Source organism: Drosophila obscura, unplaced genomic scaffold (assembly GCF_018151105.1).
Source record: "Drosophila obscura isolate BZ-5 IFL unplaced genomic scaffold, ASM1815110v1 contig_150, whole genome shotgun sequence".
NCBI lineage: Eukaryota > Metazoa > Arthropoda > Insecta > Diptera > Drosophilidae > Drosophila > Drosophila obscura.
The window spans coordinates 7,334,742-7,406,830 of record NW_024542736.1 but is presented as its reverse complement, the minus strand read 5'-3'; the positions used below and the strand labels follow the sequence as shown (position 1 = coordinate 7,406,830).

At 43.1% G+C, this 72,089-nt stretch overlaps 1 protein-coding gene across 1 annotated transcript; it reads left to right on the top strand.

The window, feature by feature from the left end:
• The first annotated feature begins 15,788 nt into the window (after positions 1 to 15,788).
• Positions 15,789 to 47,880, top strand: LOC111066899. The gene is made up of 6 exons (XM_022355847.2): positions 15,789 to 16,206; positions 38,732 to 38,885; positions 41,140 to 41,348; positions 46,346 to 46,479; positions 46,835 to 47,111; positions 47,189 to 47,880. Exons 1-6 carry the CDS (start codon positions 16,137 to 16,139, stop codon positions 47,251 to 47,253), a joined length of 909 nt encoding a protein of 302 aa, XP_022211539.1. The 5' UTR covers positions 15,789 to 16,136; the 3' UTR covers positions 47,254 to 47,880.
• The last annotated feature ends 24,209 nt before the right edge of the window (positions 47,881 to 72,089 follow it).

Genomic DNA, 72,089 nt, shown 5'->3' with positions numbered 1-72,089 from the left:
GCGACAACGTGCTGGATGGAAGAGGGTAGGGGATTGGCAGATGTACTGGGAGCGGAGCGGAGAATCCCCAGAAGGAAACGAGAGCTAACGTATGTTCCAGCTTGTCGTTTGTTTTGTGGCCGGGTCGAGGCGTCGAGTGTTTGCACCAAAGTGCAAATAGAACAACAACAATAACAATTGGAAAGAATTTAAATTTGCATTTTGCGCAAAATTGTAAGAGGTCCGCCCTGCTTCCTGTTCCCTGCTCCCAGCTCCTGGGTTCTGGCTCCTAGCTTCTGAACTGTCGCGTCATTAAAGCGAAGCGGTCCGGCTTGGGCCGCCGAAACCCTCTGGTCTAGTATTCTACATTTGTATCACTTTTTTTATCGCCATTTAAATGTAAATTGTTGCCGTACCGGGGGCCTGGCGTGGAGCGTGCACCAGGCGGGAGGGTCGCAGTTTATGGCAGTGCGACGACTTCCGACCGCAATTGAATTTTTTAAAAGCGCTGAGCATTGATAACCAAAACAATAAAAGTGGGACCGCCACACACTCGGCCGAACAGGGAGAGTAACAAATGTTTTAAAAGCGCTTAAATATGCAACAAGCCGGAGAATGTGAGCCGGGTACCGCAATCACACAGCTAACAGATACACAAACCCACACACGGACTCCGAAAAAAAAAGCAGACCGAAAGATACGTTGCAAAAGGCACAAAGCGCAAATCGGCCTATAACAAAATATGTGACTGCCTACAATATGTCCGGGCTCGTGCCCTCCTACTCGTACTCGTTTATAGTCAGTGCGGGTGTAGATGTGGATGTGGGTCTTTATGCCTTCCCCCGATTTATCCTCTTTGTTTATCAATGCGACAATGCCTCCCCTCTGCCATTTAGCCATACCCCGCCCACAGAGGTTTTCGTTCCGTTTGCGCCGTTGTGAGGAGTCGTTAAATTGTATATGCATTTTGCAAAAATTTGTTGAAATTAACAATAAAACGTGACCGGGCAAATATTTTTAGCAAAAAGTCAATTGAATATTTGATACTCACTCGCATAACAACACATACATATGTATGTAAACAGCTATTGGAAACTTCCTGCTTTCATTTTGTTTATTTATTTTTTTTTAATCTTATTTTATTTTAAGCGGTACTCGTAAAGAGAAGCGTATTGGATTTCTAAATTCAAACCGAACACACTTTCAGTGTTTCTGTTTGTTTGGCCATATTTGGATTAATATTTAAATCATTCGTATTTTTACTTAGTTCTCTACAGAACTTAGTTATGTCCTCTTACATCGAGGCTGTGAGTATTTTTTTGTCACTATCTAGAGGCATTATTATTGACATAATGAAACAAAATTTTTCCATCAAAACTGAGCACTTAGAGGTTCCGATTGGTTCGCTACAACAAAATATATATTCTTCTTAATAAATTAGATATTAACTTTCAATGCGACAAAGACGAAAATAAGCTCGTAATAAAAATAATAAATTATCTTTTGGAAAATATGTGTGATATATATTCTAGTAATGCATTATTGAATTATTGAGATATTGTTATTTTCCCTCTCTACCTAAGAGGAGTATCCGAATCCCGTTTCAAGGGTTCAAAATGTGATTTAAAAATAATTTAATTTCCCGCATGTAAGGCACCAAAAATACACGCTTTTAATCGCATAACAAATCTGAGGCCATAAATAAGCTGCCAAAAAGAATTATTATTAATTATCATGTGTAATAATTATGCTTTAAAGCCACCGAAACAATGTAAAAGGCTACAAATTCGCATTAAGCCCCCCCCCATCCAACTCGCTCTGTCCCAACTTTTATTTGGTTTTAACAAAAATTTCCATTGCAGTTTTCCCACATCGATTCTATTGAAGCTGAAATTATCAAATTACCGACTGCTCTGAGCCCAGGTCCCGGCCTGGCTTTGTTGAGCTTTGCATTTAATGCGCCATAAATAATAAAACTGCACCCATCGCCTGCCGGACCGGCAGCATGGCGTTGTGTAATTGTCAGCGAGCATTACGTTTTAAATATGCTAATTTGCATTCATTTAGCTGCTGTTTCATTTGTTTATATTATTGCCAGATATTTTTTACGTTAGAAATACATATACATAGATATATAAAATATATATTTATCTATGGTGTTAATAATGCTCTTAAGAAAGGACTTAAAGTTTAAATTGAATTATTTATTGGGGTTCAAATGAAGTTCTTTTGCGAGAATTTGGTAAACCTCAAACAAGCTTCTTTGAAGGAACAATCTGAATTTTTGTTATGTATTAGTAAATATAAATTATTAATAATTTGTTCGAGAAAAAGAGTACTTGTCTTAGCTCTGAGCAAATATATAAATTTGTAATCATTACATATTTAAATGTAACAATTTTTGCCTCTTGCTTAAAACAATGCTAAAAGTGAATTATTGGCATATGTGTTGTAGCAATTATTCTTCAACTTTTGAAGTTCAAAGCGAGAACAACTGATGCAACTCAGTATCAGAAATGCTGTTGCACAGCATCATAATTCGCACCAGAAATAAAAAGCATATACCAAAAGACCATCATCAACTTGGTCAGTAGCTGGAGTGCCATTTACAGCATCATCTAAAGAGACTTACTGCCAAACGCGTCTGTATCTGCATCTGCAACTGTATCCCTGAGTATCTGTAGCCACACTGCGTGAGTTGCTTTGCATTTGAAAGCTGTCTGCGTATTTTATGCTCTTTAACAATGGACGGACGATACGTACGTGGCCTGTAAATGAAATGACAGCGAGCAGGACAGCGAGCAGTACAGCGAGCAGGACAGCAAGCAGTCTGCTGGACTACAGGAGGGGACTGGCAGACTTCAGTGGCCATGTTAATTGCTTATCTACGTGATTTCTTACCAAATTAATTTGAGCAAATTGCAAATGGCAAATGGCAGGGCCGATGCCCAGCCCAGGGCGAATAAATCAGTTAAGTTGCTGTATTAACATTGAATACATTTCCCTAATTAAATCAAGCGCAATGCAGTAAAATATTCGATGGAAACCTTTTGCTTTAATTGAAAAACTCTTCAGCCGATGGCCGTTGGCTTTTCGAGTGCCACCGGCTAACATTTGGCGTAATTTTATGGCACCCACTGTGTGTTCCTTTCATGATTTTATTTAACTCAACTGGAACAGCGACACATGCGCGCATAAAATGCAAAGACAACAAAACTAACGTTAAAATCAACATCGGCCCCGTCATCAATCTGCGGCCTGAAGCACTGGTGGGGATGGGGTGTGGGAAGTGGGTGGCATAAAAAAGCCCGCTCTCTCTATCTCTCTCTGTGTTTAGATGGGGTTAGCGGGTGGAGTATAACTGTGAGAGTAACTGTGTAATTCGCTTGAAATAAATTTCACATATGAACGGGCAGCTCTCGCTCTCCGCCGTTATCCACTGTGGCCCACACGCCATATGAATGCTACATGATGTTGACAGAGCATCCAATAAAAACATTTAGTCTGTTCTACCGAACCTCTACATGAACTGCACCTAGGACCCATACCCGAAAGGGGATGGCACAATCAACACAAACAGAGCCGTACTACGAACGCGCAGAGCCAACAGGATAAATCAACAAAAACATACGAGTACTAGCGAAATTATTTTGTTATCATATGCGACATCAAAACAAGGCAACGTCATATCACATCACATCCTATATATACTCGTACTCGTAGTTCGAGATGGGATATAACTTTTCTGATTACTCGGCTCGCTGGCACCCAACTGATTTATGCGTGTGTTAAAGCTGCAGTCAATGCGAATTAATGGTGAGTGGAAGTGGATATCCTGAATCGAAAGCCTCTCAATAATTGGTATTTACTCTAGCCACTCGGCTGGGGCAGAGGCAGCGGCAGGGGCCAACAGTTTTCCCACTCATACTCAGGTAAGCAGATCAAGTGCTTGTTCCATTTCACTTTCCCTCGGCACAATTGCAATAATAGAGCAGTCCTGCCCTCTTGCTCTCCACGCGCACTCTTTGGCCTCTTTGCACTCCTCCGAGCATGGCCCATCAAATGCTTAGCCCATTCACGCACACACACACACACACACACACACACACCCCACACACACATAGCACAATGCAACTTCTGTAACATACTTTGCAGCGCATCTCTTGACACTGATAACACATGTCGTCTCAGTCCGAGTCGGAGTCCAAGTCCGATGCTGGGACGCCCTCACCGTGGCGCATTAAATGGACAAAAGCTTGGCTGGGGCTTGACATTCTACAGTCAGCTACCGAAATGCAGCATAGACTAGCATCCACCTACACTGCAGTCTACTGTTGCCGCACAGTGGGGCGGTCTTAGGTACATAGTTTTAAAAACACATTTAAATTCAACTTGAAGCTGAAATAGTCTGAAGAATTTACTAAAGAAATTAAGCTTGAACCAATGTACAAGGCTGCTGGGCTGCCCTGCTGCATTGTGGCCAGCCAGAAGCGCCTTCCTGTCACATTTTGCTCTGCTTACTTGCCACGTCCATCTGTCTATGTGTCTGCCTCGGTCCAAGTGCCTCTCTGCCACTGTTACCCTGTCCGCTGGTTGTCTTTCTTTTGCAGCTTCCTTTGTCCTGATGTTGCATTCAACTCGTATTTACTTTACTCACAGCATTTGCATGGCATTGTGCAGCGCGACTGCGGCTGTAACCTAATTTTGTGCACTTAATTGTTTCATTATGGCGCCGCACAAACAAAGGGCTCGTCGACTCTGCTGGGTCAGAGGGACAGAGAAAGAGAGAGAGGGGGGGAGAGAGAGGGAGCCAATGCGAAGGAAATGTCGAAAGAAAAGTGCCCGACACAGGCACAGAGAAGCGTAGAGAGTGGAGAGAAGAAGGAGAAGATTTGAAAATAACGTAACGTGTAATGTGGCTTTGACTTGATTGGCTGGCCTTTGTTGCCATTGCAGAGCGGCCCGTCCCGACCCAGCCCGGCCGCATGCAACCTACTTTGGGCGGCCATTGTTTGCTTTTAATTAGCCGCAATAAACGCACTCGCACACAGGCACACGTGCACGTGCGGTGGGCCCACTTAAAATAAACAATTGCAAATGGTATTGCACTAAGCAATTGAATTCGAGCCGAGGCCTTGAAACAATTTGTACACAAAATGTGCACACCGTCCCATACCCCACCCAAGCAGGACACCCATTCAGCCCACCGCCCCTCCCCCTACCATCTGTTTGTGCTAATTAACTTGCACAACATGTCCCTAACTTTGAATCCATTTCCATTTAAATGCGACTCTCCAACTCTCCCTTCCACACGCATGCGTGTGTCTTTGGCTCAAAATCAAATTAGTCAGGCAGCGGGGGCAGTCGGGTGAAATATAAATCTGCTGATTTACACAGAAATAGGGCCAAAGCCAGAGACCGCTGCCAGCCATAAAAACAAATTAAGCCAAAATGTTAAATAAACAACTTTCGCTGAACCCGCTGACAGTCGTAAGCCAGCGACAGTCCCTGTACTCTGGTCCCTGGCCACCAAAGACAAAAGTTATCTTATTAATTCTTTGCCACATATCACACACTCTCCGTTTGGTCTCTCCTTCCTTCCGCACTGCCAGCTAGCTAGTCATCACGCCCCACTAAACTCCCCGCTCCACGCTCCTAGCCACTGCTGACTCGGTTAATACGCACAATCAAATGTGATAAATATAACGAAATATTGTAGCATAATTTTGGCAAACTAAGCCGACAGAAATAACACTTGAACAAATATTAGAGCAGACCCCTTCCCCTCCCCGTCGCGCATTCACACACTCCGTCAGTTTCTTCTACCCCACCCACCCCACCCTCTTCTACTGGACATACATTTTGCTTCGTTTTTCCATTTGCCTGCCTATTAGGCGATGTTTGTTGTAGCCATTTCTGAATGAGTACGAGTACAAGGAGGAAGTGCGGGATGCCGAGGAAGAGCAAGAAGAGAGAGAGAGAGAGAGAGAGGATGAACCGTCTATGTATGAGTAATCGCTTTCATGCTTGATGACCGAAATGATTAATGGATTTGCGGGAATTGAGCCAAGTCCAAGATTAAACGCAACAGTTTCCAGCATTGATCATTTGTTACCCACACTCCTCCTCCCTCCCCTCCCTTCCGCATACTTGTACATCTATCCATTGTGGAGGGGCTCTTTTTCTTTTGGCAGAGAAATACACCCTTAAGCCTTTAAGTGGACGCAGCAGGGGTGGCACGGGGATCCTTGACAAATTTCCACTGCTGTATTGGAAATAATTTTTAAATTTTCAATACTTGGGGGAATACTTCCGGAAGTAGTGACCTTCAGAATACTTCTTCGCACTTGGCGTAAATATGTACAGATGTACAGACCAGAGAAACATCAGTCGATCAACGTTTGCTTCAACTTCATTGATTTATCCAACATTAAAATAAATCAATTTGCTAAATTCATAATTATCGGAGAGCAGCAGCAGCAGCAGCTGCCTCTCCAGTTTCGTGTCGAGCAGAACTCGCATTTGAATAATTTGCATTTGCAGATGGTAGACAAATATAAATGCCTTATCCCATGGACGAATCAACAAGCCATAAACCAGCCAAACGAGCAACGCCAAAGACTTGGCACAATGCAAAAAGGATTCTTCTGCCTTCTGCTGCTGGTGTTGCTGCTGCTGCTGCGAGTCCTGGTCGTGATGCTTTGCTCCTGTTTGTTCTGCTGTTGTCTGCTCCTGTCCTGGTTGCGTCTCGACAAGTTTTTTCCATTCCACTGCTATGGCTATGGCGGCTTGTGACTCTGTCTCTGGCGCTGGCTCTGGCTCTGCTCCTACTGGTGCTCTTGTTTGGGCCAGTGGTTTTGTCATTGTTTTTGGCTTGGCATTTGCTTTTGCTACTGCTATCTGGCCGCAAGGATTAATGGGGTCAATTTGGCTGTGACACGCACCCGCAGTCGCACTCGCATTCGCATTCGCAACGGGAATGGGAATGGAAGCTGCAACTGGCCCATGAAACATGGCCACGGGATGCGGCTCATTTCACGCAGGCTGAGTGCACTTGCCATGGGGATGGAGCCGTGCCGTACCAAACCAGAAGCGGAACTCAAGCCCAAAGACAAATATTCCATTTCAATTTACTCTTTTAAATTGTAAACTTTGCCGAGACAGCTTAAAGTCTCCACCCACATATAGGCAAGCAGGCACACATACACAGATGAGCAGAAAGAAGAACGCATACGTGAGGAAACACTAACATTCCCGGCCTCACACGCACATCCCCAATAACACGCAACAAGAGAAATGCGAGAAGAAAGTTGAAAAACGAACCCAACTGAGGACGACAAATTCAACATGTCAGGCATTAGAGCGAGCCAGAGGGAGTATCCAAGCGAAGAAGAGCGAGGGCGAGAGAGAGCGAGAGAGAAGGGAAGGAGAGCTGTCACGAAGATGAAACTATTATCCACGGAAATTAGCGAGTTCCAATGACAAAAACACATGAAATGCAAAAACTTTTCGCCCTGCTTCAAGCTCAATTTCTAAATTGTTGTCGACATTGTTGCTGCTGCTGCTGCTGCTGCTGCTGCCGCTGTTGCTTTTGTAGTTTTCCTTGTTGTTTTCCCATAAGAGGTTTTGTCTCCTCATGAAACTCACTAATGCGCATTTAAGCACAACCCAACAAAACCAAACCAAACCGAACCAACCCAACCAACCAGGCATGTGGAAAACTTTCAGTATTTCTCCCATTGACTCCCATACATGTGTTCAAAATCTATTGAATGCGAATCTATTGAGTACAAATATGTGTTGTATTTTACCCAATATTTAATCCGTTGGATGCTTAGTTTATAACCAGTCATAGTACCATGGCTGCTGACATATTTATCAAATTGTATTGGATGATAAAACTTCAATTTAAAATATAAAACAAATGATTAAAATAAACATTAACAATAATATTCATAGTGTGTGCAATTTATGCTCTGGAATTATCATGTTCAGATTACACGTGCACCTTTACTCTTCTGTCTCTCAAAAGAAATTAAATATTAAAATACAAAAAAAAACATTAAGCTACAGTTTACATCAGAAACTTCTACTGCTTTCCCAAATTTCATATTGTTCTTGTTCCTTTGACAAGAACACCTTTCCTTCCCTTAAATATTTTAAACGAAATCCTCTTAACAGTAGAAAATAAAAAGCCTATATCCCTTCTATAAATGGCCAAATCGAACGGAAAAACTGTCACTAAAGCCTTGCCAGTTTATACCTCTCGCTAGGCCATAAATAATTTGTGTTGCACACTCACCAAATTTGTTTCCCATTTGCCAAGACAATCTCTTTAAGACCCGTTTATAGTTATGTGGATGTGTATGTATGTTGAATTATTTTGTATCTTTATTCGTGTGTACATCTCGAATGACATGAGAATAGCCCAGAACGCTGTTTCCGCTTGACTTTCAGGCCATAAAACGACCAAAAGGGCAGGATCCGAAAAAAAGGAAACAAAAAAATTGAGGCACATAAAATATGCGTAAAATATATGCGCAAAAATAGTTGGGTCATCTAATGGCAGAGCCAAGTCCAAGACCAAGATAATTGCGCGCGCCCGTCTTTGTCCTTTGTGCTTTGCATTTTCTATTTGGGAATCCCCAGCCCACTCGGCCCCATCTGCCACATCAGCCCCATCGCAGGGTCGAAAGATACACTCAAAATTTTTACGACCCCAAATGGCATTAAATATCCAAACGTACTTGACGCGACTTTCTTGGCTACGTGAAGTTCTCAGCTCGGCTCAGGGATCTGCCTTTACCCGGCTCGAATCTGGCTGTGGCTCGGATATGTCTGGGTTAGTTTTTCCTAGTTGCAAGTGAGGCAATGCGGGGGATGCGATGGGTAGTGGTGGGATTGCTTTTATTGCCGGCCATCAAAAAATGTTAAAAGCCCGATTTCCATGCCCATTGTCTGCGACTGTAATTGCTTTGGCTTTGCTCCACTGAATGTGAGTGTGAGTGCTGAGTGGTGAGTGGCGAGTGCTGAGTGAGGGCGAATGAGTGCTCCTTGGAGTCACAGAATCGCATTTCTGTTCTACATAAATCCAAATTGATGTGTACTCGTATACTGCTCCATAATTGACTTCTTATGCATTAAAACTTTAATTGTGGCACCAAATGGCACAAAATAAAATCTTTGAAATTGAAAAAAAATTTACGAATGGGGGGAAAAATAAAAACATTCAATGTTTTAAAATAAAACTTCATATGAAGCTAGTGTTCTTTAGTGTGATGTTAAGTCAACAGTCTGACCGGAGTGTCTGTTATAGTTAACATTCTAGAGTTTTTGTAACAGAATCATAGCCAGGAATACATTAAAAGAACATACATTAATTTAAAGTAACTTTTGAAGTACAATTAATTGTTTATTCGATTATTCAGAATTAAGTTAAAATATTTTTTAAAAGTAATATTTTCATTTTGCATCAGTTCTTGTTTGCTGTTGGTAAGCTGCAGCTCACAAGTCTCGTCAAGAACATATACTGTTAAAATATGTTCTGTTAAAACAACAGAGTCTGCTGGAACAGTCTGTTACAGTCAGCTAACATTTTGTAGACTTTTCGCTGTAACATACGTATAACAGACGATTACATTAACAGTGAACTAACAGAACCGGCAACAGAAGCCGCAGAATTGGAAGAGCCAAAAGGTAAACAGTCAGGATAAATGATTAATTTAAAATTTACTTTAAAAATGAGCACGATAGTTTCCAAATATATTTAACCATTAACCCTTACATTTTTTTGGGCCCCAAACGAATTACATTTTGAATGCAGATAACTTACAGCTTGATAATTTCAAATGTTGCCGCCTTGCCTGTAACTTCTCCACCCAACTGACCCAGAAACGAGAGTCTTGTGTGAGAGAGCCACAGCCGAAGCCACCGAGCGACAAAGCTACGAAAGAGAAACCTAACCTGCCACACGAGCGAACTCCCGACATCTTTGGATGCTGATACGAAGAGCTTAACTTCGTCCTTGATTCCGTCAGCATCAGAGGACTGCAGCGACAATATGTTACGTTTACTATGGTCGCTTGACTGACTTGCCTCAGCTGCGGCACAGGCAACCAGGCATCGGGACCAGGCATCGGCACCACCATCGTCCACGCTAACCATCGAAGACAAGGCAGCTGCTTCAACGGCTCCAGCTGCTTGGGAGCCAGCCGTGTTTCCCTTCGTCACCCATGACATCAGCGAAGTATCTCTGCTGCGGCGCTGCCACGGCCACTGTCACCGTCGGTGGCGCTACCACTTCGGCTTGGCCACACGCTGAGCGTTGAGCCGCGGCGTTGGCGTTGGCGTCGGCGTCGGCCACGGCAACTGGCCCCAGCATCAGTCTCAAAAATCCTTCTGTGCGTGCAGAGGTTGTTAACGCGCGCCCGTGCCACCGACTACGCGGCGTATACGCAACGCCACGTACCGAAAAAAGACGAAATTACGCGCGCTAAGCGAGTCTGCCCGAGAGCGTGAGTGAGTGCCCCCTTGCGAGTGTCGAGTGTTTGCCCCATGGCCGGCAGCCGGTGGCTGGTTGCTGGTTGTTGGCTTTCCGTTTGCCGGGCTGGGCCGTGCCGTGCCGGGCCGGGCTGGACCCAATGAACCATGCCAGAGGCATTGAACTGTGGCGCTGCCTGACTGGACCCCCGCTCCACTGCTGTTGTGCTGTTGTGCTGTTTTTGGTGCAGGATGGGATCGATGGCCATCGAAAAGTCTTAACAAGTGTGAAAGGGAGGGCCTGGGGCAGCCCTTCCGCCTGATTATGGCTGCCCTGCCCTGAATGCTTCTGACAGTTTTGGTGCCCCCATTTCTCTTTTTTTATTGTGGTTCCTCTGACCAGGGTTCAGATTTGAGCCCGCCGTGTTCACTTGTCTTCTCGAGTGCTGGCGAATTAATTAACATGACAATGACGAAGGTGAATTGCGTGTTTGGAAAATGCTCCAATCAGCCCCCGCCAGCATATCGAATGGGCCGTCCTTTTCTCTCCACTGATCCCTTTCGCTAACAAGTCTTTCGCATTTTTCGAGGCATTCACAAGTTTTTAATTAGACCCATTGACAAATTACCGTTCGAAACAAGCCACAATGGCCTGTAATTAAATGTTTATTGTTTGTGACTTTCGGGCTTGACTAGCGGTTCCTGCCCCAAGACATGTTCCACGGCAGCTGACACTCTCGGCGTGCCTGATTGAAGCCACTCGATGGGGAGGCAGCTCTAATTGTTGGCTGTCGTCCTGATAGAAAGATGCGGTGGGAAAAGCAAAGCCAAGTGCCCCACTCGAGGACTTAATAGGTGCTGGGATGGGGATGGGTGCGTCTGAATGATGATATGATATCATGTCGATGACTTCCACGAAACTTGAAGTTGGGTGCAAATGAAAATCATGCGGTGAATGGGAGGTACTCACCAAAAGGTTGGTAGTGTGTAGTATTATTATGCAAAGCTGGATTAATTGTCTATAATTTCCGATAATTAGCCTCTAATTGACTCGAATTCATTGCACTTCTTGGCTGCCATGGAAACCATCAGCCGAACCAATTGTTTAGCTACTTCGGTTTGGTGTAAAAACGTTGAAGAGCCTCACTCCATCAGTACAATCAAAAAGCGATAATTTTACAATTCACATATTTACTATTATTCACACAGAATTAATTTTGTTTCCCAATTGTGATCCTTTTCTTGTATATATAAGTATAATTATTATTCATGTGCTTCTTTAGCTGTCAATATCCTTTGTATCCTAGATCTGAAATTATTATTCACTGTTTTTTTAAATATTAGCAAAGCTAAAAGTTCATTAAATCCTTTTTAAGCTCAAGCTTATTTTATTTTTATGTTACTTTAAGTTTCGATTTGCGTGTACATATGATATTTTTTAATATGAAGAACTAAGTCCCAACTTAAACATAATAATTTCTGAGATGTTTTCAGAAAATTTAAGCGTTACGCTTTCCGCACCAAAGAGTACAATTTTGCTATACATATTATTTATAGAATATATAAATCAATATCATATTAAATTTTCATTTTATGGTTCGTGCCGCTCCCCATAGCCTCGGGTGTGCTTTAAAGTTGCACCATGGAAACGTGTATACAAGTCATGCTCCTCCCCATCCGATTCGACTCCCACTTTCAACTTTTCACTGCCCCAGCCACATCCCCACTCCCAGTCCCTCCCACTCGTGCTTTCATATTTGTCTAGCATTAGAGGGTGAGGACTTTCAACTGCTGCTTCTGCTGCTGCTGCTGCTGATTCTCCTGGTTCAAGTGTGGCCACTTAAACCCTTTTGACAATGTCAGCCATCAGGCTCAGATGAAGGCGATGGCGATGACGACGACCAAGATGATGATGATGACGATTATGACGCTGACAAAGTGGATGATGATGATGTGGCTCAATTCAAAACAGCCGTCGCACAAGCAGCAGCAGCAGAAAAAAAAACAACTCCTATGCATGTATGTATATGAATGGGCTTAAGTGTCTTTATGTACAGCCAGAACATTAAAATAAAAAAAATATACTGGCCCAAATATATCATCAAACAGAAAAAGTGGCAGGGAAATGATTTGCGGATGGTTTCCACTCACTTTGGCTTGGGGTTGGTGCCACCAAACGTGTAGAGAATTTCAAGCATTTAGCTAATTTGCTTTCCAGGAAATATGAGCAGCTAAAAACTCATCAACTCATGCATTTTTAAGACAAAAACAATGCCCTCGAAGAGGACAGGAATTGAAAATGAATCATTTCAAGTGAATTAATCCCTCACCATCACTCAGATTCAAGTGGGAAATGCTTAGAGGGTGGCAAGGGCCAGCATCAGGAAGCAGGAAGCAAAAAAGCAAAGAGCCAAAAAGCAGGCAGCAGTTGAGTATTTTGCAATAATAATTTATAAATGAATGAATAAAGGGCGCACAGCAGCCAAAGTCAAATAAAAATAAATAAATAAAAATGGCAATGCGGCATAAAATGTTCCGTGGAGCTGGTCCCATCCCTATACCCCATCCCGAGTGGGGCAACGGGCGGAAATGTAACTGCGACGCGTTTATTTTATTGCGTATACGCAGCGCAGCAAAGTAGGCAACAATTTGTATATGAGTGCGTGTGCGTGTGTGTGAGTGTGCGAGTGTGTTGGTTGCTTTGTATTTGCTCATGTGTGCGTGCGTACATATGCCCCGCTTGTATGCTTGTATGTGATGTGTGTTATATGGCCGCCGCAGCAGCGGCTTAACTTATTTTCCACAAAATTAAACCATCAAAAATTTGCCAACAACAATGTGGGGAATAATTTATTTGACTCATGTTGGTTCTCTGCCCGCACCATCTCCATCTCCATCCCAGCCTTCAGCCCTCGGCTCAGCCGGCATAGAAAGCCGCACCGAAAAAAGAACACACACAAACACATACATATAGAGTAAACACACTTACACTGAGGAACTTGCATATTTGTACGAGTATGAACGAGCGGCAGCAACAAGAAGAGCACCAACAAAGACTTTGGCGTTGGTTGCGGCTATGGTTATGTTGGTGACGCTGCCGCAGCCGCAGCCGCAAAGGACAGCAGCCAGACACACACTATAGTGTGCCTCGGACCCACTCATTCACTTGACGCCCCACGCATACATCGACAGAAGGAAACAACAGCCACAACAGAGCTTCCGTCGTGTTCTTTTTTGGTCCAGGGGCTGCACACTTTTTTTGTGGCCAAATTTAATTCACAGAACAGCCGGCTAAACTGCCCCGCCTCCTGTGCAGACTCTGCCTAGCCTCTTGCCGCCCTCCCATGCCGTGATGATGAATTGATGATGAATGCCGCCAGGGACTTAGGCAAAATAATGCACAAAACTCATCGCTCCGCTCCCGTTCTCAGGCTGGCATTTTGTTTTATATTGCCCGGTACTTAAAGAGTGCAGGCCTAGGAGTTTCCCTTTTTAATTCAAAAATATAACAAAAAATTGTAGCATCGAATTCATTATGCATTCCTACAAAGGCTGATATTACCGGATAATTGTTTAAAACGGGAGGTCAAATATTTGTTAAATATTAAATACATAAAAATATATCCATACGGATATAATATCCGCCACATCAACCACTGAATCCCAGTGGGTACCTCACTGTCGAGGCAGCCGTGGAGTATTTTTTCAGCCTGCTCCACGAACTTGGCTTTGAAAAAGAGTTAAGCGTTTATTTATTTACATACATTTTCGTGCTTGTGTTCATTTTGCCCTTTTTCTGCGTTTCCTCCGCTGCTCGTGCTGGCCCGCGGGCTCAGTTTATTAAGTCTCGAGTGGCAAGTCCTACTCCTACTCCCACTCCTAGTGCGAGTGCCAGTCCGAGTCCTAGTCACACTCCTTCCACTGCTAGTCCATGTCCAAGTCCAACTTGGTGTTGTTGCTGCTGTTGCCTTTGGCTTAAACACAGCCAATTTCATGCAAAGTTGGATGCGCCCCACGTCGCTGTCCTCCACGTCCGTGATGGATGACTTTTGACGCCAGGCAACGTTTGGCGGCCAATTTGATTTGCGCCCCACAGGCCAGACCAGCTGAGGCTAAGGCTGAGGCACAGGCACAAGCACAGGCACAAGCACAGGCTGAGGGCTTGCCAAGGCCTGCAGCATACAACTGTCGATTTGTCAGACAGTTGGCGTCACAGTAGAATTTTTTGTGTGGTAGCTGGGGAGGGGCGGGGCGCCCAAAGTAGCCGGCAGTGTATTACAGATTGAGTTTTGAATTGTTAGCATTTTTGTGTGCCGGAGCAGCAGCGATGGATAACAAAGTGGGGCGGCGATGCCACAAGATGAATGTGTTGGGAAACTGGTAGACAATAGACCGATAATACAGCATTTAAGCTTGAAAACCGTTTAAAGTCAGTTTTGCAATGCATAAAAGAGACTTCTTATTAAATCTATTTGGATATATGTATCACTTATGATTCAATGGTACTGCTGGGAACTAGCAGATAGGCCTACGGTGAACCATGGACTTGGACATATGAGAAGTTCACATCAGCAATCGTACCCTTTGGGACAGATAGCTTTTGAAAGATTGTTTAATCCATTAACCTGGTTAGCATCATCTTTAATCCCAAGTGTTGGCATATTTTGGTTGCCATTTAGCACCTCTTATGGCAAAGGAAATCAGTGCCCGAAGCTGACTTCTGCAGTCCCTTGCTCTGCTTTAGCTCCGTTCAACTGTTCCGCTTCCATGGGGTTTGCTGTGTGGCAGCTCGCTTAGCACAAAGACAATCCGCATGACGTATACGCCACATGGGTCGCCCGTGACACGGCAGCAGCCAGTCAGCTGCGTGCTCTTGGGACTGGGACTGGGAGGCCCAAACCATCCTGCAAACCTGCTGCCTGGCCTGTCCCGACTTTAAGCCAATGCTAAGGCGGGGGCCTGTGCCAATGTCTGAAAGTCGACGAGACAGGCATAAATTCCGAGAACATAACATTATCGGGGGCAGTAGCAGCAGCAGCAGCAACAGCAGCCATAACAACAGCAACAGCTCCGAGCAGAGAACGATAAATCTTTAACGTGGATTTTGCATGTAAGCTAGCAAAAGTCTCCGCCACGGGATGATGCATGAGCCGAGCCGGGAATTTAATATGCGCGCTCCCCAGTGCCATAAGCAACTCCTTGTTTAAATACTGCACAACTGGCAGCAGTGAAAGTGCAGCGTTAATTTGGCCAATAAAATGCAGCCTGGAACACCCGTCGCCACAGCCATGAGGAACTAGCGTCGCGGCCATAAATATCAGCAGCAGCACCAGCAGCAGAAGCAGCAGCATCCGCGACGGGGAAAACAGCCTTTCGTGACAAGACAAAGAAAAGAAGGAAAGTCATCGGGACCGCAGCAGGGAGCGTGCCGCATTTAGAGGCAGTCAAACTGCCAGCCGTCGGGCACATCGCTTCCTGCCTTCTGCTCCTGCTTTCCGCCGACACTGACGGTGCTCCAGCTCTGAACCGAGCATTTCCGTTTCTTATCGCGGCAATGTAAACGCGTTTCCGTTTAATGCTTGGCATCAGCATCAGGCTCACCCTTAGTTCCAGTCTGGGAGCGACATTAAACTATAGGCTCTGCTCTGGATTACAAGTAAATTGGAGAGGATTTGAAGATGAGCACGCAGTCAGCGATGGTGCTGATGCTGCGCCTGTTCGGCGCCCTGCTTCTGGCCACGTTTAACGGTAAGTAGGCTGAAACGTAGCTTGATATTTATGAACACGATTAACAGTAGGTCGGTCCTCCACCCCACCCCATCAAACACCCTCTGCCACACCCATAAATGTCATAAACGCCCGACTATCGACCGGGCTGCGATTTATTTGCACAACTATTTACGAGCCCTCGCATCGAGATCGGATTGGTGGCAGTAACGGCAGCAGTGGCAGCAGTGGCACAGCCAACAATTCAATAAATGCTGCAATTTGCACCGACAACAACCATAAATTTATCTTAAATGAACAAACATTTTTCTTGCAGCTTTGCCGCCTGCCTGGCAAATAATATTCGATATGCAAAAGGCTTATCGTTGCCACAAAAGGCAGCAGCATCAGCAGCAGCAACAGCAACAAAAACTATAATAAGTAATAACCAAAGCCACGCACACACTGTGACACCATTGGCAATGCACATTTCAATTTGTTGCACACACACACACACACACTTGCAACACATAAAGGCCAAGTGCATAAAGCTGCCATAAAAATGGTAGCAAACAGAAAAACATTATAGCCATCTCAGCATGTAAATTACGGCATTTGTTGAAGCATATTTGTCAAAATAATGCACATTTGTTTGCATTGAGGACTTGCATATTTCATAGAAACAAAGAAAAGGGAATAGCTCAGAGCGAAGGGTGATGTGAGGGATGATTGATGAAGAAATTGTAAAGTTTCAATCAAAAGGTTTTCATGAAAAATTGGAATTATATTGCTGGATAATCTAAAAAGCCCAGAAAACAAAAATATACTCCCCATTGTTGTTTTGTGATAAATGTTATCTAACTTCATACATGTAATACATTTGTTTAGAAAACATTTATAATAAGCTTAACAACTAGAAAGGGTGCACAAAGACAACTTTAAGCAATGCAAGTTTAAATTTAGTCAATCGGCTTTATGATTCCATGCCGAGTGTCAGTTAGCAGCGGCTTTCTTTCCATGCTAAAAATTAGATGGAAAAAAAGCAAACTTTTAACAGTTGGCATAAAGGTATAAGCATCTTCGTCCTCTAGTTTATTTTATAGTTTATTTCTTTGTTTAAAATTCAAATCCTTTTCTTCATCAACCCCGCATTACATGACGCAATAAAACAAAGATGAATGTTTTCAAAGTGCTCGATAAGCAGAGATTTTCGGGTACTTACACATGTACATTGTACATTTGTATGCAGGGTAAAGTAGAAATCCATAAGAGATACACCAACCCCAGCACGAAACCCAGCGGGAAATGTGAAAATATTTGCATGTGGAATACAATATTTTGATTTCGCTTTGGTCGCGCGCACTGCACGAGCCCCATAAAAATATGTCAAATGCAAATTATGCATATAAATAAGAATAAATATATGAATCAACAAATAAATATGTCACATAAAAAGATATATCCCACTGCCATCCACTCCACATCCACACCCGCAGCCGCAGCACCGCCAGCATCTTTGTGTAAAAGTCAATTTGCTGTCGCCGCCCAAAAGTCGCGAGTGTCATAAACATGGCGGAATGTGCGTGAAGCCACAGCGCCCACCCAGCGGCATGAGGCATGCAAATAAATAAAAATCGAGCGTGAGAGCGGAAAATGCAAAATAATTGCATATTTATGTGAGCCAGACCACTGATGCCGGAGAATCAGAGGAGCCCGTGGAGCAGAGCAGCAAAGGAGCTGCTGCTGCTGCTGCTACGACGGTGGGACGAGTGCAGCCATAAATCCCAGCCGAGTTGCTTCTTTTAATATGGCCCGAAATACGCAAAAATGTCTGACTGACTGCTCGTAACATTCGCCGGGCAGAAGTCATCGCCGGCCTGACGAGCAAGAATTTATTTCAATTAAATATCTGCGCATTCAGGCAATTCCACAAAGAGACAACGCCGAGCAAGAAGGCAGCAGAGGAGCTACAGGAGACTCAGCACTTCCATAGAATTTATTTTCCATCTCTGCAGCATTTGGACTGTTGTTAAGTCAGTGGAAGTACAAGGTCGATCGAATAGATAAAATTTTAATATTTATCAGTCACTTAACCACGAGGTTCCTCATTGTTCCAATTTAATGTAAATTCTGACAGGTATTCTGAATTTACCCTAGAATGGCAGCGATAATTCAGGCTCAGTCTGTGGGTCGCCTTTCGACCCATTTCAATTATTATTCAAATTTCCAACTTAATGATTTATATGAAATGACCGACAATTGATTGCGGAACAAACAGCTTCCATACCTCGATTTTCTTTTTGTGACTTCTTCCTTTGATACAGAGCGCAACACCCACAGCACCACCCACAGCACACAAAGCCAACGAAATTAACTAAAAATCAGTCAAGAGCATGAATGGGAGCGTTTTATCTGGGCGCCTGGTCTTTGTCCTTTATCTTTGTCCGCTGCGGCGGAAGAGGAAGCGCGTTTGATAATGATAATAATAATAATGCCAACACTTGTCCATTGTTTTAGTCGCCCGGCAAAAGCGGCCAAAGCAGCAGCAAATAACAACAACAACAACAAGATGACACTTTAATAGCGCCACTGCGGAACTAAACAAAAACCAAAATCAGCGAAAAGTGGAAGGAGATTGAAGAAAGGAGGGTTCGTCGACTGCCGCCAGCTGTCATAATGAAACTGTCAAGGACAATGGGGGCGAACGGAAATACAAAGTATACGTGTGGGGGGGGGGCACACAGCCACCCACACCACCATTACCAGCCATCCGCCGCATTCCGGTGTCGGGGGGTGGGGGGTCGGGTCCCAGTTTTGCGATAAAAGCGACAAACGAAATGCTGTCTGACGGGCAGAGGCCATTTATAAGAGCATCAGTTACAATAACACTGCTGCTGGACCAGGACCAGGACCAGCAGCAACAGCAGCAGCAGCAGTGGCAGTGGCTGTAGGGGTAGGGGTAGAGGAAGGGCGTGGCAGGAACGGTCCGTCCTCGGCTTTAACAAAAGCCGGGGCCATTGTCATAAATTAAAAATGAGGAAGTGTATGAAAATAAACAAAAAGCAAACAGCCGCATGGAACCAAAGCTCCAGCCGCAGCGGAAATACAAAAAGCGTTGATAAATAAATTTCTAACAAAGCGCACAAACACACACAGAGCAGAGACCAGAGAGCAGGGAGCAGCGGGCAGCGGGGCGAGAGTCAAATTCCTGAGCAGACGAGGCAGAGGCAGAAGCTGAACCCAGTCCAAGATAAGCAAGCGGCAAGTCAACGCCTTCGCCTTATGCCTAGGTCAAGATCTGAGACTACTCAAACACTTTAAGCACTTTCCTTGGCACTTAAAGCTGCCCCAATGCTGCTGCTGGCTGCCAGTCTCGTGCCCGATGCAGCACCATGCGAAATTCAACGCGTGCCACAAATTCGGAGAACGCGCGTATTCCGTAAATGTGCTTTATGTGTCGCCGCAGCCACAGCGACGCACTCACATGTCCCGGACTCATCCATCCTGCCACACTTTGTGTCTGGCAAGGGCCCACATGCCAGTGCGGCAGCAACAGCAGCTAGAGCCAGCCAGACTCTCCAGCGAGTTCCTGCCAAGCACCACTGGCCAGCACCAATGTCCAAAGCCGCTGCGGCTCTGATGGAATTTATGAAAATACACTGTCTGGAAGAGCAGCCAAAACAAATAACTAACATACCCAAATGGAAGAGTCGACCAGCGATTGCTCTTCCCAAATTAATAAAATCTTAAATATAAAAGAAAAATATTGGGTCAGATTTATTTCTTCCACACAAATCAGAGAGTACAAATAGATATCTAAGTGCCCTCCAATGAGCAGCGAACTTGACATTTATTTAGAATATATAACTCAGAATTTCCCAACTACTTTTAAAATTTTATAATTTATGTTACAATTTATTCATTTATGCAATAATCTTACATCATGCCAAAACATTTAAAAAATATCTTAGAGGGGTAAAGCTAACCCAAGTAATAAGCTCATTCAGTTCAACCGAAAATGGGTCTGCGTACTTTGAAGCCAAATACCAACAGCCATAGAGTAGAGTCCCCACCAACCCCTCAATTTCGGTTTTAGGTCCCAGCTTCAACCGCATCCATTCGACGACAGTTTCCGTTCTGCTACGGTCTGACGGGGACGGGGTCCGTTGACCAGATCCCGGCATTTTATTTTATATTATGTACAAGATTTGGTTTTTATATATTTTTTGTGGCTTTTTCAGCTTGCCCGGCACGTGCAGTTTTATTCGTAGTTTAGCCGGGCGGCAGTGGCCGGCTGTAGATTTTCACTCTAGATGCCGTGACCGGCAGCGGCTTTATTTTTGGCTTTCGGCATCTGTTTAAATTAAAGATTATGCACAAGTGAAAAAGTGGCCGAGCGGGCTGAGGACTGGGCGCCGTTGGCATTTAAAATTTAAATATGTGAACAAAGGACGACCTTGGCACCACGTGGCGTCTGATGGATTTGGGACTGTGACGTCAATGCGAGTGGAATCAGGCGCTCTTCTGCTCAGCTCTGCCTTTGTTCGCCACCGTGTAAACAGGCAAATTGCTGCACATTGCCGGGCGACAACACAAAGAGCACAATAATTGTAATCATAATAAGCCATTTAGCACTTCAGCCCCGCTTTCCCCCTCGCCAGTGCCTTTGCATATTTATAATTCATATTCATATTGTTAATTCTTTGAGCACTCACCCACTTAGCCCCTCGCAAAGGGGGCTCTTCCGAGCTTCAGGCTCCGAGCACTGAGCTCTGAGCTCGGAGCTCCGAGCCGAGGGCAGCTGCCATAAAAGCATCATAAACATTTTACAGCAGTTGCAGCTGCAGCAGGAAACAGCGCCAGCAACGGAAACAGTCCCAGCAACAGCCACAGCACCAGCACTAGGAGCCAGCCAGCACCCCAGTCCCCCGCCACCCATCATAATTGCAGTGAGCCATTTCATATTTTGGCCTAGTCCCCGAGCGGATGGCTGAGGGAATTAGGACGGCTTTGGCCCTATTGTCAGAGTGTCTGTGCGTGTGTGTGTGTGTGTGTGTGTGTGTGTGTGTAAGGGTTTTTCAAGCATTTAAGCCGGGTACACTTTCCACGCAGAGTGTTTGTTCTTTTTTTTTGCGAGTAGGAATCGATGGCACTCTGATCCCATTGCAAATATTTAAACAGGCTGTTCCACACTCTCTCTCAGATTCCAGGGAAATACCAGCACACCCATAGAATCTTCCTTGGATCCAGTTTGAGCCAATGCCAATGATGACGGACTTGCTCCATCCATACACACTTTTACGTACAAATCGGTGGTGAGAAAAACTTGTGATTGGCCTTGTTTGTTGTCTGGCAAATATTATGCACAGCCCTCGCTCCCCTCCCCACCTCCCCTATTGTTTCACCGCTTGTTGGCCTCAGGTGTAAATTACAAATCTGAGCTGAGCATAATGAATGAGCCAGTCGGGCCGTACTGGCAAAAGAGGCGGCTAAATGAAATGAAATCGCAGTGAAAACGCTTTCATTAAACATGCCAGAATGTAGGAGGTGCAAAAGTTTTCCGTTTCACCATTTTTCGGAGGGGCAGACGTAGGCGAAGACGCAGGCAACGCGACAAACTGCGGCCAAGTTGATTAGAAAACGGAGGAGGGAGTCCCGCCTGGGACTGTCAGGCGAGGCGGGCGAGGCATGCAGGCAGGCAGTCGGCAGCCTAATGAAAAACTTGGAAATTTACGGTCAACGAGTTGTCAAAGCGGCGTACAAAGCGCCACCACTCCAGTACTGGCTGGGAGTGCTGTGAGCAGCAGGGCTATGCCCATAGTTTCAGACGCCAAGTCAAACAATTAAGCCAGGCCATGTTCCAATGGGCAGGCGTGGAGCGGGGGAGCATGGAGGCAGGAGGCGGTTTAAATAAATAATTGCCATCGAAATTAAGCAATGGGCAGCCTGGCACAAGGGGACCTGCTGATGGGAACTGAAAACTGGGCGTTGTAATCTCGCCGGGCCAGGACGAGCAGTGAGCGCAAAAAGCGACGACATCGAGGACATGGCGACAAGGTAATGCGCGGACACGGACTCGGACTCGGACACGGAAGCGACTCTGGGGCACAGCGATAGCAGGAGTAATGACAGGAAGTCCTGATAAAGGAGACAAAGAAAACGCATGCATCAACACAGATAGCGGCCAGGGCGAAAAAGCTGACACTGAAGGGCCAAAAAAGAGAGCGAGAAGAGAGCGGAGAGGGGGGAGGTGGAGGTGGAGGGCCATAGGTCGGGAGAGACCAGTTGGCAAAAGGTTCATTAGCGCTGATCGAGAGGCTCCGCTCCCCAAAAAGCTGGCGGAAGCTGTCCGGCCAAATGAGCCCTCTGATATGGCTCTATCCGCGGGTGGAGGTGGGGGTGGAGGTGGTTGATGGGGGTAGCCTTTTCTGGACAATGGCCAAGCGGATACCACACACGCGCCTGCAGCGCAGATTCACTAACTCATTAATAATTATAGCCTCATCGGAAATGGCCTGGGGTTGCTCTGCCCGCCACATAGCAAATATTAAATTGCAATCAAATGTTGCTTCAATTTTAATGTGAGCCGCAAAAACCTTTTAGGCCGATATCCGATGTCCTCTGCAAAACCCGCAGAGCAAATGGCAAAAGTTAATGCCAGTGGGCCACATATGAAAAGCGGCGGAGATTACAATCAAATTTAGTGTTAGAGAAGGTCCGATATAACCAAAGGATGGGAGAAAGGAGCCACACTTTTGAGGGCAGGGCAGCTGCAGCACTCAGCAACCAATCAAGTCACACAGATTTTGCTATGATCCTTGTATGAACCTAACCTACCCCTGACCATTTACCATTTCTACTTTCAAGTTTGCCGGATACCAAAAGGTCAGAGGCTAATTGCCAGTTCGTCAGCACAGATTTCGTGACAATCGCATCTGTCACGTGCTCATCTCTAGCTTACAGACACACACACACAGCAGGGGATATCTATGTGGCTGTGTGCGTGGACATTTTGGCGACCCAATCTTGATGCTATCATCAATTTTCAAATAACCAACTGTGTGAGATTTGCGCACCAGCTGTGGCCAGAAGCGTTGAAGCATTCATGGCACTGCAAATCAACAGACACACACACACACACACACAGCTCATATGGCCATTCACCACCGTCTTACACAGGCACACACGAGGTAGGGACACACACACACACACTGGGACACAGAGAGATACCCAGCTACCCATATGGGACCCTGTCCACTACCCCAGAACAGCTCACTTTGCGGGTTATTTGTTTTGGTCATACGCTCATTTGGCCCTTGCTAGGGAAATCGAATGCAGGAGGAGTGACCCAAAAGCTCAGGGAAACCCAACACACAAAAACAAAAAAAAAAGAACGAGGAGGGTAGAACAAAAATAAGAAGCACAGGGGAGTGTGTAAAGGCAAAAAGGTTCGACTAAACGAATCCTTGAACAAATCGAGAAGAGCACAAAAATCAAGAGCAGCAGCAGAGTAAACAAACGAAAGGGGGGGGGCAACCGGGAACCGCAAATGTACAACGGACAACAAGCTACCAAAAACCGAATCATGGCCAAAGGTTGTATCTGTGCTGCTCCTCTGACTCTGACTCCGACTCCGACTGTGCCCCAACCTTATCCTTATCCTTCTCCAGCTCCTGTTTGCGATGCTGCTGCTGCTGCCAAAAACCCAAACGACGAGCAACGAGCTGAGCAATCGTAAATCTTCTTATGTGCAGCAGCATTTTAACGATAATTTGCTTTATTGGAGCAGTTTAGATTTGGCCAGCGGAGCGGGCCGGGCCGGACTGGACCTGGACCTGGACTGAGTTGGTTTGGACCACAAGTCAACCGACAACTGGAGCGTACCCGTGTGTCCATACTCGGCTTCACCCCTGCCTAAGTCCTTCCAGTAGGGAGCTGGCTGTATAGTTTTTGGCATCCCCTTTTGAATGTTTGAACCGTTTCCGTTTAAATGGTTTTTATAGCAAATTTATGTAGAGGAAAACACTTTTAAGGTTGACCGAAAGGACATACGCAGAAATCCATAAAAATAGCTCCCAACACACATGCGACAAGGCCCAAGCAGAAGCTCGAGCCAGACCCGGACCCGGTACGGTCAGTCATGTTTCCCGTTCGGCGACTGCCGTCTAAGGTGTGAACAAAGATTTGCCACTTTTGCTGGTCATTTGGTGCTGGTTTTGGTCTCGGTCTCTCGGTCTGTCTGTGTGCCTGCTTGCTCCCAGACTGGTGCCTCAATATGTGCCATGAATAATGGCCGGGCAAATTGCTCAGCAGCTTTCCAGCTAACTGGGATTGCAGCAAATTGCCCAGTCGCCACATTGCAGTCAGACATCCTGCGAATGTTTCGTCGCTTCTGCTCCTTCAATTGTGTTGTAAAAATGTAACCACATCATTTGAAGTAATTACTTAGCCATTTAGCAATTGACTTTGAAAAGGTAAATACATCTATTGCCGGCGATGATTTGTCACCTTAGTTGTAGCTCAAGTTAATGTCTGTTGATGGCATTCAGCTTAAGTGATTGTGTGTTAATTATAATGGGTCGAGCGTCAGGCTTAACTTATCACAGAAGAAGACACAAAGTTCTTATTTGAAGTGATTGATTCCAGAGGATTGCTTATCATTCATTCTTTATGCTACTCCAAGTGCTGCCTAGTTCTCACTAAGGGCAATAACTCAATGCACATCCGCTCGACCACATTTAATTAAAATATTTTATTAATTTATATCACCAAGCAGCAGGCCATATACCATGCAGAACTTCATGCATACGAAGGCGAAATGTGAAAAATGACAGAGCTTCAAAAGCCACATAAATTCACAGCAAAAACAAGGAGACAAATATGTTGTAGTATGAATATACTCGTACTCGTAGGTTTAATTACATTTCTTTATAAAAGCCGAGCTATTTGCCGTTGTCACTGTCCTGGCAGTCAGTGCACAGAGCACTTGGCCAGGCCATTATTTAAATAAATAAATAAATTACAGTTTTACATTAAGCCAAAAAGGGAATTCGATGTAAATTTAAGCCGCATAACGCATACGCCCCATGACACATTCTCTCTGGCAAAAAACGACAAAAGGAATATGGAAATTATGATTGAGTAGTTGGTCTTTCTTCTCTGACTTCTATTAAGTATTAATCCATTGCATTCTTTCACTGTGAAAAAGTTTCACTCCATCAGCAAGACTTTCCCTGCAGAATGTGTTCTCTGAGCATCTCCTTCTTCTGGCCGTTCTGCACGGGGATCAATATCTATATATACATATCCTAGAACGTTATACGGATACATTGTTCTGTGTAGGCTTTTTTCGCTCAGTGTTTCTCCAACTTCTGCCTGCTGCGTTCTCGGAGGCGTCCACTGTTGACATTCCATTCATAATAAAGAAATCTCGGTGCTTGCCAAGGAGCTACACACGAATAAGGGAGGGACTCGAGAGTAAGTAGTCCAAGTAAATACAGCCTGCAATATATTCCCTTTGTTGCATTCCCATTCTGCTGTTGCTGTTCGTCTTACTGATGCACTGCATCGCTGCGGCAGGCAACTGCTTTACCGGCCCTTAGATTGGATTATGTTAAGCATTCCGCCAGTCGTACTCATTTTTCACCCACCCATATGGGACGAGGGTTACTCCACTGGTACTCGGATCTTGCCCAGCCTTTGCTAAATTTCCTCAATTCCTCTTACGCGCGTAGAACTGCTGAGGCTTCCCTTGAGGCCTTGAGGCAGTTCTGGTCGAGTCTGGCGTGGCCTGTGAACTGGGCGTGCCTGACATTTGCCGGCATAAATGTCAACCACTGAGTTTGCTATTGTTGTTGCTGTTGTGGCAGCCACTGTGGTGGTGGCACGGCTTTCGTTGTTGCTGCTGCAGCTGCTGCAAGTGTGACTGCGGCGGCTCTTGCTGTCAACAATGGCTGATGCCAACAATGTGACCGTCGTGCCATGGGCACTTCCTAGCACCAAGACTTTACCGCTGAGGGCCACTCAAAATTCCACACTCACACACACACACACACACACAAACACGGAGGCACTCACTCACAAACACTCGCTTGTTGCGTATACGCCATGTGTGCCTGCCGCGCTGCAGCAGTTGTAATTGTAATTATTTTCGCTATTCGCACAGATTTGTTAAGCCATTAGGCAACAGGTCGGCAGCGGCAGCAGGAGCAGCAACACTGTTATCCGTAATTCCCACTCAGTGGGGCACATCATAGTGGGGTGTGGTGGAGGCGCTCGTATTCTGCTCGACTACTCTTCGCCGTCGCCTTGCGATGGCATAATTAAATTCATTTATGCGCGACCCCTCGAAGCGCCAACTTTGCCCATAAAAACCCAAAATAACCATAATAATGATAATAATATCAATAACAACGAGAATTACTTGGCAATAGTTGAGCGCGCTTCATAAAAACCAGCTGTTAATATTTTTTCCATTTTCCGTATCAATGTTTGTGTAGATGTATATGTGAGAGTCAAAGGAGGATAAAAATATACAATTTTGCTGTCTGCGGTGCCATAAACAAATGTTAATGGGCGTATAAAAAATTTAGCCCGCCGCTTAACGGGGCATCATTTGCCAATTGATTCATAAACAATTAGTCGATCAGACAACTTAAAGTGGGGGGCCAAAGCCAACGAACTTTAGCTAAGAAAAATAAATGGTTCTCCGTTTACAAAAATTTTAGACGGGAAGGGACTGTAAATGCTGTCAGCTCATTTGCAGGACAGAGGAAGAACACTTCGAATTTCTGTTTGGATACATTTGACAGCTTACTCATTCAACTTCACTATTATCTCACAATTCAGGTATCAGCATTAAAAACCCACCAACAAAATCTCCCTTTTCGTTAGAGTTTAAGTTTATTATTTAGTCGTAATTTTATATTTGAGCTCAAGAAATGTTATAATTGAACCTACTTATATAACGAGTATTATTAAATGATAATTTATATGGCGCGTGCCTGCTTAAGTACAGATTTGATTCAATAATTATCCCCCTGCAATAACAATTTCAAATATTTCAGCCTTTGCTCTACTTTTAGTTGCCACAGCCTTCACGGACCTATAAAGCTGAAGCACTCTGGGTTTTTTCCCCTCCGCTGTCCTGTGCTAAATCATTGTTACACCGTTCCGCTTAAAGTTGATGCTTTCCATTTATCAATGGCAGCTCCTTGAAGCGCTCTCTGCGAAATATGATTTATGTGTCCCGCGGCTCTTGACTACTCGTACAGGCTGAGGGAGGGGAAGTGCCCGCGCCCGCGCCCCGTCCACCCTCCCGGATCGCTTGAACTGTCGAAAGTTGTAAGTGTTGCCAAAGCAGCTTTCTGTTGCTACTAAACGAAATCGAAATCGAATGCCATCCTAATGGCCGTTGGGCAGACAACGCGCATAATTTTACACGCAGACGGCCGGATGGATAGACGGCTCGTTTGTCTGGCAGTAGTTGCTCCTTTGCTCCTCTCCGCTTCTCTTCTCCTTTCTATTAGCCGGCATGGAGAAAATTTGAAATTATAATTCCGTCCGGCTAGGCGGCAAACTTCTGCTGCCCTCCGCTGTCCGCTGTCTGGCGTGGCTCAGTTGGCGCCGACCCATAAATATAAATTTGATTTTTTATTTGGGCTTTGATATGTGAACACCAACACTTTGTCGAACATCCAGCCCAGCCCCGGATCATGTTACAGCTGTCCAAACTAACAATCCTCACAGCAGCGAATAGATTTTATATCATATATAGAATGAGCACAGAGCACGGAGCAAAGCTTTAAAAGCCGCTCAAGTTTCATTTGCATCATTTCGATTTGCATTATTGGTCATAAAATGTGTCCAAACTTTGGCCGTAAAATCAAATCGTTTAATTCAAAGAGTCGTTAATTTTATTTCTCTCAGCTTAAAGGCAATAAATGGAGAGAATGATCGTTTCAACGCCTCGTTCTTTGGCTGAATAGTGAATTGATTTTGGACATTTACTTTAAATTAATGGAATGCGCTGAAAATAAAATAAAATAAAATGCACGTAATTATTTTATTTAGCTATCTTGCCATATTATTTATTAACTAGCTGAAAGGTAACACTACGAAAAAAGTTATGTGCAAGACAGATGCAAGAATTGATTCGGGTCGAATAGCAAAAAGGTAATGTTTTGTTATTATTATATTATTTTTAGTCAATTAAGTCCGTACGCCTTAATGCTCTTCATTTGCCTGTACAGCTTCGATTCTCTTTTCTTATGGCAAATCAATAATGTACTTGACCATCTGCTTGGGCGGATTTTTTATATTAATTTATTTATGAAGTGAATTTTATTTGAGCCCTTGTCGGTCATTTTACCTGCTTCACGACGCTTTCAATTCTTGTTTTGCTCTCCTGGACACTGGCATAATGCATTGGTGCCTTTGAGGAGCTCTCAGAGCCACTCACTTAGCCCCCTGCATGTCAATAGCTGTGAATTTTGATTATATGCCAGGGCTGCTGCGTCTGCCGTTGACAGTGATTTGCGTTTGGCAAAAACTTTTGCACCATTTCGCCGCAAGTTGGAAAAATGTCAGAAAAATTCTCCGCCGGTCCATACGAGAATGTACTATGCATGTTTAAGGAGATCTGGCTGGGGAGATGGCAGATGGAAAGCCGCTATCCAAACCGAGAGAGGCAAAAACTTTTTCATTACGCAATTTTTGCGCTTCGTCTGCTTATGTACGCACCTCAATGCCTCCTAGTTTTTCCGGAGCAGCAGCAGCAGCAGTGGCAGTGGCAGTGGCAGCAGGCCATAGTGAGGGACTTTTTATCAAAATCACACCCATATATCCAGCTTTGCTTAAAAACTTTTCTAATTCCATTAACGTTACGCACATGCTTCCAGTCGGGCTCTGCTCCTGCTCCTGCTCGTGCTCTTGCTCCGCTCACTCTGGGCTCTTATTGTGGTTGATGAAGCTTGTGGCCAACTTGCCACGTGCATTTGGCCTTGGACAGGGAGAAGAACTGGAGATTTTGCGTGACTTTTCAGATTCCCAGAGAGTGCCAGTTCACCCTCCCTCACTTTAAAATAAATAATCAGGGCTAGAAGCCTGCCGACATCTTTAATGAGCTCTAGTTGGGTACAGATTTTTGAGGACTCTCCGCTAACCACCCCCTCCCCCCGATGGCAGTCAGTTTCAGGCCCGAGGCCCAGTCTGGCTTTTGTATTTTTCTCAAATTCTGTTACGAAAATTTAAATATTTTTTGTAACATTTCCCAACTTTATTGCCTTGGAAAGGAGGGTGTTGGGTGGGGAATAACTGCTATAATTTGACTTAATTTTTGTTAATAATTATTTTGGCATTTTCGGCATTCCTTGCGGTTGATGGTGGCGTTGCCTTGACGAGGCGTGGCGAGGCGAGGGATCCCAGTTAATTAGTTTGTAATTATTATAAATTGAGGATGAATGCTTGTGGCAAGTTTAATTGGATATTTGATGTTTTTAAATTACGCAAAAATTAGCGTGAAATATTAGCAAGAGCTGCCACTGCCCCTGCCACTGCCGCTGCCGCTGCTGCCTCTGAGCAATTCCTAACCCGGAGTAAATTAATTTTTAATGCCTTGGCTTTGTCACTGGGCTCCGTATTTATGTGCCCGCCGTGGACAGGGGGAGGTGAGCCAAAGCAGCTGGTGGCCCCACCCCATCAGTGCTGCATGCTGCTTGTGTCATCGACCGCGCTATGTCACACGTGCCACGCCCACACCGAACTAAAGGAAAGTACAGTGGCGCAGCAGATTGTAGTGGGGGTACGGGTGGTGGATGGTGTATGGTGGCAGCGCCGAACAATTAATCATAATCTCGTGTAGTTGCGGAGCCACGTACCCAGGACCAAGAGCAGCCCTATCCCCGGCAGAGCAGCAGTTTTTCATGGAGGTGAACAATAAATTGTAGAGCCGCCGGCCGCGTCTTGAGCAGTCATAACTTTGAATCAAGAAAGCCACGTACCCGTACCCGTACCCGTATCCACACCCGATCCCACACTCCCACGTATGCGCCACCGCCGTGGGGTAGAAATATGTTTAAATTTTACTTTGGTTGGCCCAATCCTGTTATTGTATTATCATTCTCTCTATTTGTGCCGCACCACCATCCCCCCACGTACATTTGTAATAATTTAGCATGAAATATGCTCGGAACGGTAGGGATGGGCCGTGCCGTGCCGTGCCATTGATAAACTAGCTTTCCTTCTATTTATCCCCACACCCCATTGGTAATTCAATGATGTGGCAGCTTGGAACATTTAATATTCTTCGATTTCTTGTCCAACCGTTTGCTGATAGCTCTTTAAATGTCCCCCTGCCACAGACTCTTGACCACTATTGTCCTGGGGAACTTGTGCCAACCATAAGTACGCATCTGTATGCAAAAGTACACAAACTCGTTGGCAAAACTTGAACCTCTGGTGTTTGTTTTATTGCCATTGATACACAACTGTTTGTGTGTCCTGCTGCCTGGTAAACTCCCAGAGAATTGTCCAGCCCCTAGTCTCCGATTCCATCTTAACCCTGTCCCTGTCCCTGTCCCTGTCCCTGTTCCTGCCCCACTTACCCTGTGCTGTTGTCTTTGAATGCCCAAATTGATTCTATTGGCTTTGTTGCGATAAGGTCAAAAGTTAATGTAAATGTTGTGGCCCTGTGAATTGAGACAGTTTGCTGGGGGTTTTCAGTTTCCAAATTAAAACTTTCAGCTTGAATATTCTTTTTGATGTGGCAGAATGGGAGGAACGGGAGCCCAGAGCCTGATCAAAGTAAACCGACATTAGGGAGTTCATCTATAGACATATGTATATGGAAACTCAGTTGCACATAAGGTGGAAGGAAGTTGGACAACTGGCAGTTGAATGAAAATGAGGGGCATATACCCAAGTGTTCGCTGTGATAGTAGAAGAGTTATGACAAAAGCAGTGACAAAGATTAATATTCTTCTTTAGAAAAATATTCCAATGGAGTCTTTTTATTTTTAATGTGATATTTTCAATTCATTTCATTGGACTATGCAAGCCAAAAATCAGCAATGTTGTGGGCTTAATCGATTAACTACGAATGTATCTGGGAGCAGTACTCCATTAAGCTACAAGTACCGAGTACCGGTTACAGTCCCCTTTTCATATCCTTTTCCATATCGATTCCGCATAAGACCTTAATCTTTCCCAATGTACTTACTGTATCCTCTGTGAAGTTAAATTTAAAGAGTTAATTTCCTTTCCACCACAAAGACACTGGCGAAAGCGAGGGCACGGCGGCACGGAATGGAGGAGCTGAGGCAAGTAACTGACAGCAATGCCGTGTCGATGTCGAAAGCATCCATTCTCCATTCAATCCGCCCCCGGAACCACCATTTCTTCCCCATTGTACCATTCAAAGCAATGCCTCCCTCCATTCCTCCCATCCCCAGCATTCATCCACTGACTGCGTCTCCGTCACCGTCTCTCTATCTGTGCCTGTCTCTGTCTCTGTCTCCGTCTCCGACTCCGTGACTCTGTGGCTGTCTCTTTCTGTTGGCTTGCCAAAGTTTGTGCGTAACATGAAAAACTTCGATAAATTCACAGTTGAAACAATTACCATGAATTTTATCAAAAATGATACGCGCTGTTCGTATCCGACCATGCAGCAACAATATTTTTTAATGCACTTTGGGGAAAATGAAACGCAAGAAGGATGCCGGGGCCACAGACGCTCAGGCAGCTGTGTAGATAGCGATCGGGGGGCGGATGGTGGGCGGATGGGCAGGGCAAAGAAATGCCAGAGGAAAAGCCAGGAAAATGCCAACAGAATTCTCTCGGCTGACAGATGGACCAGGAGCCAGCGTGAACTTTCTGGGATGCTTCAGCTCCTGCAGCTCGTGCTCCTGCTCCTGCTGCTTCTCCGGCTCCGGCTCCAGTTCCCGCTTCTGTTTCTTCCACTGCCACTGGGTAAAATGTAAGGGCAAAATTGCTTGCGAAAACTTTCTCAACTTTTCAGCTAATATTTGACTTTGGCAAAATAAGCAGACGATGTGGAAAAAACAACGCAGCGACATTGCATCGAATGGGAATATATATTTTCTTAAACATTATGCGGCGACATTTGCGCTGATGCGAAAGCATCTCGCAGCATACCCCAGGCCAGCCCCCCCCCCCTCCAGACAGGAGCATATGCAGCGGCATGCCATCGCCAATACCCATAGATTTCTCAGACATTTATGGGCGAAAAAAAAATCAGAATAAAAAATATATAAACATCCAGCAGCCAGCAGCTCTTTCCTGTTCGCTGCAAACTTTTCGCCTTAAACGCTGCAATTGAAAATTAACATTGAAATTGATATTGGCCCAGAGGCAAACGGCAAACAGCAAACGGTGTGGCCGAGGGCGGGTCCAGTACAACTTTAATGGCTGTCAATTGCAGGCGAGTGCAAAGTTTTCTTTTTTTTCAAATTTGTGTAAACTAAATATTTTGTTATTAGTTTGTGAAAGTGTCCAATGGTTTTTATTCTATTTCAGGCTGCCGTCTCCCAGCCACCGCTAGAAACTCAAATAGATTTTGAGTAGCTTTTCAGTTTGACTCGACATTAAATGAGAAAAGTTTCCTCGAGTGTTTGTTGCACTTTTTCGTGTAAGTTGGCGCTCCCAGCCTCAGCTGCTGCTTCTGCTTCTGCTGCTGCTCCTCCGTGGCAGGTGAAGTGTCCTGCCAAGGGCTCTCCTGCTCTCCCCCCACTGCCGACATCGTTTTGCCAGCGCGTTAATGATCTTTTGGCCAACAGTTTAGCTTTGGTTGGGAGCAGCTTTAAGTTACTCTCTCTTTTCTGTGCCACTGGCCAGAAAAAAGTTCCAATTAGCAAAAAAAAAACCTAAGGAATTGTGAAAAATTCTGAACTTTGAACTGCTTTTCGATTCTTCTCAAGGGGCCCACAACTTCTCCAATTGGCACACTTTTCGCAGCGGGCCTTTGCCCAGTTTATAGGCCAGAACGCATTCAACTCTGACCCCCGCCCAGTTAACTAATTTTAGTTGTGCAACTTTTTGTTGCCACATCCCCACATACACCCCACACTAAATAAATAAACCTCAGAGTCTGCAGAGACTGAAGAACCAGCAGCAGAAACAACCCAACTATGAGACGTGGGAAATCTGTGCGCTGGAAAAACCACGCCGAAAAAAAAACAGCTGCAAAAAAAAGGAACAAGAAACGAAGCAAAATTAAGGGCAAACAAAAAGGGAAACGACGCTGGAGTAGAGCATATTGTATTGAGAGTTCGTTTTAATTAAAAGCGAAAGGAACGCAAAGAATAGCGGTGGTGGATTGGAAAAGGTTACGGGTAACGGGTTACGGGGCGGAGACGGAGCACAGAATTTATAAAAATGATTAAAAAAGTTGCAAATGCTCGCCGGTGCCAGAACCAACAATCACAAAAATTGCACAGAGCGCAAATAAATTTGCAAAAAAACAAATAAATTTGTTAGACAGGAGAAAATGGGAGAAACGAGAACAAACGAAACATGAGCATAAACAATGCATTGCGGAATATTTCCATTGCGTATACGCCATGTAAAAAATAAACCAGCAAGTGCGAGCGGGCGATGGAGGAAGGAGGTTTACGGTCCGTTCGTTGCTGCTACTTGAGCCCTTGCCTGCTGCTTGCTTCGTAGTGGCAAAGAGTTTCCAACAGAATGGTTTGCTATCCACCGACTCGAGCTGTATTTGCCACAGCTTCCAAGGATCTGGGTATCCTTGCGGAGTTTTCACTCCTCGTTCTCCACCTTTTTCTCCTCCGTCATCATCCTCATCCTCATCATCATCATCATCATCATCATCGTCATCGTCGTCTGCATTCTACTTTCAGCTCGTTTGTGCCAGTTTTGCTCGTTTACAGGCTTTTACCTGAAACTATTACCAGCACGCCGAGTCAGTGGGTCGATGCCTCAGCCCTCATCTGTTCGTTGGAGTGTCCTTCAGCCGCAATCAAGTGTCGACTGCCACTGCAACTCTGCAGCGAGCAGCTGCAGCTGCATCTGCAGATAGTTGCTCAGCTGATTACATATTTATTCGCAATTTATGCATAATTTTACAACGGTTCAGCTCATTCTGGCTGTACCCCGAAACGCTTTAATCAGCAGCTCAGTCTCGAGTGTTCTTCAGAACGAGCAACAATCGAAGGCATGCCAAAAGCCGGGCGCAAAGTAATCCATCAACTCACATCACCCGAACCCGAACCCGACCCCGACACGGACCCAGACCCAGACCACCAGCCTCAATGCCCTAGTGTATAAAACTGTCAAGAACTAACACAGAACATACCTACCCCCCATATACCCCGAATATAACCCTGCGAAACACTTTGCCATCCGATACACACAATGTTAAAGTTTCATTTCAAGCGCCCCCAAAGAACTATCCGGGGGCAGAGCAAAAAAGATGATGAATCTTTTGTTGTTTCCCGACTCCGAAAGCCACTAAAAATGTTAACTAAAATACGGGAATATATATGGGCCCAGACAAAAGGGAAAGTGCTTTCCCCCCATGCAGCATGTAGCGAAGATGAAATGTGCTCCACATACATGGCTCCAGCAATATTCTTGTTGAGCAAAAAAAAAAACAAAAAAAATGATGATGGAAATGTGGAGCAGCTGAAAACGGGGGTGGGGCAAGCAGGCGAGGCAGCTAGGGAAACGAGCAGGAGAGCCACAGAGCCGCATTGACAAGCAAAAAATAGTGCTGGCTCCGTCCTGGAGCTGAGCATAAAACTAACAAGAAAATTCCAAGAATGCATTCCATTCAGGGCGTAACGAATCGTGTAACTGTGCTCTCACTCTAGATATTTTGCTTCTCATTTCCTTTAAAATTATGATTACGAGTGCGAGTGCAAGTGCGAGTATTATGCGGAACTGTCGAAACTGCTGGCATAAGAATTGACAGAGGGAAATGGCTCTCATGCTATGTAGTTAGAGAAACAAGCACGAAATTTTTAATGGAAAACTAAATGTGCCTGCATGAGCTGCTGTAGAATTTAAATGTTACTCAAAATTAAACACGCAGCTGCCAAATTTGTAAATTATAAATTATAAGCCATTGTTAAAGTGAACTTACTAAATGATAAATGATAAGTAGATAAATGATCTACAGTTGCCAAACTGCTGTGAAGGTAGAGATATTTGCTAGTTATATAATTTATCTACACACACATAACAACGAATATTTTCACGAATTAGTTTTCAAACAGCACGCTTGGTTTTCCCCACATTAATTTGTATTCGTATTGAAAGCGCTGCGAGTATAAGCAGCTTGCCAGATAATATGACTCTCCCAGGTGATTGTCCTTTTAGTTTGTGACGGACACGGGCTGTCCTAATGCTACCTCCGCCACATCCACTCGATGGCGGCACACTCACTGAATTAATGCCTCAACGCCCCAACAGACAAGGCAACAGAGGAAGCAAAAACTGTACCACATGTCAATGTCAACGGCGATGACAAAGACAAATTCACCTAGCTGCATGGACAGGGGGAGGGGTAGGGAGAGGTGGATACACGAGTAGTATCCTTGAGTTTGCATGGCCAGTGCCATTGCCATTAAAATTTAAATTAGCAAATAGTCGTTTTGGGTTCTTTGGTTTCTTTAAGCGAATTTTCGTAAATTTCAAATTATTTTGTCGAATTTAATGCGCCGTTAGACGCTGGCTCCGAGCATGGGGACCCACATACAAAGCCTACTAAATGGCGCCAAATTCCGTTCGGCAATCAACTAAATTCAAAGCAAATTGTCCGCACAATAGTCACCAAGGCAGGCCAAGGCAAAGACCGGCCCAGAGACCAGACCAGAATGGCTGCCATGCCATCATGATTGTCCTCGAGAGGGGCAGGGGGGCCGGGCAGGTCCAAAAGCCTCATTATTTTGCGCTCGAGAAATTTCTGTCTCGTCACTAATTCATCATTGTTTCGGCACATTAAATCCTTGAACGTCAACGCATTCATTATCTCATCGCATGTGAGTAGGTCGGGTCGGGCAGTGGCAGTGGCAGGGTCTGGATGGACGGGGCTGGGCTGGGCCTGGCCAAAGGGAGCTGGAGGATAGAAAATGCTTTTGGCCAACTCATCGCTCGCCTCACATGGTCAGCTGTCTGTCGTCGGCCGTCGCCAAGGCATGCTTGAGTGATATTAACTGACCGACAATCAGTCAAGGGCAACTGAAGCGGCGGCGACGGCGACGGCGACGACAGCATCAGCCAAGACATAAGAAGCCGGAACAAGCCCACACGAGTTGGCTGTGAGAGAGGCTTAGGCCAGATTTTGTGGGAAGAACATTCTTGCGGCCGGACTGGGGCTGGTGCTGAAGCTGCTGACCCTGAATAGCCCTCGTCATGTGGCCAGAAATCCTTTATAATTTCCCCTCTCAGAGCACTCCACCACCCTTGGGCATGTGTGTGTGTATGTGCTTAGCCTCTTAATTGCTTTCCAAGCTAATCGAATTTTTTGCCCGTCATTATGAGTAATGTGTCTGGGAGATGCGCCGCCCGCCACATGAAGCAATTTGTCGAGAAGATTGCGCCGAGTGGCAAATTGCTTAAAGCTCGACGCAATTGAAACTAGTCGGACAGATCCCCAGATAATAATAAACAAAAAAACGTAACCATTTAATATTCCACTACACATAAAAAAACCAACAAACCGAACATACTCGTAATCGCACATGTCATCTGGTCTTTATAGTATTTCCCTTGCAAAACAAAACATCATTAAAATTGGCGGAAAACGCGAACAAAAAACCGTTTACAGGTTGCAGATTAAATGTGGAAAATATAACAACAAACAAACCGAACTATGAAAACATTTTAAATGGCGATAGTCAAATGCTCTTGCAGTTTGATTTTGCAGTGTTATATTTTAGTAAATATTTTTTTATATTTAGTTCTCAAAATATAATAATGGAAACATCGAAAGAATTTATAGTACTGGGAAAATATTTTATAAAAGGTGATTTGCCATTGTATGCACTGCTGCAATTATAAAAATTTCTCTACATCTAAACATAGCATCATTTCCGCTTGAATCCCTCACTTTCGCTTTGTTCAATGCGCCAAAGGACAGTTACTAATGCCAACATTGTCAGCAGATTAGTCATCGTTTGCTCATTCCCTGGGGGGCAACCGCCGTCGCATAGCTGCCATGCCGCACTCCGCGTGTCAATAACTATTGAGGGGGGAAGGGGGTCTGATGGCGCCACCAAAAAAAAGTCATATTACAGCGCTAATTTATGTAGCACATAAGTTAATTTCTGTTTGTCTGTTATTTGTTGTAATTAGTCGTCGTTCAAGCCGTTGTCCCAGGGGCCATTAAAACTCGAACCCAAGCCCAGTGCCCATTCCAGTCCCCGCCGGAAACACAGCGCACATAAACAAACGAAAAACTGTTGCTTCCGCTAGCTGCGTGCAAAAAAAAAAAAGGACAGACGAATGATAGTGGCCCGTGTGCGAGATGGCCGTAGTCAGGGCTAATTATTTTGTCGGTCAGCCAAAGTTCATAGTTCACATGCCACAACAGCAGCAGCCACAGCGCACAGCAGCCTGGATGAGAGAGAGGGAGAGATAGAGACTGTACCACCCACTGGCCTTGGTCGCAATACCGTTATTCCGTTTTTCCGTCCGTTTTGTATAATTTTTTATTATCAGGCCAAGTAAAATAAACTTAATTAATACCCTCGTGGTGCGACGGGTCCGGCCTTTGATTCATGGCCTGCATTTGCGACTGCGGCTTAAATGCAATAATGAATGTGGCGGAGCGGCATAAATTTAAAAAAAATATCAAAAGAATGGTCCAGAAGCCGTCCTTTTCGTAAAAGGAGTGTAAGCGCGTAAGCATGGAGGGCTTCTTTGAGCCGGGTCAGCACTCAAAGTCAATGAATTAATGTGGGTAACCTTTTTGTGCACGCTCCCTTCTGCTGTGGAGGGTGTGAAGGGTGCCACAGAGTCACTGTTTTTTGGCTACTGTGAATAATGGAGGCGAACAACAGCCACAATATAAAGTCCCAAATAGCATGGAAAGTGGAAAGTGGGAAGGCACAAATATTTTCCAACAAATTCTTCAATATACCTTTTAGATTATTCATAGGTATGGGCTAAGAATCAAATGCACAAAAATTTTGAAATAAATTTACCAAAAATAAGAGACCGTGATTATTAAATTAAAGTTTTATTCCCGCTTAGGCATTAAAATGTAGTGAAAATGGCAAGAAATATGAATGTAATTAAAATCACAAATTTAATCAAATATGAACATCTTTTTTTAGCAATTTTTCTATGTTGTTCATGGCGGACTTAAAACATTTTTTTTATAAAAACTTGGTTTATTGAAAATCTCAAGCAGCATTACCATCAAATATCAAATTACAAATATCCCTGCAATTGTAATCTGTTCTTCACGCGAGTGTCAATGCTGCACTCCAACCCTGATTCAATCCCAGCATCAGCCCGCACTTATCAACAGCTTTCTGAATAATACCAATAAATACCAATACCATTCTCATCCCCGTTGTCGTTACAGGTTGCCTGCCCGCGGAGGGACTGCACCTGTCCAGCCTCTCCGTTCCGCGCATTATCGATGTGGCGCAGAAGGCGAAGCTTTTCTGCAGCTACGAAATGGGAAATCGGACGCTGAACTCCGTCAAATGGTACAAGGATGGGCTGGAGTTTTTCAGGTGAGCACCGACTGCTGGGGCCGTAAAACAAATAAAAATGGCCCCATAAAAATATTTTCAACGGTATTCAGTTTGAAATAATAAAATGTCACAAATGCTGGAAAGGGATTCCGGCTGGGAATATGTACTGGGGGAGCCGGTGCCGGCGCATTCATGCAGATTTTATGGCGTAAATTGAAAACGTCATGAAACTGCAACAGTGTCCGCCACATAGTGTGGCCCTCACAGACGCTTGAAAGTGTCGCAACTAATTTAAATGCTTAATTGAAATGGATTTTTATGGGCGCCTGCAATTGCGGCCAGGTGACGACGCTGCCCCCGTTCCGGGTGCTAGGATGCCAGCGTTCCGGGTCCAAATATGTGCGAAAGAGCTTTTTATTTAACTGGCTTAATTGTTGCACATTGCCGCATACCCGGCCACAGCCAAGACCAAAAATGGAACACGGTTCCATGTTCCATCCGCCGCGTAATCGAGCGCAAAATTTTTAACAGGCGCTTGGGCTTTTGGGTATTACCTTTTGTTTTTTATGTGTTCCGTTTTTTGGTTATTGATTTTAAAGACTCAAACAAATATGCCGACGACAAGAAAATGCAAAAAATTATTATTTATGCCAGATAACAGAACCATTTAACGGTTTACGGGCTTTACGGCCAAATGGACTGTCACGCCCCCCTCACAGGCACGCCCCTTTGCGACATTGTTGCATGTAAAATTCAACGCGTTTGGCGACCACATTCGATTGGCATTCCCAGCTCCAAATTATTGTTTTTGACATATCTGCTGTGTGTGTGTGTGGGAGAGTCTTTTAGGCGTTGTTGGAGTTCGGGGCTGTCTCCTCAGTAATTTACTGCCGGAGGCAGTTGGCTTTTATCAATTACGCTTTTGTGTGAACGTTTTGATTGTGCGGTCGGCCCTCGGCTTCAATTATTTATGTGCATTTGACACTGCGGTTGCTTCCATTGCCCGAGTACCACTGTACTGAAAAAACATCACAGATGATACACACACACACACACACACACATTTGGATTGCAATTTTGAATTTAGTGTGGTTCGTTTCGCTCAGGCTGTTCTCGGTGTTAAATTGACTGTTAGCCAACAACTAATCGACCCGTCAATGCATTTCGCATTCAACATTCAAGAAATGAACAACAATCAAAGTTAATTTTGACTGTGACAATATCTGTGGTTTTGCAACACGAATGGAGAAAGTTGGTTAAACTTTTCAGCTGGATGCTTGGCATGTCACTGCGATGCTCTAACTATGCCAGTATTTGCCACAAAGGAAATGGCTTAAACTAGTGACACCAACAACAAAATGACTGGCCAATCAGAGCACTATCCTCGTAATATCTTTCACACACATCCTTTGGTTCACCCTTTTAATTAAATTCAATTAAAATAAAAATGGTTTAGTGTGCATTTGCTGGCATTAACTACTGCAAAAGAAAGGCCAATGCAGTGCAAAAATGTCATATAAATATTAAAATAAAAAGTATATACAATATTTACTAGAAATGTAAAATTGTAAAAGCATTGTATCATCTCATTCACATTTTATTAAGCTGCTAACGAACACTCTTAATGGGGACTATAATTAAATGGTATACGAACACCTACATACATAGACACTGCATTGAGTACCCCCAACTCTACTTTATTTGCCTGCTCACTCGATCAATATTTAAATATTCCAGACACAAGACTATTCGATTTCCCTTCCGAACCGCTCAATGCGCTCAATGGCACATTTGCAATTCGTAACTCTGGAAAAATGGAAAACGATTTTCCCCAAACGCCACGCTAATTGCTGTAATCAAATGCAACATTCGCACACATACATACGTATACTATATATTCGAATGGATGTACAATATATAGAACGCTCAGTTGCCAATTTGAATTGAATTTGAATTTTATTTGTATGTTGAAGTGGGTGAGCGGGCAACAGGGAGGAGGACAGGCAGTGGATCGGCGGCCACAAATTGAAGTGGCGCGCACAACTGGATGGAAACTGCATAATATTCATAATAAAAATCGACAGCGTTTCCCGAACGTTGCGGCAACTTTGACGCAAATGCAGAAACGGAAACCAAAAACTTCGCTTCGCTTCGGCGGATTTTTTTTTCTGCATGATTCCCTCCCTCATCAATATTTCATGGATTCATTTTTGGCGCAGCACTCGAGCTCAAGCTGCCTCTAACTCTCCCTCTCTCTCTCTCTCTCTCTCACTCTCTGTTTTTGTCTTTGCAGATATTCGCCGCTAACACCGCCGACAACAAATTGGTTCCCCGTGAAAGGTGTCACCATTGCCGAAGGTTCGTCGCATTGCAATCAATTCATCTGCAACGTGGAGCTGGAGAAGCTCAACATCCACTCGTCCGGACAGTACCGATGCGAGGTGTCCGGCGATGCGCCCGAGTTCAAGCTGATCGATCAGACGGCCAATATGACAGTCGGTGGTAGGTACAACCCCCCACCCCTACCACTCAATCCTGGTCCTGCCAGTTAACCCATACACAGTGGATCAAAATTATTTGAAAATGTGATAATTTTCAAAGTATCCCACTTTGAGTATTTATAGCCCCTACAATATTTATATTTACATATGTCTGTGCATAATAGATTGAATCACAAAAATACAGTGGCTAATGTGCCTACAAATATCGGGGTATTATGGCACATGACCTTTGCTCCACTGTGAACTTGCGATAAATTTTATTTCTGTCTTTGATTTATGTTTTGCAACACAAAGACAACAAATTATGTGCAATTTTGCAAACACTTAATAAAATTATAAATGGTCTTTGCATGGCCACCGACCCCGGGCCAGCCAGGCAGACAAGCAGACAGCCAGCCAGCCAGCCAGCCAGCCAGCCAGCCAGCAAACTCCTTTCCATTTATCAATGCCACACAGTCGAGTGTTTCGGGTGGATTGTGTGGTGGAGGTGAGGAGGTGCCACGGGTCTGCGACCTGGGGCAGTAGGCAGTTCAAAAGGGCGTCGCATAAATGCTGGAAAATTGTGACACGCGTCAGCCATTTGTATGAGTAATGATTGTTAATAAATCCTGACAACCATCCGTGGCGCCACCCCTCCCACCGCCCACTGCTCCCCCTCCACCAATCCACCATTCGTCCCGTTGCGGCACCTGCCGCACCAGTGAACAAATTCAACTCAATTGTGAGTTTTGTACGAATCAATTTATAATCTACAATGCGCGGTCGTTTGGCGTTGTCACGTGCTGGGCCTAGACAACAGAAACTGTAGCAGCGGCAGCAGCAGCAGCAGTTACAAAAATAGGAAGCAAAATCTGGCTTCGGGCACCGAAGCTTTGCATATCCTTACACATATGTGTATGGAACCTATAAGATATAATAGTTTGGTTTCTCTCTTATCATTTAATTGAGGTATGCCCGATTCCTGGGGGAACAGTTTAAAAATATGGTGCCTTTATATCTACCAATAATGTATACTTTATCTGATAGGAATGTGAAAATAATCCTGATCTTAAATGGATGGATCGTACATCCATCAGTCGATCCATCGGCTTAGTTATGCCTTTATCTTGTATTATATTTAATATTGGCGTTCGTCTATTTTTTTATTTAAAATTTTCTCTGCATTTTCGGTCTTTTGGTAAAATCATAATAGCCTCCGGCAGGGTATCAAAACGATACCCAACTCGCTTGTGGCACTTGTAGTGGGGTTTGTTAACGTCAACGCCATCGCTGGTGGATCCACCGCTGCCACCGCAGGCAACGCATTGCCCACCATTTTGATTTCGCTTTGATTGGCAGCGTACATGACGATGATTCTTCAGCATCCAGCACCCAGCATCCAGCACCCCTCACCCTGCACTGGTGTTTCGACGCTCCACTTCACTCCGCGCCTCTGCTTCCCGCCCAAAGCTGTGGTTGATTGCGGCCAGGAGGAGCCTCGCAGTCAGCCATGGAACAGGGCTCTACTTTGAAATTCAAATCAATTGATTTCGCCCCAATGTCATTTGAGGCAAATGGAAATGGCCTGCTTATGTCTTTTGTTTCTAGTTTCTATGCGGCTCGAAATGATTTATTTGTCGCAATTTTGCCGCTCAGCGATTTGTTTCCCCTCATTTGGTTGTTGCCAGAACGAGATACTGGCGGCCGAGTTGAATCTGAGTCTGGCTCTGGGTCTGGGCTGGATGCCTGGATGGGTATGCTCCCAAATGGGTGGCGGCCCGGCCACAGCGCCCTTCGATTATGCAATAGAGGTTGGCCTAGGCGTAGGGCTTTTGGCTTGGGTGGAGCTTTATTTATTGACGTTACTTTAAGAGATATTGATTTGCATAATGCGCACTTAGGCATTTGTTTACGCGTAACAATCAAATTTGAATTCGCATTTTCGTATTTGTATTCGGTCTTTAATTGGATGTTTGGCTGAGGGGTGTTTTGCCCCCTGTCCCACCAGCCGCTCCCATCCGCTCCATTCGCTCCTTTCGTCCTGTTTGTCTGTCTGCTATTTGCATGTCAATTTGACTTTTATCTATTCAACGTACTTAAATAGACAAAGTAAGCCATGCTCAAGTTGTAGCACTTGTACATGGAAATCCCAATGGCTAGATTAAGTGCGAGAGTCTACCAGTCTACAGGATGATGGCCAGGGCGGGCTTAGAGAAACGTGCCGGATATTTCGCCCACCTGAAGTGGCAGCACTGAAAGGTTTCCCGCCCGTCCCGCCACTTTGCCACTTTTCGTTTATTGTTGGCATTTATTTATAGCTCTTTGATTCAAGATGATTTATTGGGAATCGCTAAGTATTGAATTAATTGCACTTATGGAAATGCCAGAACTATTACCAAACTAAATGCAAATAAATGTTGCATACAAATAATCATTATTCCACACATTGACCCTCTTCCCTTCTAAACCAGATTTATTATATTTATATAGTTTAAGTAAAAAAAAAAAGCCAGCGCTTTCACAATAACCAACGAGAGCATCGTATGGCAGAGTGGCTGCAGTTGGCCATTGTATTGTGCGACATGCAGCGAGTGCCTTTGGCATATGCCAGTGGCAGTGGCAGTGGCAAGTGCATTTCGTCATTTTAATTTATATAGTATACGAATACCCATACAACACACATTCTCATGCAACGAATAAGCCATAAAAAAAACCCCCATACCGGGGTCAGAACAAAATAATGCCAACCAGCCATGGCATCAAACTTCATCAACGAGATAGCGTCGAAGTTTAAAGCCCTCGCCAGAACAATGTGTCCGTGTCCAGGGAGGAGGGCGAAGAGAAGGATGCAAGGGAAGTGGACACACGTAGTGCTTACCCAAAGGCATGCCGCTATGTGCAGTGTAGCTGGAGCTGGTGTTGCTTTGTTTTTTTTATTTTTTTTTGTTTCAATGAAGGCGAAGCTGTTGACAGACCAACAATCAACTTGGGAATTTTGTCACTAAAGTGCCATCGCCATCGTAACCACCTTAAAAACTTTGTCACAACAACAGAGGCAGCAGCAGAGGCAGAGCAGAGGCAGTGGCAAAGGCAGCAGAGAGCTCTCGATTTTCAAACAGCCATCACCTTGCACTCTTTGATGATGCCGGAATGGGAGACGAGACCGACCCTGGCTTGAGGTCGCTTTCCAACTTTGCCAGTGCAAATATTTTGTCGCTTAGCTGCGTGCCGTGTGTCATCACACTGATTAACTTTGCCAAGTTTTCCGAGCTCATCTCAGTACGGGGGCGGGATACCATGGACGGGAACCAGAACTGAATGGGCCCAATGCTGCCCATAAAATGGCGACTGAGCCGCACTTAATTACTTCGGAGATTTGCCACATTTTAGGGACAAGCTGGTGAACACTTTTAAGCATTTTGGTACCTCGGCAGTTGTTCGTTTTTCCTGTTCAGCTGTCCACTTTTGGCTTTTTAATGTGGGGGGCTATCGTTTGAGGTTGTGTGCTCGCTCCTACGAACATAAATACACAGGGGCAGCTACCGAGAATAGATCCACCTGGCGAGTCTCAGGCTCCTTCCTGGAGTTGTTGGTTTTCGACTCGTTTAGCATTCCAGTTGGGGTTCCAGCGCACAAAAAAAACTGATTTTACCTTTGTTTTTGGACTGGGTATTCCCTTTCTGGGTTTCTTTTTTTTGTTGTTTCTGGTAGAAGTACGAGGAGCAGCAGTATGTATATATTTTTTCAATCCTGTTGTTGTTTCGTTGTGTTTTACTGGTACTTTGGTACTTTGGCATTTTTGGTTTATTTACCCGAGTTGATTGCTTTGTTTTCGTACAATTTTCATTTCTGGCTGCTGCCTTTGTTGCTGCAATGCAAGTCACACAATTCGAGAGGCCAATGTGGGGTGGGGGTGGTGTTGGTGGTGGTGGTGGCCAAGCACAACATGGCCGCAATCATCAACTTCAACTCCGGATTCCGTCCACTGTCCGTCGTCCGTCGTTCGTCGCCGCCTGTAAGTTGTACTTGAAACAGGTCAGAAACTTTCCACCAAAGTGGTTTGTATTAAGTCAATTAAAAAGTTTATAGTCCTGCTGACTGCCCGACTTTTGATGCCTCCCTCCATCCCCCCTTCCCCACCACCAGTACTGTCTCCCGGCCACAGCTATGCCTTGGGGTCCTTAGCATATTCCACAAATTTTCAACAGCAGCAGCAGTCGGCTGGGGTCGGTCTGCAGCAGCTGGCATTCATTTGCCTGGAATCTGGAACGGGAGCAGAAACAGGAGCTCTCGATTCGCTGTTGTTTCCCACTGTTCTGTGGTCATGGCGAGGCGGGTGGGTGTCCTGACTCTGCTCAAACCCCACGCAAGCCCATAAACTAAATTACGCTTGTTTTCATCAAAAAACTTTATCCGGGCCAATTATTTGTTGAGATTAATTAACACTTCAAATAAATATTTGGTGTTGGCGTGTCGGTAATTGTCTAAGTGCCTGCGCCATACTACTCCCCAAAACTACTGCCATAGAATATCCACTGTATACTGTAACCGCACCCTAAGCTACTGCTGGAAGTAAGTTTGTGCCCGAGTTGCATTCTTCATTTGTAAGCAGAGTTGACCAAAAGTTAAGTTTTGAAAACTGCCAACTAAAATGAAACTTTATGGGCTTTTGGCTTTTTGCAACATTATTTAACTTTAATGCTAAATGAGTATTCCAATTTTCTTGTTAGTCAAAGAAACAATGCCATAAATTCAATTAAATTTTAAATATTTCATTATTTTAATCTGTCAATTAGGGTGAAGTTTAATTGGCATTTGATTCTAGAGCCCGCTCCTTACTGCCATTTATCAAAGGGCTTTTTAATTAAATAGATAGCACAAGGCACAAACCTATGTAACCTTTTACGTCAGAGGCTGGATTAAAACTCCCTCGGCGTCTTTCCCGCCGGGCTGTCTTTGTTGTAAAATCCAAATAATATTTTCTCTGCGTAGCTAAATTTTCCTGTTTCTCCCTTTCAGTCCTACCTAAATTCGATCCGTTCATATCGGGTGTGCGACACGCCTATAAGTATCACGACACTCTGCTGGCCAATTGCAGCTCGGAATGGTCGAGTCCGGCGGCCAAACTCATGTGGTACATCAACAACAAAACGGTGAGTACTATCGACCGGCATGACCCGACCCGAATCGATCAGGACATGCACATTAGATATGGATATGTGACGCTGCATCCACTATACTTATATAGTATTTGGGGTATATCTGTGCAATCGCATGCGACCTCAATTCATATTTGAGGCATGTCAGGCGGCGTGTTTTGACCAAGCCACAGGCCCAGACACATGTCGCATGTCGGCAGCGACCTGCGGGTCATGTGGCGTGTCAGTTTGTCATGGTCATCGAGTCAAGCCGAGACATCAAATGTTGACATAGGACTCTGACCGGAGCCGATTTGCCCGCATGTGGTCCGATTTGGCTTTAAAACTTTCCGTTTCTTTCCGGCCGCAGGCGCCCCAGCACAGCCTGCAGCCACAAATCAACGAGATCACACGCAACGTCGAAGGCTTCCCCCTGTTTCTCAGCAACCTGGAGCTGCGCCTCCATCTGGACGACCAGCGCTTCATCAGCAAAAGCGAGATGCTGGAGTTGCGGTGCGGCGCGGACATCATGGGACTGGCCAGTGCACGTCGCGAAAGTCGCGTGCGGACCACCGTGCTGGCCCTCAAAGATGCCGGCACCAACCAGCGCTTCACCGAGAACGGCTCCTGCATCAGCGGCCGGCCAGGTGAGTGACCCACCTGAGAGAGCAGTAGCAGTACCACCTGCTGTCCCTGCTGTTGTCTAATCTGGTAATTGTTGCAGCTTCACTGGCCGCCTGGCTACTGGGCCTCGTCCAATTGCTGCGATGGCATCGCTCCCAGAGTTAGTGGCTGGCCTTGATGGGCGCCCTCTTTGTGGCCTAAGTTGCTGGGATTTCTACCATATGCAGACAAGGAGGCGACAAATCAATTGGGAAATTGGAAAGCCAAAAGAATAGTTAACAGAACAGCCTAGGCAGCGCAACAGTTGAATGTGTATATAGTCGAAATTGAATTAGTCTAGGACCGTGCAGGAAGCTCATCCATTTCCTATAAGTGTAATGCAACATTTATTTACGTAAATACATACATATGTATACATATGTGTTATGTGCAAGCGAGCAGGCGAAACCCGAAATTGATAAACCGAAAAAAAAAAAAAAACAACACACACTAAACGAGAAATACTCGTATTGAAAATGAAATATAAATGAACGTAAATATAGATATCTAAACGTAAATTTGCTACAATATATATATGTGTATGTATGTATGGTATGTACTCGTATGACAAAATATTTCAATAGAGGAGGAAAAACGAATATCAAACAAATTTACACATGAATATTTCGAGCACAGAATGGAACACACACAATCAATGGCAAGTAAACTTAATTATTGTATGTGAATTGTTAATGTATTAAATGATGTATGTATGATGAATAAATAAACACAAATAAAATGCCAAAAATGCACAGAGCCAAACGATTCGATTGGGTTCGTACTATGTATAAGAAATGTGTAATTTTTACTATTTCAATCACATTTTCAAATTCAAACATTTGGTGGGTATGGGGTATTACAACATAAAAGAAATGAATGCGATTGAAGCTGATCGAAATGCTGGGAAATTCGATTAACGTTGGAAAGCAGAAACTTTATTTGATTTGAGAAATTACTAAAAAATATGGTAGACAAAATATTCCTTTGACATTCGTTCAAGCTTGTTTTATTTTTTCAGCAGTGTGGAATCTGTGTCAGTTTTAGTTGCCCCCTAAATATTCTCAACTATGGCAGTGCTTTCAGACGTAATGAAATCATTCTGTAATAGTTGGAGCATATCGCCTCCATGCGATTACATATCCATAACATTGTTGAGGGCCCATACCACTCCATGCCAAGAACTTTGATGTGTATGGCACTCCTTTAGTGCCTTGCATAAGCGAAAAGCCTAATGCTACTCTCCCCAATTCCCAATCCAAACAGAGACCCTTCCAAGCAGCTTATGCCCCTCATTTCCTCTGCATTCGTATGCCTAACTTATGGCAAACAGATTTGGGCGAGGGCGACGGGCAAAACGGACAAACAAAATGATCAAAATGAAAGGAAAATGCCAGCAACAAAAATTCGATTTTATCATCCCCAAAAAAAATGGTCGGCGGGCAGGAAATGCAGGGAGGGAAAGTAAAACCAAACACTTTACAGGAACTGAAAAATATTCAACGCATTAGGACAAATCCGGCTAAAATATGCAATGGCCAATGGCCGCCGCAGGTAAAAATGACAGTCAACGACATAACAGCAATGGCAACGGCAAAAAAAAAAACACCAACATTGACCAAAAATTATGCAAAAAATTGCTTCGGGCTGAGCAAAACCAACAACAAAATTCGAGCAAACAAAGATAAGTTCCGGCGTCTGTCGTTATGGGGTCGACATCAGCCTCAGCTCTAGATCCGGACCCCTGTCTGGATCCCTATGCCGGGTCCCTGTTCCAGTGCCCGCCCCCGCTCCCGCTGCCACTGTCGATGTGCCGCGGGCCCATTAAATGACGGAAGTAAATAAGCTTGACAAATTTCCACTCATCATTTTTGCATTAATTCTGCCTCCTTTGGCAGGCGACACAGGCACAAAAAATGTCCTTTGATTAATCAAAAAATTTACCACGGCCAGCGGGATGGTAAAACAGACAACAGCAGCAGCAAAAAAAAAAAAGACAAACACAACAAATTGCCAAAGAGGCGCCGGCGGTGCTCTGAGAGAGATTTTGCGGGCGAGGCGCCAACAGAACAACCACCCAAGCCCGTGAAGCACCCGGAGGAGCCGCTTGGTCATGGCAGTAGCTGCAAGACAGGACCGGCTCGCCGCTCTCCGGAACGCACAGATAGAGATGGAAACAAGCGAAGATTTCACAGATTTTTGCACGCGATTTGTCAGCCTGACATTTCCGGCGACATCACCCTGGACGGGAATTGGATTTGAGGTTCTTTTATTTTCATTTCCCTTTCTATTTCTTTTTGTGTTATGGCTGCCACAAGCGTACGTATACTCCGGCCCCCGAACGAGCGACAGTCCAAGTTGATTTAGTAAGTCACGTGGCCACGCAACTGAAAATTGCCTCATCCTGCGGCTCACAGACTGCCGTCCAGGTGTCGCTTCCCTTTCCTGCCTCAACAGCGCGCGAAATAAAGTGTCGCGCTGGCTATGACTGGCTTTTATTTTCCCAGCGTTTCTGATGTTCCCGCTATATTCGTGTTATTTTTCCGCAGGTGTTTTCTTCAACCAAATATTTTTACACCAAAATTTTTCAAAAGAAATACACACTTTTGACCGCAGGCCATGAGTGGAGTGTGGCTGGCAAAACCCTGACATTTTGGGATGATCAAGATAAGAGGAATAATTCGAGTACATGCCCGTACAGTGGAACTTACCTTGGGAGATCATAAGTCATGGTACAATTGAATTATAAAATGTAACACAAAGAGATTGAAGTATGTAAGTGTAAGTACTCCAATTAAATATTCAAGTACAACAGAAACTTGACAATTTTCCCAAATATATATCTAAATATTTTAGCTTTTTGTGGCAGCTCTAGCTTGAAATAGTGAGATATTTTTGAGGCACAATCCATACGTACATTTCAAAACGCCTTCGTAGCTAAGCTCAACTTTAGATACATTTTTTTGTAATTTCGGCAAAGAAAATGTTTTAAATTAAATGAAAACACGTGAGATGAGACCATCTCTGGGCCGGGACCCTTGTAGTTTCAGGCAAATGAAACAAAAGCAAAAACAGCGGCTGAAAAGTGGCTTCTCAGGTGGAACATGTTACCAACCCGGATTGTTTTCATTCCCTCATTCTGTGCCTTAAATTCCCTTCCCTGTTCGTCAATTAAATGCCGTAACAAAGTGTTCGGCGCGTTTAATTTAATTTTCATTTAGTATTACCCCATTTGATTTGAATTAATATTTGTTTTTATTTAACTGGCTTACAATTGGCCCGATCACTGACATCCGCACTCAAACCCCCATCCATGCTAATGGCCAGCGACACTGATTTAAATTAAATATTTGGCCAGTCCGGCCCCGTCACTCTGTCAATACGGTTTCGAATAAACAAAAACTGTCGCTGTTATTCTTTTCCCTGCACTCCCGTTTTTGTTCTTTTGTTCTATACTTTTTGTTTGGTAATTTAAAAAACACCACTCAAACAAAATTGATTTTAAAACACAGAAAGTGAGTGACAGGCCTTTCTAATAACAATTTGAAGTCAATAGTGATGTGATAAGGCACGCAATGACCTGTAAATGTAAAATAGATTTTCTATATTTGATTCTAGAGAATTTTTAAATTTATGTTAACATTTCGAGCTATGTGAGAAACTTTTCTTGAGACTATTTAGGTCTTAGGTTTTAGTTACATTTTAATTTTTAGCAGTTAACAGTTGAAAGACACATCTTGACATATTAAAGGACTTTTTATTGGCTATTATAACTAGTGGAATCTTGTTTATAGATCTCTCCATGGTACATAATTTTCTTTTTCTAAATTTCTTTCCAAATAAATCCTCTACAAGAGGTTTAATTTATCCAAACTCTGCACTCTACCAATCCATCTGAGATTTCTACCAAACCCAATATACTCGCAGTCCCCCGTTTAAAACATCAACAAAATGAAAGAAAAATACTAAATATGCAGAAAAATCAGTCAACCAGCTGACAGAGCTTTGGAAAATCAGTCAAGTCAGTGTCGGCGCTGGGAGTATTCTGGGCGTGTGAGCAGGGCATTGATTTTACATTTTGAGCCGGGACCGTCAGTCAAAGTGTTGCCGGGCCATGACAAGGCACCAGGCACACACTCTTGCCCCGAAACTGGACATGACATGCGTTCAACGCGATGATGGCAATTTAAGCATGCACGGGAACACCCTTTCTCCCCCCTCTATCCCTCCCTGTCCCTCTGCCTCTCACTCTTTCTCTCTGTGTTTCCGCCTCTATTTCTCTCTGTGGATCCCAATCTCTTCCTTTTTTCATTCGCCCTTTCACTTTACATTCCATTGAAATTTTTGCAGCCCTTTTTCGAGGCCCATCTGCTGTTGCGGATGACCGTGTCAACGCGTGTAATTGGACCAAGTTTTAGGCGCTTCTCTATGTTTTGTTGTAATTAAAAGGGCAATCGTGAGAGGTGTGCGCCACGTGACAGAGAATCAGCCCCTTGTCCATTCTTCCACGGACAGTTTTTGGGCGCCTTTAAAGGAACTGCCAAAGGCAGCAGTCGTCTTGTCCGAAGAATTTTGACTGCTGCCAGTTGGATGGGACCCGGAGTGGGCTGGGCTGCCGTATCATTGTCGATTCGCATTGACATATTGTTGCTATCGGTCATCGGGGCTCTTGGGTCCTAGTGACTGTCAAAATGTCGCGTCACGATGCTCGATACGGCGAAAAGGGATTCGAAATTGCTATCCGTCGCATGCCTATGGCCGGTTCTTGTCGCTTGGTCCGTAAAGCCTTTGGCTTTACGCCTGGCATTAAGTGGACTTATAATTAAACGATTTGCTCATTTAATCGCGTCTGTTTATCGGCCGTGGAGCATGGAGGCCAATCCCTTACTGGTCGACATGTCGTAGCATGTTGTGTGTTGTCATTGCCATTAATGTTGTTGCTGGACTGTTTCCGTTGTAATTTCTGCCGCTGGCCATGTCAGTAACCGAAATATGCGTAAGCATAAGCCAACAATTAAAATTATATACTTGATTTATAATTGCGACTATAGATAGTCGATTAAATTAACTGAGAGATCCCACTCCGATATCTACAGGGTACCTTGATTTAATTGTTGGTCACAATATAAAACAGAATCATAAACTTCTTCTGACTTAACGGGTATGATAAATATGTTGATAATTGTATAATACTCGTCTACAACCAATTAACTTGAAATATAGATATAGAAAATACGAATAAAAGGAAAAGTCCCAAGTGTCAGCCGAGCTCGAGTGCTCGACCTCCAAGTACGCGTAATATCCCACATGGGCAACATTTAAGCAATCTGTCATATGCCCGCCAAGATGCTTAACTTTTCGTTCGTTTCGTTCCATTTCGTTTCCGTCCCTTTTTTTTATGACAGGCCCCGACAAGCGAGCGACAACAACAACGGCAGTAACAGCGATAAGAACAGGCAAAATAAATGGGCAACCAGAGGGGCGTGCGAAATGTTGAGAAACCCTACACACACACACACACACAAATATACATACATTTATCGCATATAAGGCCCAGCAAAACCAAACGGCAGGCGATTGTCGTGGAGTTCTAAGTGTGGTCTGGTGGATTGGGATAAGGTGGGGTGGGGTGAGGGTGGTTTAACTCAGGGACGCTGCCGTGTAGTTATAAAAAAAATTTTATCTTAAAGCTTCTGTCAGTTTGCTGTTTGAGGGGGCCCCCTCCAGGTCCTCCTGCTGTCTGCTGATGAAAACGAAGTTGACAATACGAATGAGTTTCTTATAACAACAACACAGAAAGGGAAGGGGCTTCAAGGAGCGAAGGAGCTGGGCTGGGAGTAGGGGGAAATGAACAAAATGAAGAGACAGCAAAAAGTGCGAACGTGCCGCACGAGGTTGGCAATGAGGAAGCGAAATGGAACTTTTGGCTCCCCTGGCTCAGATTGAGCTCTTTCCTCATAGGCCCCATCCTTACAGTTCTTACAGTCTTACAAAAACGTTTAATAAATCAAAAATACCTTTTCTCGATATTAGTCATAAAAACCTTGTCAACATGGTAGACTTACTGGCATTAGAATGTACAGCACTGAAAAGAACTATCAGGGATTATGATCGACTCTTCCCTAGAGAGCTTAATATAACAGGTTTGGTGGTCCAAGAAAGTTCTCTACTAGCTAGAGTGTAGTAAAAAGGTCTTTCATTGATAGTTCTTCTTTTGAAGAGAACATCCGTTCTCTGTCGTTTCTTTATTTTGAATGTCTTTATGAAATATATCTTAGAATTTACTTGGCTAAAGCCAGCGTAGCTGCGCTGCCAGGAACGCCGGCAGCGGAGCGGCAGCATTTATGTATTTAATGTATATATATATGTGTATATGCCCAGCGCTGCTGACAGCGAGGGCGCGAGGGAAAATGTATATGTATGTGTGTATGCATGTGCCGTCAAGTCATGGGAATATGTTGACGCTGCACTTATGTCGCTCGAGACATTCTTGGGCGATCGTAATACGATAGCTCAAGTTATGTCTGGGACTTTTAATTACATAAACACTGCAACAAAGTGTTACAGTGTGTTCCCCTTAAGTACACTTGGTACAGTGGGTATTGGCTATGTGTGCATACTACATCTCCCTCCTTTTGAAAAATAACGTAATATTTATGAAGTTATTTTATAATTTTATTATGATAGTTATTTAGAAAAATATAATTAAATTTTTTTTTTTTTTTTAATTAAATGAAGTTAATACTAATACATATATATCCCATAGTTCAAAATAAATTTTTTTTTTTTTTTTTTTTTTTTAGTCAAAAAAATTAAAAAGATTTGATATATTCCTATAGATATACTTATGTATGGCCATACTAATTCTATCTATGAGTAAAAAAAATTTTAGTCTATCCTTATGTACTTTTTGTTTTTTGTCTTTTATACTTGAAATTGTTATATTATCATTTTCTCCTATACTATCTACCTTATATGGTCCAGTATATTTAAAATCTAACTTATGACCTGTTTCATTTTTCAATAAAACCTGATCTCCTATTTTTAATTTGAAATCCAAACAGTTTTTATCGTAATTAATTTTTTGTTTCTGTTTATTAGATTCTATCATTAATCTTGCTCTTTTAAAAGCTTGTTCTAGTCTAAATTTTGATTCTTTAGCGTAATCATCTATATTATAGAGAGGATCTATTCTATCTATGCTATTAAAAATGTATTGGTAAGTTCGAAGTCTTACCGAAAACTAATTCATATGGACAATAATCATGTGCCATAGAGGGGGTTGTGTTGAAGCAATATACGAAGTATTGTAGCCATACATCCCAATCTGTTTTGTCAGTTGAGATGTATGAGCGTATGAACTCATTAAAAGTTCTGTGGCTTCGCTCCACGGTTCCTACAGTCTGGTGATGATGTGCCGTGGATGTTATATTTTGAATATTTAAGTTTTTACATAAATCTTCAATTATTGAATTTTTGTATTCCGTTCCCATGTCCGTAATGAACGTCTTCATTGGACCGTACTTTAGAATAAAATCTTCAAATATAGCTTTAGCTACTGTTTTTGCACTTTTGTTCTTGATTGGTATGGCTACAAGGTATTTTGTCAAGTCACAGATTAAAGTGACTGCATATTCGTTTCCTTGTTCTGATTTAGGAAGTGGACCGATCGTATCCACAATTACCCTATCAAACGCCATTTGTGGTGTTTCAGTTATAGTCAATGGGGTCTTGGTATGTTTAGTCGTTTTGGACTTTTGGCATTTGGGACACTTTCTCACATAATTTGTAATTTGACGTGTCATGTTTTTCCAATAATAATGCCTTCTTATTTTCGCTAATGTTTTAGCTATACCTGTGTGACCTCCTTGAATTGGATCATCATGGAATGTAGACAGTATCTCTTCTTTTTCTTTATTTTCATTTATTGTGGTCACCGGCTTGAGTAGCGCTACTCTTAAATTCTTTAATATTTTATTGCCCTTGTTCTTAAAAGAATCTATTGAAATGTTCTCAAAGATTTCTTCGCTCGGTGCCATTTTAAGTTGGCTGACGTTATTTATACCGGCTTCTTTTTCAAGCCTTTGGAAAAATTGACCTAAGTCGAAGGTTCCATTAGTATAAAGGTCGCTAACTTTAATTCTTACAAATATCTTTTTCCCATGTTTAAAGAAACACTTAGTCGAAGATAAATGTAAGGTCACTACTTTTTTAACATCATCATTTTGTATGACGTTGTATATATTGGGCTTTGAAGAGATCGATTGCTTTTGCAATTCTGTGTTTGAACCTGCGCAGGTTTTTTGTCTACTTTGATATCTTGTAGTGACTTTTAGTACTGTATTGGTTGTCTGTATATTCTTTAGGTCTTTAATGGTTATTCTTGATAACGCATCTGCTACATAATTATCTTTTCCCTTTAGATACTCGACTGTGAAGTCATATTCCTCTAATTCGAGCCGCATGCGTGTAAGTTTTGAGCTAGGATTGACCATTGAAAATAAGTATGTTAGTGGTCTGTGGTCCGTTTTCACTGTAAAGTGTTTTCCATAAATATATGGTCGAAAATGAGTAATTGCCCAATGAATTGCTGCTAATTCTTGTTCTGTTGTACTTTTGTTACTTTCGCCCTTGGTGAATGATCTGGACGCGTATGCAATTGGAAGTTGGAGATCTTTATGGTTTTGAGTTAAAACCGCTCCACACGCTTGCTTACTTGCATCCGTTATTATACAAAATTCTTTTGTGAAGTCTGGGTATTGTAACAAAGTTGGTTTGATGAGTTGATCTTTTAAGTGTAAAAATGCATTTTGGCATTCATCTGACCACTCAAATGGAACATTCTTTTTACATAATCTGGTTATGTGCCGGGAATAGTCGGCGAAGTTTCTAATAAAACGTCTGTAATAATTGCAGAATGCAACGAATCTTCTAGCGCTGTCCGCGTCGTGCGGGACTGGATAATTTTTGATGACGTCATATTTCTTGTCATCTGGCAAGATTCCTTTATCAGTGCATTTATGACCGAGAAAGGTCACTTCATGCATGAAAAATGAACATTTTTGTGGATGTAATTTTAGGTTGTGTTTCCTACATACCTCAAAAATATCTTGTAAGTTTTTGAGCATATGTTTTTCGGAACAACCAATGACTATAAGATCGTCCATATATAGGAATGCTTGCGAAGCTTCAAGTCCAGAGAATGCAATAGTCATCATTCTCTGAAATGAATTTGGCGCTATTTTTAAACCAAATGGTAATCGCGTGAAGCGATATGAGCCATTGCTCGTTGAAAAAGACGTTATATTACGTGAACTTTCTTCTAGTTCAATTTGATGAAAACCTGACATTAAGTCAAGGCATGAGAAATATTTTGCTCTACCTAGTTGATCCAAAATGTCATCAATTCTAGGTAGTGGGAATTTATCTGACAAGAGTTTCTTATTTATTTGACGATAGTCAACTACTAATCGCCATTTCTTTTGTTCAGTGCCCGGAAGGGCTTTCTTTGGTACAAGTAATAGTGGGCTGTTATATTCTGATACGGACGGTTCGACTATTTTGTCGTCTATTAATTTTCCTACTTGCTTCTGGATCTCTGTAACTTGGCTATGCGGGCTTCGATAGTTTTTGATGTATACTGGTTCGTCATCCTTCAATCTCAATTTTTGTTTATAAAAATTATTTGTTGTTATTGATTCGGTGTCAAGCCCGAATATGTCACTATATTTGGAACATAATTCCGTTAATGGTTGTTTGAATGGAGCTGGAAAATTCTTTTTGAGCTGAGCTAGGACAGTTTGTTCCCTGATTTTAGAAGTTGTTTGAACTACATTGTAATTCGAAAGTGGTTCATATTTTAAATTATTTATATTAATTAATTGGTCGGTACTGGTCGTATTCAGTAATCGGACAAACGCATTTTGCGTGGTTGCAACTGTGTTTGCAACAAAAATACCAGTTTGGATTTCCTGGTTTGGAATTAGAACATTATCTTCACTTGAAGTTAGTTCTATTTTTCGAATAACTTGTGATCTTGCTGGTAGAAGTATTGTATTGTTACCAGAACTGTATGTTATTGGAACATAAATGTGAATGTTTATATTGTTTGGTCGTATTATAAACCAGTCTTCTGAAGGTTTTAGATCAATTTGACAATTTAATGCTTTTATAAAATCAATCCCTATTATTCCATCACATGGGATTGCGAAATTTTTGTTTACTAAATGGAAATTGTGAGGAATTATGTATTTATCTGTCTGTAGCTCTATTGGTGCAAGGCCTAGGGATTTTATAATACCTTCACCTATACCTTGAATGTCTATTTTATTGTTTATTTGTATGTCGTTGAAGACATCTGAAGTTTCTTTTACTAGCGATATGTTCGCTCCTGTATCTACTAGGAATGTTAGATGTTTTCCTGTATTGGCATTGTTAAATGACACGAAAATGTTAAGATTGAGATTGATGGTTTGAACTTTTGCTTTTAATGGTTTGGAGTATCTAAAGGAGTTTGGGAGTTTCCCGAAACCGTCTGGGTAACACGGACATTGTTTTGTCGTGTACCTCTATTATTGTCGTATTGGTTGTTATAGGTGTTTCCGTTTCCACGGTTATTTCCTCTATAACCACCACGACCTCTATAGTTATTTGAATGCTGATTATTGTTATAACTGTTGATGTTGTTATAACCACGGCCATTTCCTCTACCACGATAGTTACCTCTATAGGTACTACCGCGGTATGCCTGACCTCGTCTGGTATACAATATGGAATTTGCATTACCAGTCATGTCAGTGGAACATTGGATATATTTTGTTATGGCATCATTCATTGTAGGGAATGTGCCTGCTTCTAGAATGGTCTTAAGTCTGCCATGCTCACAATTTTTAACCATTGTGCTAATGGCTTCTTTGCTGCTGAATTTATCAGCGTGCTCAGCTGGCAGACCCTCATCGATGTATGATGCTTCTAGGAGTTTTCTCATCTCGTCGATTTCTTTTGTAAATTCTGTGGCTGTTTTGCCTTTTTGGCATATTTTTGCCATTTTTGCCTTAACTACGTCAGATGTTTCACCGACAATTGTAGTTTTCAATTTTTGAATGATCGACTGGATGGTCGTTTCATCCTGGACTTTGTATAGTGTAGATCCGATTATTTTGGATTTTATCACTTCGACAGCTAGAGATTCATAAGGCCCTTTTGTCAAATTGACTAAGTTAATGGCAGTAATGAATCTCTGCATATGGATCTTTTGTCCATTGAATTCAGGGATAGCGTGTGAAATGTCTTTAATATATGCCCGTTGGGCAACTGGGTCTTCTGCCATTCTGATATGTTGGTTGCTAGGTGCTGCACTAGTTGACGAAGTGTCGTCGTTTATTGGAAGGTTCGATCGATTTGATCGAGAATCGTCTTCCGATATTATGCTAATATTTTTGATATTCGGGGGCCTGGGGCTTATTGGCCTTGATCCCGATTCTGCAGCTGGTATATATGTCGCTGCTGTGTTGAGAATTGTTGGTATATGTATGTCCAAATTGAGCTTTTCTTTAACGGTAACCAATCGTTCTCTTAGACGTTTGAAAACGTCTGTTGCTTGGAACCACTGTATATCGTCAAGTCTTTGTTTATTTGTTAGAAAAAGCTCTCTGATCTCATTATAGATTTCAACTAGGTTGGTTACATGTTTAATGACCGTACTATTTTGAGTAGGTCTGTTTTGCGTTAAGCATTTATAGGACTTATCGAACTCTGCTCTAAGAGTACAGACTTTAGCGCAGATCGTAAGCCAGGCCATGTGGTGTTTCTATGTTGTTCATTCCAAATGGAAGACAATCTGACATCATTAACCAAAATTCCCGATTTTAAGATTTAAATATTACGAAGTCGATGACCCTGCCTAGAATGGAATGCTCTTTTATTACTGATTTTACCGCGATACCTGGAATGGTAGTTAACACAATTGCTTTTTGTGTTTTTGAACAGTCTATTAACGGCGAAAATTCTAAATGAAATGTACTCATGTACATATATTCGAGCTCTAATATGCTCCTTGGGGTCGTTGAGACCAATTGTAGAATTCTGTTTTTAAAATTTGGGTCCCTATTATAAACATTCCTAATTGCGTTTAGAGTTGTCATTTTATTTTTCCTTTTCAAATTCTATATTTTGTCCAAATCATTAGCCTTACTCAAATATTTCTTTTTAAGGCATTTATTGTGCAGTTTATAAATTTTGAAAAAGACGTTAGCACACAAAATAACAACAATTATTATCAACAGGGTATTAGTAAAGCCTAAATCAATTTCTTTTGATTCTACTTTATTAATTACATTTGCAGTGGAATCCACTGTCTTGGTGTCTACTAAACCCATGTTGGTGACAATCCCTGTTTCTCTATGAAAAAGTATGCCATTTATATATGGCTTATTTTTGGTGTCATTTCCTAACTTACTTATAGTATTGTCTTTCATTCATATTAGTTTTGCTTTAAATATATTATTTTTTTTTTTTTTGTTTTTGTTTTTTTTTTTTTATATTCAATATCAAATCAAATTTCAAATCTAATTTCAAAAAAAAATGTAAAATTTTTGAAAAAAAAAAAACTAATTTTTGAAAATATGAAGATAGAGTGTTAGGGCATAGGGCTGATTTACATTGGTTTTTTTTTTTTATCAGTCCTATGTTTTTAGTGAAAGCCTAACAGATATTAGTAGTTTACAAGCAGCGTGTTACGCATCGACTTGTGGGTAGAAGTTTAAATTATTGGCAATTCAGGCATTGGCAAAATGCAGCCTTTATTGCGTTACTTTGCATCGCAAAGTTTGTTGTTGAGTTCCTCCAGTTGGGTTTTCAATTTTTCCTGGTCCTCGTTGATTTTTTCTGTCCGTAGTAGGTCTTTGACCAACCTACGTTCCCGGAGCAGTTTAATTCGCTTCCCTCCCCGCTTCTTCTTTGGCTTGGGCTGTTGCGGCTGTTGGCGTGCCCGGTACTCAGCTATTGTGAGTGGGCGTGGTCCATCGGTTGGACAAGCCTCCAGAGCCTCCTGTAGGCTTGGCTTGTCCCTTTGCTCGAGGGGAGCAGCGTTTATTAAATCTGATTCCAGATTGGCATCCACCGGTGGCGTAAGGGGCGTTAGGCCTCTCACGCGAATTTATTTTTCGGCTGCTGATGTCCTGGGCCTCTGGGCTCAGGCGGTTCCGGTGCCGGTCATCGCACAGGTATTCGTCGTACGCTCTATGTAGCGCTGTCGGTGCCTTTTCAGGTCTTTATCTTCTTTTATGTCAGCACGCTTCTTGTTTAATTTTTTTTTTTTTTTTTTAAAATCCAGTAATTTATTAGAGGCAATTTGGATACGCAGGATTATTTTTGGGTCTCACTGTTCACGGTCATTTATTTTATTTTATTTTAAATGCACATTTTCTTTTGTTTTTATTGGACGATTTGATTTTCAGCTGATAAAAATTACATTTGGAAGTGTATTTGGAAGTGTTTTTTAAATGCACATTTTCTTTTGTTTTTGCGTGAAAACTGTTTTTGCAGAATTATTTATATTTTTTTTTATTTTTCGTCCTGTCACGGTCGCCATGTAGTAAAAAGGTCTTTCATTGATAGTTCTTCTTTTGAAGAGAACATCCGTTCTCTGTCGTTTCTTTATTTTGAATGTCTTTATGAAATATATCTTAGAATTTACTTGGCTAAAGCCAGCGTAGCTGCGCTGCCAGGAACGCCGGCAGCGGAGCGGCAGCATTTATGTATTTAATGTATATATATATGTGTATATGCCCAGCGCTGCTGACAGCGAGGGCGCGAGGGAAAATGTATATGTATGTGTGTATGCATGTGCCGTCAAGTCATGGGAATATGTTGACGCTGCACTTATGTCGCTCGAGACATTCTTGGGCGATCGTAATACGATAGCTCAAGTTATGTCTGGGACTTTTAATTACATAAACACTGCAACAAAGTGTTACAGTGTGTTCCCCTTAAGTACACTTGGTACAGTGGGTATTGGCTATGTGTGCATACTACAAGAGAATCGCGAATCTTGATTCAAGATCGTGTAATACTTTCACCGTTTGTCCACGCTTTAATAACATTAACATAACATAACATTAACATAAAATAACATTAACATAACATTAATGATAACATTTCAACCAATTTCGAGCTGGTAGCCGTAGCCTTATAAGACCAGCAACTTCGACAAGCAGCATGTACAGGTCGGATGTTAATGACCTTTTAAAATATACTTTTATATATTTACACATTTCACATATGAGTTCGTTGCATGAAAAGCTGTTGCTTATCTCCTGGAATTTTTGGAATTTTTATTTTATTTAGGGGATAACCTCAATCCCAAGCTGCACCCGAACTGCATGAGAAAATGATTCGAGCCACCAAACAACCACAAACACAACCCAAAAATAGAAAATTGTGCCAAGTCGAAACGAATGATACTCTTACATTCTCGTATTCAAGAATTTCTTTATATCATTTGGCAAATTGAAGGAGGCCATATTGAAGTAGGGGAAATCTGAACGCATTGCTAATATAAACTATTGTCTGAATAACAGCAAAATGTTTAAATCCGAAAAATTTATGGCAACGAAAAATTAGATTTAAAAATTCCAAATTCGCATGCAGTCCTGAGAAGAGTCTCAGTGCCAAGTCCCTTGTATCTCTTTTAATTTCGTTCATGTGTGTGTGGTGGGTGGGGGTGGGGCGTTGTTTTGTGTTTTTTGTTGGTGAGTGACAGGCGGGGTGCTGGCAGGATAACACCAATTTCGCTTATGACAGTTATTACAAAATGCTGCTTGTCTGTGCCTGGTTCCCGGATAAAATGAGCAGCAGCCAGAATCGCTGCCACAACGCTCGTATCCTTCAAATGAAAAGTTATTGTAAGGACTTTTTGGCGCTTCCTCGACGCTCTTCGGCCTCATTGACGTCTCGGGAATCGATTGTCGAGAGTTGGCTGGGGGAAGGGGAAGGGAAAGGAAGCACAAAAAGCATATTAGTGCAGTCAAAGACGAAGTCAACGTTGACTTATGTTGGCAGCTTCTTGTCTGTATGTCTGTCTGTCTGTCTATGTCTGGTCTATCCATCTGTCCAACTTGTCTGCTTGCCTTACGGATTCTTCTTGCTTGGGCCCACGTCGATTTCTTTATTTTGTTGGTGGCGCTTCGCTGCCTCTACTCCTACCCTGACCCGGGTTTTCCTTGGCTGACTGCAATTTTCATGGAATATCAAATAGAAAACATTTCGAGACAGTAAATTAATTTTTCAAAAATTGGCATTCATTTCATTTTTATCGTTTGTTTTCATTTCGGGCGGTAACCTTTAAAGTCCACGACAAGCTGCGTTCATTGCTGGCACATTAAGCGTAGATTTATTTTCCATTTATTTTGTGTTCATTTGTCATTACTGTTGCTTATCGTTCCACATTGTATTTGGGATGTCTGCTCATGTTGTTAAAGGAATTGAATTACTGACAAAACCAAATTGATCATTTCTAGCATGGGTATTGAAAATTCTCAATGAATTGCTTCAGCTTACAACTGGATTACACTTTATGAAAACAAGAGAGAGAGAGAGAGAAATTGTGAATGACTGTGTTCGATAATATGATATCCATTGCTCATAAATATGTGAAGATTACTATTATTTACTTGCTTAAAATAAGATCTATGCGACGATAATTATAATCGTATGTCTTGGATTATAATTATAATTGGGGATTAAGAGTCGCAAGGAGGTTGTCTTTGTTGTACTGTTTTAGGGCGTATACAAAGTGTTGATATTTATATGTTAGTTTTGGTATCGAAAACCATTACTTTGTATGCTCCAGATACATTTATGTATACCCGTTTAACATCTCTTCTATGAGTGATGGGTAGAATAAATAAATTGATCCAATCAATCGAGTTTGGGCTTAGACTCATTAAGTTGAGCTTCTGCAGTTGTTGCGTAAATTAATTCCCCTTATCCCATTTGATTATGGATATTGAAATCTTGAACAATAATGCCGAATGGCACATTCAATGGGCTTTTGATTTTAAATCTTATTAAAATATAACAATTTGGCTGATTTGTCTCATTAAAGGAACGACAAATACGCATTACAGTTTACTAAGAGAAGCTAATTATTTCATAAAAATTCCAAATTGAACATAAGAACGATTTTAGATTGTAACAAAAATAAATGAATTAATATTTTAATGCCTCAGCTGCATAGAAAACTTTTGCATAAGCAGCAGAGACTCTTCCTTTAGTTATGCCGATTTCTACACTAAGCCCTAGTAACTGTCTAAAATAAGTCTGTAAAACAGAATCTAATCTGTGGCATAGTCCGCGGAGATTTTGATAAATCGGTTGGAGGTCTGAAGCGGTTTCGTTACGTATTGATTGCAATCCAACAGCACGGACTGAGTCAGAGTGAAAATGAAATACAAACCACATTCCGCATATGGTGGCTCTTTTTTGTAGGACTTACCCGTCGCCATTGATTTTGTTGCTGCCTCTCGGCTCCGCTTTGGGGCAGCCTCGCATTGTCTTTTTCGTCATTTTGCCGTGGTGTAAAACAAAAATAGCATCACGTTTTAAATTGCTGCTTATCAAAACATGTTCGGGAACTGTAATCTGTTTCTGCACTCGATTGCCTTCCACCTGCTCAGGAGTATCCGCGAGCTGGCAGCCCCCACCAGTCGGAGGACACCAGAAAAAGCGACCACCTCGAGTGAGCCGAGCCGCGGCAGCGGTGAAGCATAAAATGGGCAAAAGCGTGTAGGATGTAAAAACGAAGTCAGCAACCCAACCTGACACATCATTTATATGTTACCTGTGTATATGAGACGAGGCTGCAGGAGGCTGCGGGACTTATGTAAATTGAAACCAAAGAACCGCTTCCCAAAACGAAACGGAGACAGAGTCGGGGTCGGAGTCTGATTCTGAGGGTTTACTTATCAGCGGTGAGCATAAAAAATGTACATTAGCACGAATGACTGAGCGGAGATACGAGCCAGAGGAGGTTGCTGCAGCCACGGGCCGACAGCGACATATGGATCTGTATCGTTCAGGGTTAGCCAAATGCGTTCGCCCACTTGAACAGTGCCCTGCCACATACATCTACCATATCTACCCACATACTGGCATGAATCTCCCATCTCGCAGGTCCGCGCCCAGGCCAAACCCAAACCAATCCCGGTTCATTCGCATCCAGAGCAATCTGTCATCTGTGCCTGGGTTGTCGGCGGTTCCATAAATTTGTGACACTTTTTTACCGAATTTATTACTCAAAATAAATCGCGTGCTGTCTTCTGCGGAAAAATCTCCCGCACGGAGACAGCCCAGGAGCTGATATGCTCATTTGGTATTCATTAGAGCGAAGCTCGGTGTTACCTTTTGGCCAAGTTAATTAATTGAGCGCAATGTGGAGTGGTGGCTAGAAGGGGGGCTGACTTGGGCCAGTTGGACCGTGTCATTGCAGCATGAGAAGCAGCGGAGACTCAGTTCGAATTGGATTGCTTTACCTTCCTTCCTTTTCGTTGCCACTTCCTGTGCTCCTCATTCACATCCAATCTTCCCTCCTCTCTTTTTACTCCGCTGTGTATTGGTGTTGATTTTTGAAATTGTTTGGCACTTGAGTGGCAAAGTGCTCCCCATTGGCTAGGGACTGCCAGTGCCATCGACCATGATTGAGCAGGCAAATGGCAAAGGGCCTGAACCTGATTGCAGGCTCACCTCACGGACAGAACAGTCGGGTCAAAGCTTTGTTCGATTGTTCGACTAAATTGCCATCTGTCAACCATCTCTCAAGTGTTGAATACACTTATAAATACACAATAAAGTCACAAGGAATATTATTGAAAAGGAATTCGGAAAGGATAACATTAATTGCAATATTTGAATAGATTATATTTCAAAGAGCTTAAAAATATTCTAGCCACATATGTACGAGTATTTGGACAAAAGTATGGAAATAACTAATTTAATAGTTATTTCGGTGAAAAATACTATTACTCTGAATTTTAAAATAAACTAAAATGTGTTTTTACATGTAAAATATATTTGAACCAAATCTAATTGAAATGGGTTATGTTGTTAGACTTGGAATTAGCAACACAAGCAATCACACAATACTAGATTACTAATATCTTAAAATTGCCATTTGTTTTACACATGTATTTACTACTATTAAAGTTTCAAGTGACATCCCCCATCCCCCTATTTATGTATAGGTTCGGAAACAGTTTACAGCTTTTTAATATTAGGCGCTTGCTATTCCAATTAAAAACAATATCCTGGTGCATGTACAAACTTTAGAACTGAAATAAAACAAATTCACTGCAGAATTTCCCTCGAATATTTGCGGGAAAAAAATTAAAGAGGCAGACACGACAAATCCAATTTAAGATGTGGCACAAGTATCTGTGGCAAGATGTGCTTAAACAATTCTTTACGTTTTCTTCTTTTCCTGTGATGCTTGTTTTCGTTTCGTTTCGTTTCGTTTCTTGCGTTTTTTTTTTTTGCTTTTTATGAGCATTACGTATACGCAGCGTGGACGGACGAGTCATAAGTTAGGTCATCATTATGGATAAACGCAATGTATGTGGGTTTTATGTACTTAACACTTCAGCTCGGCGCGCTGCGATGACACTGAGTCCAGGCCTGCCATGGGGGGTAATGCTGGTCGGACGGGAGACATCAACGTCGAGGTCGAGCAGATGAGCAATTTATCTCGCAGCTGTTTACTGTTTGCCCCTCAACCCTCAATCCTCCCCGGCACCCGTCGTCTTCCGCTTGGCTAAAGCCACTTATAGCCATGCCAACAAAAATGTGTATCTGTGTGTGATTTATGTGTGCGGGTGTGTTTGTGTGTGTGTGTGTGTGAGGAGGAAAAGGGAGGAGGGTACAGCTGTAAATACATAAACACATCAAAATCACAAAAAAAAAAAAAAAGGACAAAAAAAAGAAAAATAAACTGAAGGAGGAGTAGAGCCAGAGCAAGGCACGTTATGGAGTGTCCTTGCGGCCAACGCACGTATTAAATGAGCAAAAATGTGAATGAGGCCGCCGCGGGCCAGCGCTGAGTGAAAGTGAAATTAAAAACTAAGTTCTCTGCGTAAAAAGGGGGCGTGACCGTCAATTGAAAGCGCAGCCAACCTGGGGGCGGGCAATCAGCGCCCACACAGTCAGTCCTATCTTCCAGCTGCTGTTTGCATTTCATTTGCAAAAAACAGCATTCAGGATAAACGCGAGGGCTGCAGCAGAAGAACTAAGAAAAATGCTAAAGGAAATTCATTTTCTTTTGCCCACTCTGGCGAAGAACTCCGAATAGAGTTCTCTGTTTGTGAAACCATGAAACAGCCCTCGCACCGGATGCGGCCAGAGCGGTGGCCTGACAGTTTTTGCAGTCACTGCTCATGTCCTTCGCACGCATAACTCTGAATGTTTGCTTGTGTGTTTTGGGCGGGAGGAGGGGGTCTTGAGCATGCTAAATGCGACACCCGCACCCACCATCTCCTTCACTCCTCCTTCGCAGCCTTTCAGGTTCTTTATGCGAATTTGCTCGCTCGTTGACGTTTGTTGGTTTGTTTGTTTGTTTTTGTTTGCTCGCCCGTTTGTTTTGTTGCCTGTTTTTAGCCATTGCTTTTATAAGAGCAAAGTGCTCTTCATTATGCGCATCAAGTGAAAGGATAAGTGCAGCGGATACTGCCACAGATACACATGCCTAAGCGCACAAGCGTATGTACATATGTACGTGGTTTTTATGCCATCCAATTGCCAGAAAAAATGCCACTGCAGAATTACCTTAAATGGCCGGCTTCCCATTTGACTGGGAGCACTCACACACATACACATTTGGGGGAGAGAGAAATATATTTATGCTGTATGTAATCGGCGCCCAGGGGTACGACCACGGTAGATATAAGTTAGTTTACATCAGGCCGCGTGGTGTTAATAGCAAGCCTAGGATACGGCTTTACCCACGGATATAATACTATTGGGGCCGGGGTATGCCCGCCAAACTGCAAAAAAAAATAAAATAAAATGATATGCTTACCGTTAATGTTAGTTTTAATATTCTTCTCTCAAAACTCAATAAAAATTGCATCTGTATGAGAATTCTTTACCCAGTATTTCCGTTTATAATGTACTCTTGTGAAAAGTCTCAGCATTTCAAACTGTAATGCAATTTGCTTTGCTCTTCAGTGCTTGCAAGCCCCTGTCCACCATACGAATTCGAGGTCTTGCCACCTTAATTAAGCCAAATCGCACTAGCAAATACAAATAAATAATGAGACCCGCACAAGAAGCTCGCCATTGCTCAGTCCCCCCAGAATGAAGGCCGAGGCGCAGACTTCAATTAGTAGATGGCGGGGGTTGGAGCCGGCATAATGGAATCGCAGGACTCTCGTAGGCTCAGCCTTGACTGAGTTATTGTTCAAAAGGAAACGGGGGCGGGAAGCATTTAATTGAAATTCAGAATACGGCCGGTAGTGGAGACAATGCAAAATGCCTGGGGCATTTAATTTTTATGGCCTCCTCACGTGTATGTGTGTGTGTGTGGGCGTGTCAATAATCCGGCTTGAGTTCTCTGAGGCCCAAGACCCCAGACCCCAGACCTCAGACCCGATTACCACACGTCGATGTTGTGGCTGTTAGCTGCTTCTGTTGCCGCATAAAATCGCATAACAAAGGAGCCAGAAGCCAGAGCCAGGAGCCCGGCCAAGTCAAGTGACATGCTTGTAAGAGTCGTTGGGTCGTTGGCAAATCGATTGCTCGTCAGGGTCAACTGGCAGGCCTGACAGCGCTTAGCTTATGGCCCCCAATCGGCCGGCATTGTAGCCCCGATGGGTTTTCTACGGTTTTAAATTATGTTAGACATGGCCCGTTCCCGTTCGGCTTGGGACCGAACCAGCCTAACCAGGCCTAAATGCGCCGCCCAAAAGGACTGCCAGCGACAAGGAGAATGAATTTGAATTTTTCACACAATTTTCTCAGCGAACAGAGTCGATGTCGGCATCGTTGTCGTTGTCGTTTTTGGGGTTAACAAAGTCTTTTTTCCTAGCACACTTTGGCACACTTTTGGCCGCTTGTCATTGACAGGCAGACAAAAGGCCTTTGACACCTTTTGTATATCCTGAATGACTTCGTCTGTGGGTGTGTGTGTGTGCACTGTCTCTGTGTGCGTGGCAAATTATAATGCAAACGTCTGTCTTCTCTTTGCCAAGACTTGGGGGCTTGGGCACCGACTGCGTTTAATGGAAAGGGAAATATTGGGCGGAATTTAATTTAAATTAAATGTTGATGCAATATTTTGATAATACATCATAATTGCAACAAATTATGAGTTTAAATTTTATTAAAAATTCATCAGGGTATAAAGTTTATACAACTAAGGGCCAATTAAAAGCTAGCAAAAAGTTGTGCCATTTATTTGCATATATTTTTTTATATAACTGCATACATATGTATGTATGTACATATCTCTGAATGTATTGTATTTGTATGTGTGTGTGTGTTATATACCGTATATGCATGCGGATATGTAAATGTAACTCGTCTGAAAGAAAAACAATCATTTTGCCATAATAAGCACTAAATATGCAGGACCCCGCCACACGCACCTGGAATATCGTTTGCCAGCGAACCAGATACCGCAACGCGTATTGATAAATATTAGTTAAAATATGAATAAATTGATATGGGATGAGCAGAGAGGCACGGGATGGGCAGCATCCACCTACCTGTTTGTGGCATGTAGCGTGTGTGTGTGTGTGCGCCGACAATTCTCCGAACGTTCGGTAAACATAACGAGCTGAGCAAATTGATTGCATGACGCAATGAAGCGCGTCCTGTAAAACCACTTAAAACCACACTCAGTACATGCCATAAACCGAAGGCAGGAAGCATCTCGCGCGTCTCCACCCAGTCAGGAGTGTAAGTATGTGGCCCCACACAACCCTCCACAGCACAGTCAAAGTGCCAGGTTCAGCCCCATCCTCAGATCCAGACGCATCCTCCCTAAAACCGAAAGCAAGCCAAAGGAGAAGCGCTACCCGCTACACAAATACACATGCAAAACCGGCAAACATTTAACCGCCGGCTATGAAATTCGATAAATATCGACAAAGTTTGGTGGTTATTGGTGGCAGCGCTCGGCAGCGTCGAGGACTCGTTGGAGAGTCAAAGAGTCGCCAAAGTCTCTGTGAGTCGTTGAGTCGGCAACACGGTGAGAGTTTATTAACAACAGGATACACCCTCAGCCCGGAGATGACACAGCGCACAGTGATACCAAATATGAAATCCAAACCCACTAAACTTTTGAAATGTATGAAAATATTTCTAAGAAAGTGCGTAAAGTTTTTTAATAAATATCTGTTAATTTATTTAATACTTTTGAGCCTTTCCTAGGCTAAATGCGACATAAACCAGTTCATTTATTATATTAAATTAATAATTATTAGCTGCTAACAGAGCGTTGTAGCTGGGAGTAGCCAGAGGCTGGACTGTTAACCAAGAGCGGCAACAGAATGTTACAACTGTAGTGCTAACAGGAGTGTAGCCACGGTACAGCTGCTGCCCTGAATAGATTGCCATAGATTTTTACACTTGTAATTATATACATATGTACATAGTATTATTCTTAAATAACCAGAACTTTATGTGCTAATTTTTTATTGAGTGTTTTGCGTTAAAAAAACATTGAAGTTAACGTAAATTCATTTAATTTTAACATGTGAGAGGCTCTTAAGTATGTGGAATTTTGCAATATTAAATTTGTATTTTCATTGAATTTCTGCCACTGTGCAGCGACCATTTGAATGGGGTTTGGCGAAAAAAGGCGCAACTTTGGCATAAATATGCATCCCCTGCCACTTCTTCCTCCTGGCCACCCACTTACACCACAGCCACATCCAGCGCAGCGCTTTGCCGAGTTCAATTACGCGCGCTTTCCACCGGCTCGTACACACATACATACATATGTACATGTCCTGGCCCCCAGGGGATTATCGCTTACATTCTCAGTCAAGTGCGTTCGTTTATTGTGAAAAGTTGAGTTGCGTTCGGTTCGTTTGGGTAAGGTTTGGTTCGCATTGGTTCGGTGGGGGTCTGATTCCCTTCCGTGTGTGTGTGTGTGTGCGATGGATATTGTTTCGTGGGGCCTAGGCCAAGGCGCGATATCGAGGTGGAAGCGCTTGACTTTTATGAGGTAAAAGTGAAAGGAGAGTTGTCGTCGCGACGTTCCTTGATTTGAAAATGTCATAGGCACCGCACATATGTACATATGTGTGTGTTTTCTGTATCTGTGTGTCGACAATCGACTGGATTTTGCTTGGGGGCCTGAGGGTCCTGCTATATAAGCAGTTTTCAAAGAGCAGGGAGGAGGGGGCAGTACTCCTTACATATGTATGTAAATTGAAAATATTGCATGCAAGAATTATGTTTATGAAATAGGAAATATAATAAATGAGGCAATTCCCTATTACATCGGCAGACATTATAATATTCGTATCTGTGTAAAAAAAAAGAGGAAACAATTTGCATTCCATTTTCTGTTCCTCCCATTGGTCACAATATCAATTCAATTAACTTTCAATGGGGATTTTAGGGAATATAAGACCACTAAAAGTACATGTACAAAGGAGGAGGTTGGTTTTTACATATGCAAATATATGCCAATTACTTAGGCTCAAATCAGCAAACAAAATGCTTTAAAAGGGCTTAAAAAAAAATTCTTATACTTTTCTCGGGCATGTAAATAATCCAGTTAATCCAGTAAATTGTTTCTGTTATATCGCTGCATGGATTGATTATAATTTAAAAATTATCCGTGCGTCCCACTATCTGAAGATATTCGCCCATAAACCCATGTAAACTATAACCATTTCGCATAAATCTCTAGAAAGTTTTACATCCCTTTTTTGTTTTTATGACAGCCATTGGAAGTAACTCATATAAATCGGGTAGCGCAAAAAAGTTGAACACTTTTAATCGATGCCCAATATCCATTGGCTTAGATCAACTTTTCATTAATTTCAATCTGTGGCAAAATTCACGTTTTTATGATCAAACTCTTCTACTCTCCGTTGTTTTTTTTTTTGTTGATTTTTCTCATTGAAGGTCAAATATAAAATTTTTTATGGTCGAGTTTTTGTTTTTGTCATGTCAGAAATTTCTCATTTTTACTCGTTTCCATTTTGCTTTTTTTTTTTTGGTTCGTTGTCAGAGGAGAGGCGTGACATTAGCAGCTGTCGTCGCTGCGGGCGCTCTTTTTCGGGCGGTGCGCCCACTGCAACATGAGACGCCACCGAATCCACATGCCAACCGGACCCCATATCCCACTCGGCGTCCCCATCTGATGGATAACATGCAACTGCCATTGTGTTTGGCTTTTTCATCAGTGAACAGATTTCATTTTTTCGACTGGTGCGTTTTTTTTTACGGCTCTCTTGCTGTTGCTTTGGTTGTGCCAACAATTTGTTTTAAAGCAGCCAGCGACAGCGTAAACTTTTTAATTAATATCAAATATGAAACGTTGCCATAACCGAGAGCATAGCAGCCCGAGAATGGCCCGAATCAAAAAGCCCACTGGGCCGGGCCACACACCACACCATCCACATACCTACCCCCCGGTCGGCAGATGCCGTCGAAAGTGAAATGAGCCAGAGCTTGTTAAAAGTTTTAATTAAATTGATTGTCGCTTCTTTGCTGCCATCCATTCATTCATTTGGCGTTCGTTTTTTTCTTTCACCTTTTTCTGTGTGGCCCATTGTCCTGGCTGTTGTCAACGAGCCTTAAAATCGGCTTTGAATGCATCGAAATTTTATTTTAAAAGAGTTTAGTCGGGTTGAAATACACATCAGCTTAAATACTTCTATGTGTCACGCTTCAACGACTTGTAAGACTCTCCAGATGGCAAAAACACTTAGAAATTTAAAGTAAATATTTCTTGGCAC

Coding starts and splice junctions, on each gene's coding strand:
- LOC111066899 (XM_022355847.2), top strand. CDS start 16,137: ATGAGCACGCAGTCAGCGATGGTGCTGATGCTGCGCCTGTTCGGCGCC. Junction 16,207..38,731: donor GCTTCTGGCCACGTTTAACG/GTAAGTAGGCTG, acceptor TTGTCGTTACAG/GTTGCCTGCCCGCGGAGGGA. Junction 46,480..46,834: donor GGTACATCAACAACAAAACG/GTGAGTACTATC, acceptor TTCCGGCCGCAG/GCGCCCCAGCACAGCCTGCA.